The sequence below is a fragment of the Magnolia sinica genome, chromosome 3 (assembly GCF_029962835.1).
Source record: "Magnolia sinica isolate HGM2019 chromosome 3, MsV1, whole genome shotgun sequence".
Taxonomy (NCBI): Eukaryota; Viridiplantae; Streptophyta; class Magnoliopsida; order Magnoliales; family Magnoliaceae; genus Magnolia; species Magnolia sinica.
In genome coordinates, this window is record NC_080575.1 from 27,618,049 (window position 1) to 27,690,137 (window position 72,089).

A 72,089-nucleotide genomic window follows, 5' to 3' on the forward strand; every position below is an offset into this window, starting at 1 on the left:
CAACCGAGGCAAAAGAGCAGACTTTAAGCCTCAGTTGCTCACCAACCGAGGTAAAAGGGCTAACTTTTGGCCTCAGTTGCTCACCAACCGAGGCAAAAGGGCTGACTTTTAGCCTCAATTTCTCACCAACCAAGGCAATAGGGAAGAGTTTTAGCCTCAGTTTCTCATCAACCGAGGCAAAAGGGATGCCATTGAAGGTGCCATCAAATGATCGCACAGAGTTGCGTAAGTGCGGGATTTGTTTTATATTTCGATTGTGATTCTCATAGAGGCTATATATATATATATATATATATATATATATATATATATATATATATATATATATATATATATATATATATATAGCCAGCTTCTTCTCTAGCTGTCAGAACCCTCACATACAAAGTAAATATATAACGGTGCTAAATCTTTTGTTGAAAATCCTAGAGCCCACAAGAGGATCCACCTAAAATTCTTGTGTATTAATTAATGATCAAAATAATCAATTAAGCCCCCACTAGGACTCTACGTCAGGTATAAGATTAAGTGCAATAGGTCATAGAAATATAAGCTAATGTGACATAAGACATTATCTGCAATGTGTACACATGCTCACACTCCTGTGTGAACAATGTCCCATGGTAGAAACTCACCACACACCTTACAGTCACACCATAAAAACTAAAATATGGATAAGTCATCTGAACTTACTCACTAGAAATGATAATATTCTATATTAACGAATAATTGAACAAAATAGGCTTCAAAATGTATTTCACATCCAAATTATCCTACCTTGCTCCTAATATACAGAGACATATAAAACCAAATCCATCCCAATTATATCTAATAAAATGAATATATAATTAATGAAAATATATAATCTATTATTAGGCTAAAAGGGCATACCTTCTACCAATACCACAACTTAATTTAAACTGTTGTTATTAAAAAAATTAAAAAAAAAAGTTTCGAAACGCAAGTCGATCTTTTAAAATGAAAATTACACCGAGAATTTTCTGGTATTGAAGCCAGATATGGTCTTAGATGAATCCTTGCTCGTTTGAATGTCTTGTGTCAAGGCTACCTTGCATACTTCTACATAGCATCTTCATGAAACAACATAGCAAGATGCCGTTTGAGTCTACTTCTTTAAACAGCAAAGCACAGGGTTCCATTTCTTTTACTTTGTTTGTCAAAGCAATCTATTTGGCCTTACCTGAACAAAGAATATAAGACTCCAGGTTTGGTCAAAGAAGCAAGGGCCTTGTTGTCATATTCCATTCCATTATTAAACATGAGTTTGGTCATGGCAGGTTGGGTCGGGTCAGTGGAGCGGAGCCTAACCCATTTACAATTAAATGTGTCGGGTCAGGGTTGATGAATTTTTAAGTTGGTCAGGTTGGATCAGAAGCTAATGGGCCATGGGTCGGTTTTGGGAAAGATTTCTTGGCCCGTTTAATAAATAGGTTGGGCTTGGGCTGATCCAACCCGGCATGAACCTGACCCATTGCCACCCCTGCCTACGACGAGGATCCTTCACAGGTGTGCTCACTGGCACCATATTTCCAAGTATTCATGTTTTCAACCACAACAACGGTCAACGTGGGATATAAAACATCAGTGGCCTTACTCTCAGAAGAAAAAAAGTGTCTGCGAAGCTCAATCAATCGTTAGGCTACATGTGTGAACAAGGACTTGTATTTACTGTTAATGTTCAAATAGGACTTGCGGGCGTGCTAGAGTCGTACTCGACTCAATATCTGATTGAACATTGATGCCCCCACCTTTAGATGGACCGATTAAGACCAGATCTGGAAATACAGTACTGGTTGTAACAATGATCAGGTGATTTGTAGAAAGGTAGGGTGTTGTTCATGATGAATTATTTTTTCCTTACGTTTAGGACTTTTCTTTCACTAATTGTAGCCAATGTATTTATGAAAGGAATAAAAATGTACAGATAAAACACAAAGAGACAAATAATACCAATTTTATTAATTCATGAATGTTGCTCATTACAATCAACAGAATATCAAATAAACTAAATAAAATGAAAGATAAACACCTAATTTGTCCGTAATAACAGATTATCTAGGCGAATGGTCAGCAGGATGTGACCACAGTGTTTGATCTTCCAAGTAAGAAGTCAATCATTCGGGATACAGCAACGGAAGGTTGCGGACATTTAAGTTAACCCTAGGGCATTGTAGCAGTAACATCAGACAGTAGTGATCTATGCTAAGACTAGGCTATGCTAAGCTAAAAGTAAAGGTAATGGTAAAGACTGAAGATAAATTGTATTTAGCGTCGGCCTAGACCTCTTCATCGTGTTCTTCTTTTATAGCTTCTGGGTGCAGCAAAACCTTTGTTAGGTTTCCTTGTTGGTTCAGGATCCTTCGCAGCCACGAGATTTTATGTGGTCTTCCCATAGGATATCTCCTTAAATCTAAAATTATTTTTTGGATCTACACTTTTACCTAAATGCTCCCCTTTGGAAACTTTCAAGACATCATTGCATCTAAATGTTGCTAGATTAGAGCCATCTTCACCCATCCCCTATCGTGACATTGAGTATTCATGGATCTGGTGGGACTGAATCCATCAGATCCTAATTGGGCCTCAATCCATTAGTTCGTATTTTCTCAGCTTTTGGTCTGATCTTCAGATCTTTAGAATCTTCGTAATCATTATGAGAGCTCCAAACATCTCTGAAAAAAATCTCTCGTTTTAGAAGGATTATGAGAGACGACCTTACAAGGCATATCCAAATCTATGATAAGATGCTTACCTCAGTGAATCTTTTATAGCTATACCGCATATGTTACCTCGATCACGCGCCTTGAGGCTATATATCATTCGTTTCTTCATTCCTCGAAAGGCACGTGTATTGTTTTGTGCCACTATATTAATGATGAGAGACGTATCACCAAAGGAAAAGTGGAAAAAGATATCTTTGGGGGGTAAGTATAATTGTCCCACTATATTAATGACGTAAGACGTATCACCATAGGAAAAGTGAAAAAAGATATCGTTGGGGGTAAGTATAATTGTGCCATTATATCAATGACGTAAGACGTATCACCAAAGGAAACATGAAAAAAGATATCTTTGGGGGTAATTATAATTGTGCCACTATATTAATGACAGTAGACGTATCACTAAAGGAAAAATAGAAAAAAGATATCTTTAGGGGGGGGGGGGGTAAGTATAATTGTGCCAATATCGAACTCAAAGAGTGATGACACGTGGCGACATCATATTAGTCTATGTCTGTGTACCAAAAATGGGTGTAAACAATGCCTCCCATGTCCATTTGTATCGAGAGACGCAATGGGACGTTTGATGTTCAGTTTTCGACAATCGCTCCGACGTTCAACACGTGGCGGCACGAGATTTGTACTCCATTGTCGTGTGCATTAATGCCAGCATCAGAATTCACCTAGCATGATCAATACACAACGCAATAAACTTTTAAAAAATAGCACTCTCTATGGGTGGTGGCCAAAGATTAAAGCTTAGTCACTTTTATTAAAAGAATGAAGATGCAAGATTGGCTTCCAATCATCCACAGACATTTTCTTTATTTCTCCTTTATTATATCATATACAAATTCACTTGTAAAAAAGAAAACTACGTTTTATACCGGGTCTCTATAGTGGCTAATAAAATTTTCTTTCGTGAACGAGCCGATCTTTAATCTCTCTTTGCTTTACTCTTCATTCTCGTCAACCTGCTCCGCAGTCAATTCTTCGTCTTTCTTATTGATTCCCACAATGTTAGGTAGTATTTCTTTATGTATCGGCCTTTGATGGGATTCCTTCTCGCCTTGCAATTCATATCCTCTAAAAGATATGTAGAACTCATTTAACTTTTAGTGGCCCCTCCTCTAATAATTTTATCCTGATCTATTTTAAATCTAATCTAATTGATGTGTCAGTGGATTCTTAATGGATATATTCGGGAATAACTATTGACATCCGTACGTTTATGTAGGACTTGCTATAGAGCAGGCCACCAACTGATGCAGAATACTCAGTATAGTAGGCAATGGTGTTAAAGTTGACATGGAGGCAGTCGAAGTCTATAGACTTAGTTAGGACTAGGTCATTCATTGGATCTAATTGATATACTTTGTCTGCCTTTTATAAGGCACAATTTAATTTCTATTTCTCATTTGGACAAATCAGGATATTCTTTCATATTCGAGAATAAAAATTTGAGCATTTAGTTTGATTCAATTTTTGTCGATGTTGCCTCTATAATGAACAACCTATATCAACTAGACTTAAATGCCTCAACGTCTATAATATAAATGCCCTGTGTGGAAATAAGGTAGGATCTAAGCGAAGACTAAACTATGAAAATTCATCAATATTGTGACATAAGTGATTAGGACATATCTCTTGTGAGAGACTAGAAAGGCTAGCATGGGAATGGATTCTTCGTTCTGTAGAATTCTTCGACTATAAAATATGTGTTCATTATATTAAAGATAAATAGACCAGAACTAGAATGAAACATGTAACAAGGAGTATATGACTCTTAAAGGTGACATACACGGATATTTGTCGGACATTCCCTACAGCAGCTTAGAGTGGGCACAAATATTTTATCACCTTTATACATGACTATTCTCATTTTGGGTACCTTTATCTTATAAATAAAAATCGAGTGCCTGAATGCTTTTAAAATCTATAAAGTCAAAGCTGAAAATCAACTTGATAGGAAGATTAAAGTTGTCAAATCTTACCATGGTGGTGAATATTATGGAATATATGCGAATCAGGTAGCCACCAAGACCCTTCTCTAAATGCCTACAAGATTGTGGCATTGTCGTCTAATACACCATGCTTGGGATTCCAGACATGAATGGTATAGCTGAAAGGTGCACTCACGCTATTATGGACATAGTGTGTAGCATGATAAGGAATTTGACATTGCTAGAATCTTTATAAAGTGATACAATCAAAACTGCAATTTATATCGTTAACAGAGTCCCAAGCAAGGTCGTGAATAAAATCCCTTTTGATTTGTGGAATGGTAAAAAACTAGGTCTCTAATGCTTCCATGTTTGGGGATGTCTTGCTGAAGCCAAAGTTTATAACTCGTATGAAAGATTTTAAAAAACTCGATCCCATAACCGTAAGTTATTTCTTTATTGGATACCTGAAAAAGTCTAAAGGTTATCAATTCTACTATCATTCCCACTCCATCAAGATTATTAAGATTGAGAATGACTAATTCATTGAGGATACTGAAAATAGTAGGAACACAAACATTAGGAATTTTGTATTTGAGAAAGAGCGGGTTGTGACTCCCGTCACGGCCACTTTGGGTCACATGGGGACAAGTCCTGCAGTTGAGTCTGTAATCACTGCAGATCACCACGATAAACCTCATATACAATTCACTGAGGAATGAAATCAAAATGATACTCTAAAGAATAAGCCATTAAGAAGATCTGAAAGAGAGAGGAGTCATTCGATTCCAGAAAATTACATTGTATACCTACAGGAGCACGAGTTTGATGTGGGGGTGAAAAAGGATCCTGAATTCATTACACAAGTCAAAGAAGGTATTAAATCCTCTCATTGGATTGATGCCATGAATAATGAGTTGAAATCCATGAAGGACAACAAGGTTTAAGATTTTGTTGAGTTATCCTAATGAATAAAGATGATCGGTTGTAAATGGGTATTTAAAACCAAACGGGACTCTAAGGATAATGTCAAAAGATATAAAGTCAAACTTGTTGCCATGGGTTTTAACCAACGTGAAGGCATTGATTTCAAAGAGACTTTCTCGCCAGTATCTAAGAAAGACTCATTCAGGATCATAATGACTCTTGTGGCTTATATGCATTTGGAGTTGCATTAGATGGATGTAAATACTGCATTTCTCAGTAGAGATCTATATGAGAATATATACATGTTGCAACCTAAAGGTTTTACAACCAATGGCTCAGAACGAATGGTTTGTAAACTTAAGAAATCTATCTATAGGTTAAAATAAGCATCACAACAGTAATAACTGAAGTTTCATTAAGCAATTTCTTCATATGGTTTTGTAGAAATCACTGCAGATGAGTGTTTCTACGTCAAAATTAGTAGAGCAAGTTTATTATATTAGTTTTGTATATTGATGACACTTTGTTAGCTAGCAGTGACATTAGAATATTGAGTTATATTAAAAAATTTCTATCTCAAAGGTTTAAGATGAAGGATCTTGGTGGCACCTCTTATGTCATAGGCATTGAGATACGCCATCACAGATCACGTGGACTATTTAACCTGCCACAAAGGCCGTATATTGATAGGGTACTCGAAATGCATGGCATGTAAATTTGTGCTCCTAGACAATCGCCCATTGTAAAGGGTGATAAATTAGGTCAGTTTCAGTGTCTTAAGAATAATTTGGAAAATAATCGAATGAAGAATTTTCTATAGGCATCAGTAGTAGAGAGAATCATGTATGCTCAAGTCTACTCGTGACTAGATATTGGCTTTGCAGTTACAATGTTGAGCAGGTATCTTTTCAATATAGGGATGTAGCATTGGAGAGGTACAAAGAAGGTATTGCGCTACCTATAAAGGACAAAAGACTTTGGACTTACATACAGAAGGTTTGATTATTTAGATTTTCTTAGATACTTAGACGCAGATTATGCTGGTTGCATTGATACAAAGAAATCCACCTCAAGCTACATTTTCATGATGGTTGGTGGAGTTGTCTTGGAAAAGAGTAAAATAGTCAAATTAGGCATTATGCTTATATTGTTTCTTCTCAAGTTTGTGGGTGTTGTAGCACATCCCGAAACCATTGTAAATCTTTTGTGATAACTCAGTTATGGTTTCCTTCTCTAGCAACAACAAGCATTCATCAAAGTCAAAGCATATCTAGATCAAGTATCTTATTATGAAGGAAAGAGTTTAGAATCGTCTAGTTTATGTGGAGTTCATCGGCACTAAGCAAATGAATGTGAATTCACTTACTAAAGGACTCCCTATCATGCTAGTTTAGGAACATGTGACATCCATGGAGTCATTGATCCCATAGATATACTTAGTTAGTTGGAGTTTAGTGTGATTTATTTTCATATATATTAACGATTTCTTGTAAGACCCGTATCCTAGTCCGTATTGTTCCGTCGACTGCCGCGATCCTTCCCGTCAAATTTCGGTATCATGCGACCTATAATCGATGTTTGCAAGCGATCCTAGGTCATATCCTGTAAATTTGAGTCAGTTTAACCGAGACCCGTACCATTACGATCGCACCGTCGCCGCGTCTCGTGCGCCAACCCGACGCTTAGATCATAAGATGTGGGCCGTGCATTTTAATGGCCGTCGACCGCATATTGCAGGAACCACTCATCCCACGTGGCACCAATCTCTAGGTAATCATGAGGGTGATGGATGACATCACCCTAGCCTTAGCCACCCTACCCTAGCCACCCTACCCTAGCCTTAGCCACCCTACCCCCCTAGCTTTCTTACAAGCATTTATTGCTAGCCACCCTCTCTTACAAGTAATCATGGCCTACCTAAGCTACCTTCTCTCTCTCTTTACAACCCTCTCTCTCTCTTTCCCATTTCTCATCACTTTTCCCAAGCAAAGAAATCCCACGTCCAAGCCTTCCCATGGAGAGAAAAATGTGATTTGGTGGCCCACTTCCCATCCCAAAGATCCTTCATCCAAGCCGTTCACTTCTCATCTCCCTCCATCAAAGTGAAGCACAAGGAGATCGGCTTTCCAACGGACCAAGGAGACCGACGGTGGGTGCTTGTTAGGATAGATTTTTCATGTTTTTATGATGGGCCAAGTGAGGCCTACCGATTGATGGCATGGATATCACTTTGGACCCTAGGTGTGGTCGATGGCCCACCTTGATGCTCATGATCATTCCATGATGGGGCCATTCTCCATGGACCCCATCATGATGTTTATTTTTCTTACATAAAAAAAGAGGTCATCTAGACCTTACATTTGGTGGAGAAAGGATCTCCACCGTTGATTTTTGTTTTAGTGAGCCCACATGTATTGGGACCCACTTGATGTATGATTGAATGCAAGGAGGGCCCATATTGTCGGGGTCCCTCCATCACACGTGTCCTTCTCTCTCTCCCTCTCTTTTTATATATTTATTTTTGCGTGTGATGATGTGGCCTTATGACCCACCCAGATGGACCCCACGATGAGGCATGCATTTTATCAAAGTGATCCATAAGTGGGAGCCCACTTTATATGCGTAGCCATGTGGTGGCCCACCTAAGTAGGGCCCACCTTAACCTTATTTCTATGCCAAGACAAAAAAGGAAAAGAAAAAAAAAAGAGTCCAGCGTCTCTGGACGTGAACTGGGAAGGCACAAACATTAGCTTCTTTTTTAAGCTTATTGGTGGGCCACTTGTGTGGACTCCACATTGATGTATGAGATCAGTCCATGCCGTCCATTCCATTCTCGAGTCCATTTTAGGCGTTGAGCCGAAAAATGAAGCAGATCCAAGTATCTGGTGGGCCATAGCATGAGAAACAATGGTGGTTACCGTTGAAAAACCAACTGTTGTTTTTATTCGCCAAAATATATTGAATATTGGATTCATCCTGCTTGTCTTAAGCTATGGGGATCGATGACGAGGTCGGATTTCCCTGATGCGGGCCCCACGTACGCAAAACCTTAAGAACAAAGGTTTTTCAAAATAAAAATAAAAATAAAAATAAACTAGCAGCAGCATTGCTGCTGCTGTGGCGTCAGAGGCGCTGACAGCGCCAGGCGGGCGGGCGGACAGTAGTGACCCATGACCCCTGCTGTGGGCCCCACCCTGATGTATATTTGCCATCAAACCCGTTCATATGCTAGGCCACCTACATCAGTGGGTCCCCTTCAAATTTCAGCCTTATCCAAGACTCAGGTGGCCCACATCATGGGAAACAGTGGGATTGAACGTCTGCCCTTGAAGCTCCTTTTCTGGGCCACAGAAGTTTTGGATCAAGACGAAAATTGTTGTCCCTTTTCACCCAGGTACGTGTGACCTTATGAACAGATCGGATGGCATATAAGCATTATGGTGGGCCCCACGTGGGACCCACAATGATGTATGGGTTCATTCACACCGTCCGTCCAGGGACGGTGTGTGCGTGTGCGTGTGTGTGCGCGTGTGCACGTGTGTGTGCGCGTGTGTGTGCGTGTGTGTGTATATATATATATATATATAATATTATATACAATATTGTATATATATATTTATATATTATAAACTATATATTATATTGTATATGGTATAAAGAATGGTGGGGCTTCATGTGGACCCCCACCATGATGCTTGTGTTGCATCCAAATTGTCTAACCATTTTGAAAGCTCAATCTATAGTCTAAGTGGACCCCACCTTGGTATATATATAAGGCCATAGGATTAGGCCCATCTTGATGTATTATGGCCCGTTGTTGGGGCCCACTTGAGTATAGACATGGGGCCCAATTGGGGTGGCCCATCTGATGTACATAAGGCCCATGTGATTAAGCCTATTCGATGTATTTGTGGCCGTTGTTGAGGCCCACCTTGATATGAATATAAGGCCCATGTTATAAAGCCCATTGTTTTGTATTCAAGGCCCATGGGTTATGGCCCATTGCAATGTGTACAAGGCCCATTGATGCGGCCCACTTGACTTATATAAGGCCCATATGAGGCGGCCCATTTGATGTATCTAAGGCCTATGGGTCGAGGCCCAATAAGACGTATATAGGCCCATTGCAATGTGTGATTCCCTATGATTTGGGTAATGATATTTTATGGCAGGCCTTGCCTTGGGAGCAATGTTGGTTTGACGTCCACGTAATAAGAATAATGTTAGGTAAATGTCCGCATTATAACTCTCCCTAGGGCCCATTGGTAGGCCCATACTTGTTGATGGTTCATCACTTTGTAACATGCTTAGTATATTTCCATGATTCATGCCCATACGCATCATATGTATGCTTGATATGAGGAATGTTTGATCATTGCATAAGCCGTTGGGCTGAGACATTTACGGGACTCCTTATGAGATGGAGTGCCCCACATGAGCACGTGGTACGCGCGAGATTGCTGCATGACTGACGGTGTGACTCATGCATTTCACATTGTGTGTCGTGATTCACTACACGCCCTAGCGACATCAGGGCCGTGGCCTTCACGGACACCTCGTGGATGGTCGTATCGAATACCGAAAATATTGACTTTAGCATTGTGGGCACTTAGGATGTCCTTGGGTGAAAATCTCAGAACCTTTTTGGTACCAGGAGATGCTCTAACGTTTAGACCGAGTGGATACACGAGCGCCCGAGTGCCGAATACCAGTAAGCCGCGTCTCCCACTGTGTCGTGGTCGGTTGGAAGGGGGTGTGGCCTTATCCGTCCGAGTGAGGGGGCTATAAGCTAGGCTGAGTTTGACCAGCTCGCAAATGAGTCCGTTATCGACGAGCCGGGTAGGTATTGGCAGACTACTGGTCAGGCGGATAGTGTGGTCTCTTCCACTTGCTTGACTGTGCAGCTAGGGAGGAGGCAGTCAGTGTGAGGTGTATTAGACCCTGGTGATATCTAGAGAGGAACTGTGCTGATATGTGCACTTGACGAGTACTGGCACGCTGGCTTTGCATCTCGCATATGACATTTGGCTACATAGGCCTCGCATCACATGGCCTTGGTATGGCCGATAACATTCATGTCTTGCATCATATAGTTTTGGTACAACTGATAGCATTCATGAACTTACCATATACTTCCGCATTGCTCTGATATTGTATACACACTTACACTACCCTCTGAGCTTTTGTAAGCTTATGCACGATCGTTGCGTGCAGGTGTCGTTGGACAGCAGCAGCGCTGAGGCAGGAGCGCGCACCTGATCATTCTGGAGCTTTTTGATCACCTTGTATTTCCCTTTCCCCTTTGTACTTAAAAGTTTTTGATATAGTGGATATGTGGTGATGTTGTTTTGTGACTTGGTTATGCTTGTGGTTATGCTCCATTACAAAGAAAAAAATCATACTGAAAATCCTCCTTGTAGGATCCTAAGATCGGAATCTGGTGTATGGGCGCTGGGAGCCGAGAATGGGGTACTATGGAGGCTGTCGGCACCGGATTCGGCGATCGAAAATTTTGTGAGCCCATTTTCTGAGTTTGGGGCGTGACATTTCTCATTTATAAAGTTTTGATGATTCTTATATAAAGTTAATTTCTACTTCTCTTCACATATGCGTAATTTTTTTGTGCAAGCATAATAAAGTTATGTTTCATTGGAGATATATGAAAGCTCCAGGACCTCTTAAGGATAGGCACATATATCACACTAAGTGTGCAATCCTTATACTATACTTTCTAGTCCATGATCTATGTCATTAAGACTGGTAGTATTTGTGACTGTGCTTAGTGTCATTTCACCAAAATTAAATGTTGTGATGGCTACCACGATCCTATACTAGTAGTCTTGATGGACCGGATTATAGAAGCATTGCCCGTATTATCCAAGAATCGCGTTGGTTAACCATTTGGATGTTCTCTTCAAAATTAAACCTAGACATTGATCAATATAGCCCAAGTAGGAGAATGTAAGAATTTCATAAGGTGGGCCTTATTGATCAATGGTCTGGATTTCCCTAAGGGTTGGATAATGTGAACGGGCATACCAGTGGACCCCACAAATTTGTGATTCATCTAAAATCGTGTAAGGGGTGGTGCGCCACAACTGTACCACACACACAGTATTCTAGTTGAACTAGGATTGACAAATTCATGTGGAGCCTAAGGGGAGGAGTTTCGATGGGTTACAAACTCCTCACCTTCAAAACTATATAAGCAGGGTTGGGTCTCCAAGTCTACATACGTTGAAGCCTCTCATCCCATCCCGACGCTTCTCTAAGGGTGTAAAGTGCAGAAGACTGGGATATCACAATTATAGCAATGACATCCCAACCATGTACGAATTTTATTTAAGATTTCTTCTCGATCCTCATCTTCGATGCATTGTACGGTCCTTCAATTTCATATTACAATTTTATGTTTGGCACATAAGTCACACATGCAATTGTGCTATAAGTGAGAATGGTCATCTTCAACTACCCCACTGTGAATGCTGGAGGGCGGATTCCCCAAGGGAATGAGAGATCTACTCTCTTCTTTTCACTAGTTTCCTTGCTCGAGGGCTTTTGTAATGGGGGTAAAAATGTTATATTAGACTAGAGTCGCCACTGACCAATTATTACAATTCTACTTTCTGTTAAACTCCATAGAAATTCTTAAGATTGAGGACCTGAAGATCCTTATCCCTAAGATGACTCGTGAGTTTACATTCCAAAGATTCCAAGTAATCGCGGTTACAGAGAGGGAAGGTGTCAGGTAGCCATTATGCTCGTACGGACGTACGGTCTTTCATAACAAGATTTGACTAATTTTTAAAAAATAAGGCTAGTTCTCGCATGTAGAAAATGTAATGCGATGCAATGATACTAGTGATTGATCGATCTGAATTTTTGATGGGTAGGATCTGACTATATCGGCAAATTACAGAGCATACGTTCGAAACGATAAAGTGTAAAGTCCAAAGTATGAGATGCTTGATGCTATATTGATGCTTATAATAAAACAACGACCAATCGACTAAGGTTTCTGGTAGAACTATTGTGATTATATCGACAAGTCTCATATACGATGGAAAACAATGGAATACAATGTATATATGCTAAACGACGGCTAACTGGCTAAAGTTTCTGATGGGTAAGATCCGATTATATCGGCAAGCTACAAAGCATATGCCCGCTAGTCAAATGTGTGAAAACGATGAAAATGCACTATGCTACTAATGTATAGGAGGAGCAGAGAAGCTAAGAAGGGAATGAATGTTGCATGATACTAATGCATTGATTTGAAGAAACTGATAGAATCTCGAATGGTAGGATGAACGGTAGTATTGCAAGGCTAGATTGAGTGATTCATATTTAAACTTAGGTGGCTCAAGAGGCCTAGGCTCTGGCTAGGCTAAGCTAGGCTAGGCTAGACCAGGCTTGAGCTCTCTCTCTCACTCTCACTCTCACTCTCCTTGGTGGAGGGATAACTAGGGCTAAGGCTAAGGAGGGATTGTTGAAAATGGGAGTGGATCTAAATGAGAGTGGATTCTGTTGTGTGTGGATCCTTGAAATGAGAAGGGAAGGGGGCATTTATAGTCTTTAACCCTGATTTTCTAGTAATTCATGGTGATCCTAGGGGCAAAAGTTAATTGAATGGTTGGGATTGGAGATTGCCACATGGCATCATCTCATGGGTTGGATGAGGTGGTAAAAGGGTAATTTTGGGTAAGGAGTGAGCATCGGAGTAAATGCACCTTAACTGCATACTTAAGGTTCGAAAAAGGAGAGCTCCACATGCTTGAGGGACTCTGCCCCAAAGAGTAGAATTGCCACGTGGCTAGCGGCAGCCAAGCTACGGCCGTTCCTCACTTGGACTCCCTACTTTGGCAGGCAACATCCTCCAAGTGTGTGAAGGCTCTGCTGTGAGGGTTGCTGCTTTGAGGTTTTGGCCATTTCTCCAATTAGGCTTGGTTTTGGGATTAACCAAGTGAGTTTATTGGGTTATGGAGTTAGGTAGGCTGAACAGGTGAGTTAACTCAGTGAGTTGACTCGCCGAGTTGACTCAAGGCTTTAGGATTTTTGGTTCCTAGGGTTTAGGGTTAGGCTGACCGGGTTGACTGGGTTAAATGGGTTAAGTTTAGAGTTTAGGACTGGGTTTCCTAGGGTTTAGGCTTCTAGGGTTAGGGTTTGGTTGTCCATCCATTTGTTCAAACTCAATCAACTTATCAGCCTGGGGTGGGTGTCTACACCCACATGTGCCCTCGTTCCACCTTCAAGTACCCCACATGATCCACATGTAATGTTCAAGTATATACGTGTGTATGTGTGCATGCACATATGTCATCTGTGTTGTTAGAGCTTAACACTAGTCGAGTTAGGGTCGAGCTAGGCCAAGCTCGACTTACTCGAGCCCACCATGACCCAAGCTCGAGCTTAGATCAACTCGGTCTTCGAGCTCACCCCTCTCGCTCACCTCGACTCACTGGTTTGAGCTAAGTTGAGCTGGGATCGAGTCGGGTCGACTAAGCTGTTTGCGTCAAGTCGAGTCAAGTTATATGAATTTTTTTTAATACTATTTTAAAAGTCATAATAAAATCATTAAAATGATAAAATCAAGATTGTTAGAACCGAGGTAGGTGTAGTGGCAATGTATAACAAGTTATTATAAGTTAACAAGTAACAACATAAGAACATTTATTACTACAAAACCTTAAATCCACTCAACATTCATCAATGACTTGTTAATATGGTCCATTTGAGGAGCACCTTCCCAGCCAGCTGATAAGAAGTTATCACCTTTCATCGACGATAGGAGATATGTTTATAGATCCGAAGATGTTATCTTCTCCTAAATAATTGTTTACTTCTTATGAATCAAAAGGCGGTGAAACTGCCTTCTTTATGAGTGGTTTATAAGGAGTTCCCAACATCTTATAAAATGATGAAAGCCTGGAGAGAAACTTTGATGTTTTATGGCTCTTATTATTTTTCGTGCTTTGCCCTACCTCGGCGTCGTATTGTCCTAGAAGACATCGATGTCTAGATGCCTATGCCTCTTCATACTTATTTTCAAAACAAGTTTTAATTGGTCTTTTTCTAGAACTTATAATCTGGCATTCTCCTCTTTTTCTTCCCTACTAATTCATTTCACTCTCTCTTTTCTGAATATTCATCTATTATAATAGACTTGTTATTATATTTTTGTGGCTAGTTGAATTTAGTGTGGATGGGATGAACTTTCTCTTGTTTGAGTATAAGAGAGTCTGGAATAGAATTTGTACTTCCTGCGAGGCATTAGGACATGGTTTTGTGTCTCCTCCCCAACTAGATAAGTGTATTCTAAGTTGGTTTGTTTTGTTCATGAATTTGTCTCCACACAAACGGTATTTAATCTTCAATCTTCCCGATATTGAGGACTAGACTTGGATACCGTAATCTCAAATGTCAGCAGATGGGTCATCAGATGATATTTCTACACATGGCCTTTTGTTGATAGATTAGAGAATTACTTTTTTAGTCAAAGTCATGAAGCCGACATAATTTAGAAGAAATAAATTATAGTTCGTTCAAAATTCAAATGTCAATGTCAAGTCTGACCCAACCTAACACAACCCAAGCAGCCCCCTGACCATCCCAGCCCAACCTAACGCAACCCAACCAGACACAACCCAAGCAGCCCCATGACCATCCTAACCCAACCTGACGTAACCCGACCTGACGCAACCCAACCTTGACCCAACCCAAGCAACCCCCTGACCCAACTCGACGCAACCCAACCTTGACCCAACCCGACGCAACCCAACCAACCCCCTTACCATCCCAACCCAATCGATAGACATGCCAATGGATTGAAACATACATGTTTGATTCTTAAAGAGAATGACTAAAGGAGAAAGAAATCAGAGAAGGCGAGAGAGAGAGAGAGAGAGAGAGAGAGAGAGAGAGAGAGAGAGAGAGGTAGGGTCGATGTCGCACGTTGGGTGGAGTCACTGTCGGTCTACCGCTCGGGAGGGTAAAAGGAAAAAGGAAGAGGAAAATGGAGGGGTCAGGTTGGGTATGGTAGATTTAGGTTTTTACGTTTACTTATATATATATATATATATATATATATATATATATATATATATATATATATATATATATATATATATAGTTGGTTTCGAGTCGATTCGAGCTCGGATTGACCTAAATCAATCTGCAAGTCAAGTCGGATCAAGATCAACCGAGTCGGTTTGAGCGAATTTTTCGAGCTAGCTCAACTTGTGTTCAGCTCCACGTACCGTCCTGCTTGTTCAAGAAATTGACATACATTGTTATACTTTTTCAAGTGATCTATGTCATTATTGATCTTAAGTGTGTAGCATGTCCATACATTTCAATATGCCTAATTTATACAGGAATGGCATGTGCTTGTACAATTCGAGTGTTTGACAAACTGCATACAATGCCACAAAATGTCCCTTTGAAACAAGCCTGCTTACATCCTTGGTTGGAAAGTGTGTTCAAAATGTTTTATCCGAACACAACTTTGATAATTACCAAACAGGGTCGTCGGCCGACTTTTCAACTGTCCCACCATTTTTTAGCCGTCTCTCGGTCATATGCAACCTATACGGCATGCATGTAATCTCTTGCATGTTGATGGAAAGAAAACAACAAGTACTACATGCAAACATCCTAGTAATCAAACACTCAAATTTTCATTTCTGTTTGGCCCTACCACTGATTTGAGGGTCCCAAAATATGGTGTGTTTGATATTTTTAGGTGAAAAAGGAGTTTCTATAGTTAGGACTGTATTCTGATAGAATGCAGGCTAGCTAGGCATCACAGCTACCATATGGGGTCTCGTTCCCACCGTAGGATGGCTTGCGTGTTAGAGATCTAGACCATTCATCAGGAGGTTCTCTCCTTGTAGCCATTTATCATTTTAAATCATAATTTTGAATGGGGCTGGCTGGCCAGGCCCATTCCGAGCACTTCCGAATCAGGGCCCAAGCCAACCCCAGGCCCGGTCCATTGACAGCCCTACCTTCGAGAGAATTGCCTGCGCCCCCGGCGGCAGGAACTTGCTGTGGATGGAAGCTATGTGGGGCCAACACATATGCTCGTGACAAATCTACTCTGTCCATCAGTTTCTAAATACCTCAATAGGACGAGATCCAAAAAACAGTCACATCCAAAACTCAGATGGGCCACACCACATGAAATGGTGAGGATTGAACGACCATGATTGGAAGCTTTGTGGGAGCTACAGAAGTTTTTTATAGGAATTTATTTGTGAATACAATTTATCTGAGTGGCAGTAACCCTGTGAACGGTTTGGATGGCATGTAAAAATCATGGTCAGCTCCAAGAAGGCTTCAACGGTGGACGTTTCAGTTCTCTAACTGTTTCGCATGATGTGGCCCACATGAATGTTGGATCTTCCTCATTTTTGGACTTATGCTCTTTTGTGGTCTTTAGAAACTGATGAACGGAGTGGATTTATCTCCGCAGACCCCACATAGCTACCGTGCATTCAAAAGAGAAAAAATTATTATAAAAATACGCCCACCGTGGGGCTCGAACCCACGACCACAAGGTTAAGAGCCTTGCGCTCTACCAACTGAGCTAGACGGGCTTGATATTCATTTTACAAATTTATTAATCTATATAATTAAAGAGTTTGATCATTATTTCATTCAGGTTAGGGTTGCCAATTTTTTGTGCTTTGTAAGTTTTGGTATCAAGTTTTTTTACCCAGTGGTTCGAGGGTTAGGATTTTCCAAACAATTTAACGATAAATTTATAGCTCACTTGCTATGAGGCCTCTTGAACCATCCGAAATTTAGGCGAATGGCTAGTGTCATGAATTTGATTTCCTTCCCCATGCTTTACCCTATGCGCATGGTTTGTAGTTGATTGTATGCATCCGCACCGATTAGCCTTGCCTTAAAAAAAGGGGTGGGGACACCTTGTCATCGTAAATAAATAAATAAAATGTTTATGCCTCACTTGTTGTAGGGACTCTTAAACGAAAGGCCTCGATTATGCATTCACATATCATATATGCATCAATGTGGATACGTTGTATCTCTCATGCATCCAAAAGAGTTAGATTATCGCTCATCATAGAATTGTCAGGCCCACAAATATGAGTAAGTGGGTCCATAGTTCAACTTGAAACACAAACTTTAGTTTAAAAACTGTTGGCATGTGAATGGTTCCTTTTCAAAGAATATCAAGCCCAAACACGGCCTTTCCTCTTCTCCTATAAGGGGTCGTTTGGATGCCTGTAACTTTAATTTGTAGTTGTAAACACATTATACATAAAAAGAGTTTCAGATGTAATCGATTTACATGCTATTATGTTTGGCTTTTAAGTGATAATCTGTTTACAAGTAAACAGATTGTGTGTTTGGCTAGCTTGTAAATTGTTTACAATAAATAAAGTAGGTATTCATACCATAGAGCTTGGGTGGTGAACCTTCCAAAATTTGTAAATCACATAAGAATGACTTGCTTTTTTTAGGGCCCTAAGAGAGCATTAAAGCATGCACACACTAAACAGATTGGATATCTACCATCCATCATAGTGGGCCCCAAATGCAATCTCAAAGTTTTAATGGGGGACGTTCCATCCTTCCCTTGTGTGGTCCTTTTAATAATGGACGAGCTGTTTTTTTAGAGTCAGAGGAGAGCATCAAGGGAAGTACATGATAGATAGATTAGATGTATCATACATATTACGGTGGGCCCCGTATATTATAAGTGTAACCATTGTGTTCTAACATGTATAATGCCTTTTTAGCTGTAAAGATTTTACCTATAATTTGAAACATGGCTTTTTACCAGGTCTCATATTACAGGAAAACATGTAATCTGTTTACAGCCTATAAAGCCTTTATAGGCAAATACATGCATCCAAATAGTCCCCGTAATCAGATTAACTTTAATCCCTTTACAACTTAAGGACTTTACAGGCATCCAAATGACCCCCTAAGTTCAAAGAATATCCCTTGAAAATGGATGCCGTTTACGAGGGATTGAATTTATGTTTATGTCCTAAGAAGTAAACTCTTATGATAATCTAATTCTGAAAGAAAAAAAAAAGACCCTTTTATGAATTCCATTTTTAAGATGGATTGCGAGATTTTCGAAAATGGATTCACATCCAACAATCATATTTTTAGAAACGATAGGAAGTCCTTTGCTCTCATAACAACTCTTTTCTGATATTCGGTGTGTGTGTGTGTGTGTGTGTGTGTGTGTGTGTGTAAATTCTTAAAGATAACTTTCCTAATACACAAATACTATAAACAAAATCTCTTAAATTGAGAATCTAGTTCGCAAAATATATTCAACCCTTTGTTATGATTTATGAGAGCCAAACGACCTGTGACTAACTCTCAGAGCCTATTTGAACGTGGCAATTGTTCTATACTGAATAGGCTTATGTTTAATAATGTCTTGGACAATTCATTATGAATTATCTTTTTCAAACACCTTTACAAATATCATAGAATGAAAATGGATGCACATTTGGAGAGCTTAAAGATGGACTTTGAAAATATAGGACAAACGATGCATGTACACATTGGCACATGAGAGGCGCTTGAAGATTGAATGGTGGCACATGTAGGGCCATCAATAGATAGTGGAACATGTTGCACATGTGTACCAACCAGTGATAAAATAGAAAGCATTACTTATACACTTTTTTGGAACTAATATTTTAGAGCTTTATACAAAAGGCCTACTCATTTTAATGGGTAGTCGTGTTTAAATGGGTCCAATTGAGTTTACCAATAATGTTGTATAGATGTTCACTAGAATACAATAGAAAGTATTTCAACATGTTAAGGCTTTAGCCATTGGATCATAGCCCTTTTCAAATGTTTTATATAGTGGGCCTTATTACATATGAGAGATTAGAAAACTTTAAAATTGCAACATTTAACCCTTCCGACTACTCAAATGTAAGGTGATTGTGCATATTCAAAGGATAAGACTCAAATGCAAAATATTAAATGGAGGCCCATCATATAATTATTTTATCGTTGAAAGATGAATCACATCCTTGAATAGATGATTTGGATCATTAAAAGATGACCCACATCCAAAGACTAAACTCCAACATATTTAACAGCAATAAATCGAGATGCATTACACAAATTTCTCAAATGCATATTAGCATTTTTTAAAAATTTTCTATTGTATGAACTATTTCGACAAGAAAACAAATGCGTTTGATTTGGGGGATTTATTCAATGATAAACAAAGAAATAATGAGAGAACAATTATCACAATATATCTATTCATTCTGAGTTCATTTACATCCTCGGATTCCCTTAATTCTGAAAACAGAGTACAATCAATGCAACGTAATGAATAAAATAAAAGGTAGTCTGATGGCAATTTTGGCAACATTTCAACGCTTTTGATATTCATCGCCAAGGTGGAAAGGTTGTGCAGGCTTGAAACCCTTGATCTGGCCGTGCGATAAATTCTGATAATCCTTCCGTTCATCTTTCCAATCGCACAGATAAATTCTTCTTTCTTCTGGAATTCTCTTCTATACTTCACATTTCGTTTATTTTCCTTGAAATGTGCAATGCACATCCCTTAAAATGTGGAGCGCTCAACCTTGAAATGTGGAGCGCACTTTCCTTAGAATGTGGAGTGCGCAACCTTGAAATGTGGAGCGCCCATCCCTTGAAATGTGGAGCGCACTTCCTTGAAATGTGGAGCACACATCTCTTGGAATGTGGAGCGCACTTCCTTGAAATGTGGAGCGCACTTCCCTTGGAATGCGGAGCGCACTTCCTTGAAATGTGGAGCGTGCAACCTTCTTTTACATGAGGTGGCTCATATAAAACATTTGTTAGGACATGAAAAGGCTGGTGTTAAGACAAGTGGAGAGAGAAGTGGCACATGGAGTATCCGTTAAGACAACAAAAGCCCGTCCTTAAGACAAACTCCACACCAAGTGGTGCATGAATTATCTGACAACAAAAGCCTTATCTTAGGACAAACTCCTCACAAAGTGGCGACATGGGATAGGCTTCAAGACAACAAAAGGCTTGTCTTAAGAAAGGTCCCTCACAAAGTTAGGCATGGGATAGACTTTAAAACAACAATAGGCTTGTCTTAAGAAAGGTCTCTCACAAAGTGGCGCATAGACTTTTAATTAGGACAACAAAAGGTTTGTCTTAAGAAAGGTTCCTCATAAAGCGGCTCATGGAAAAGGCCGACAAAGTTCCTTTGGAAGTGGCGTTAAAAGCTTTGCTTTAAGACACACTTCCAAGCAAAGTGGCGTTAAAAGCCTTGCCAAAAGTATGTTGTGCGGTTCGCGCAATGGAAACTCTTCAAGACAAAGCTCCCTAATGTGTGGCGCAATGGGAATTCTCCAAAGCATGTTGCGCGGACGGCGCAATAGGATTTCCTCAAAAAGAGATTGCGGGGATGGTGGAATGGGATTTTCCCAAAAAGAGGTTGCGTGGTAGGTGGAACACCTTCTCCAATTGTGCAGGTCGCGCAACTGACTTCTCTAGTTGCGCTGGTCGCACAACAGCTTCTCTCTCTCCCTCTCTTACCTTCCTCCTTCTTGTCTTCCAACAACCAACTGACCAACCCCCGAATGAGGCATGGGAAGGGGTATTTATAGGCATCCCAGGCCCTTCACTCTTAAATAGTGGTGATCACCACCACTTCTCTCTTAAGGCAATACCCAACCTTCTCCCTTAAACAATTGTGTTCACCAAGCCCTCCCTTAAATAGTGGTGTACAACTACTTCTTCCTCCATATAAGGCAACACCCATCCACTCCTTTTTTCCAAAATACCCCCAGTCACTCATTTTTACCAAAATACCATTCTTCACTCATTTTTACCAAAATACCCCAGTCACTCATTTTTACCAAAATACCCTTCTTCACTCATTTTTACCAAAATACCCCCAGTCACTCATTTTTACCAAAATACCCTCAGTTACTCATTTTTACCAAAATACCCTCAGTTACTCATTTTTACCAAAATACCCTTCTTCACTCATTTTTACCAAAATAAGGAGTGAACAACCTTGGAAAGGATTCGCACCATGGAATTCTCTGACCCACGCAATATCCATGCAATGAATATTTTTTGTGCCTCAACATGAACTACAAATGTTTTATATATTTTTAAAATAAATTGATTTTAGGACTTTTTTTAAAACTTACTTGAACCAACTTTTCAAAATCATAAAGTTTTGTTTTTCCAAAAAGTAAATAAATATATTGGTTAATGAATTTTTATTTTTTTATCATAAGAGACAAATGGGTCGAATGGCTATTGAAATTGTGGTCTAAGTTCAATAGCCGCTACGATAGGAGCTAGAAAGTAAGACTTAGTCCTAAAGAGGGTGAATATGACATTTTAAAATTTTCTAAATTAAATTGTTAAAGTCCACCTCCATTTCCTCAATCAATCACACAAGATATATATATATATATATATATATATATATATATATATATATATATATATATATATATATATATATATATATATATATGAGTATAGTGAATCATCGTGTGTGCAATTCATCAAACATGTTGGCTACATTAAGGATATGCATTCATGAACATATAGCAAAAATGACACCAACGATAAACAAGATTCATTCAACCCATTGCACATTATGTATAGTGGTTCGGTTATGTGCCTACTCCACTCCCGGCCGATGCACTCTCTCTTAGATTGTATTGAATTTTACTATCACAATGGTTTTAAATTGGGTTTACCATAAACCTTTACAACATACACAAGGTCTATATGTTTTTCATCCGTCGATGGCCTACACAAGGTCTTAGTAAGTTTGGATCTCAAACTCAATAAAATCTCATACACAAGGATGACACATGTATGCTCCTGTCGGAGGCCTATACAAGGACTTGGCGAGTTTTGTTTATAAAACTCTGAAACCCAATTCTACACAAGAATCAATTTCCAGATAAAATGGACTCATAAATAACTTTCTTACTCAAAGTGGATGAGCTCCCATGAACGCGCATTGTTGAAGAGCTTCCTCTATCATGAAAGCTTCTTCTTCATCTCCCTTAAACAATAACCTTACAATAGATATGCCTTTGTAAGCGAGAAGGATAGAAAAACCTAACTTAAAGGTGAGGGATCTTTACAATACAAGTTAGGATACCTGAGTACTAGCATTTAATGCCCTTTAACACCAAGGATTTGCCATTAAAGATCAGGGTTAGGGCATTAATGAATATTAAAGTTCATGTTTTAATCTGAGCTTTGAATGCTCAATAAATGTACTTAATCACAAGGATTGAACAATGAACTCCATGAAAGAAAGAGCTTGGGAATAGGGATTTTAGTAAGGGAATGACACTCTCTCAATGCTCTATCTATTTCTCACCACTTTGCAAGAAAAACTCTCTTTAGGTTAAATAGAGGAGCTTGCAATGGTTTTTAAAAATGGGCAGAAATCTTCTAACTCGATGGCATTGAGCCTTCCTTCAATAGCATCAAGAAAGTCAGAATTTCAGATAAGAAGTTGCTAGATAGTTTACACTTATCTACTCGATGTCATCAAGGGGTCTCGCTGTCATCGAGGTGACTCTTCGATGTCATCGAAAGTTCCTCGATTCCATTAAGAAAATTAGATAAAATTATCCAAACTCGCTAGACATATTTGAAAAAAACTACTCAATGTCATCGAAGACCCCTCAAGGATCGCTCAATGGGATCGAATCAGTCTATAAATTTGGAGATCTAATTCAATTTAATTTCTTCCAAAGACCATCTACTAGATAACAAGGGAATAACTATTCCTATTGAGTTTGGACTAGCTAGAGAGCCATGATTTTGGAACTTACATAGGCATAAGTTTTAAAGAGGTTAAGGCACTTTGTCGTTTTCTCATTTCTTCAATGCTTTGAATGTTGATGATCTTCGAGTCTTTAATCTTAAACATTTCATGGGGCTCTCCGAAATCGATGACTCACAACTCACACTAATTGACAAAATGATGCACTTCCAATCTCTCCCTTTGTTAATTACGTGACAAAACCTGTTCTAGACATTGTCACATGGCAACCCAAAATATAATATGACTCCCAAACTTACATGTCTCACATGATTTTATACATGACTTACAAATATAAATCAATACACAATAGACATGTATACACAATCTCTATTGCTCTCCCTAAATCCTTGCACCAAAAAATTCTTGCAAAAAGATATATCGCAATTTTGGTGGGAGTATGTTCTCCTCCTTTTTGTCAGTGACTGACAAAGGATGCAACGTGATAATCTCATACAAATAACAAATAGCATGAAGTCCATAGTGATTTATCATAAAGACATACATATATCATCATATACCAATTAAGCGTAGAAAATATGTCTAAAGTTATAAAAAGAAAAACTTTAGACAATAAAGCATAAAGGGTAGCAACCACAATATCTATATATAGCAATGAAACACTATGTGTCCAAAACACAACACAACTACATATCATCCAAAATACATAGCGGCCCTAACATGTACATGTATACCAATGTGCTCGATCCCATCGTCAAGTCATAAAATAAAATAAAATAAAATTTTTTAAAAAAAAGACCAGGATGGTCAATGACTCATCAATACAAACTCCTCTAGACTTTAAGAGCTCTACTCCCCTAGCTTGATGGACCCATTCCTGATATGTCGTCACAGTGACAAGTCAGATATGCCAATATGTCCTAAGTAGTGTACTACAGAGTTTGAATCATCAGCTCCAGCCTAGTCAGACGCTCGTTGTGTTGGACCTGCTTTGCCTTAATCTAAGTCTGGATAACTCGAATCTTTATCTGTGTCACAAGCAGTTGATCCAGGCAGTCCTGGTGCCAAGCTAATGGCTTTGATGCGGTGGTGTCTAGACCGGCCTGGTGTGGTTGTGAGGGCTCATTGAGCAGTGTGTCACCGGCATCCATTTGCACATGATCGCATGCATCTAGTGTGTCTTCTCCTGATCTCATTCTTCCTCCGGTGGTGAGAGATTCATCTTCTTCAAGTTATCACGTGTGATCTTGGTGGGAGGAATAGGGGTACCATTTATCGACAAAAATCTACAATCCCTTACTAATAGGTAAATAAGATGACCGAAAGACAGAGTCGTCGATCGACTTCCTCTCACAATATATGCAATCTGATGTAGAATGATAGAAGGAAGACAAAGTCTAACATGTAACCCGACACTGCAAAGTATATCAACCATAAAGGGCATCAAGTTGACAGGGTTAGACCCCCTTGGATAGACATTCATAGAGAAGATTGAGTGAAGAAGCCTAAACATACTAGACATCATGGATGACCGAAGGGCATTGCCTTTTATCCATGACTCATCATGCTTGTTACAAAAAACTTAGTCATCATCACACATACATGTGAGGAGGCCATGTCATAATCTAGTTGGGTCTCTCTAGATACTGGAATAGCAATTAGTTTGGCTATATGAGCAAGGGTAACCCGAGTGCGATGGTCACCAATATCAACATCAATGGATAGGGGATGACTGATTGAGTTTTTACATTTAGACAGAAATCTATATGCGTGTTTCTTTTGAACCATACCTTTGAATTTCAGTATATTTTCTAACCTACGGATCTTAACAGTTCATCTATGTCATAGGGTTGAATGCACATAACGTCGATACTACATTCATAAATAATCTTACGACCTTTGTATTTGGCCAATGGGGTATCCTTCACTTGGGGTTCCGACATTAAAGGATCCCTGGATGGTTCAGATGCACTTGATGAGGGCTAAGGAGATGATGACCAACGAGAAGCATGGTTAGCCCTCTTAAGTGCAAGTGTTTTTTGAGTGGATTGATCGAGATGACCAGGCATCCATTAGAGCCTTCCTTGGTGTTGATTGGTATAACACAAGGACAACAAGAGAAAACCCCAATCACACAACTAATGGATAACACAAAACCCTAAAGATGAAGAAAATGCAAATGAGGTATGGATTGTGGTGAGAATTTATTTTTATTTTTTTACTTCAAACCATAATTTCTCGATGATTTAAACCATCAATCAAGAAAAAGAAAGTCAAAACATTAAAGAATACAAGAAACTTAGAATGCAAAAGGAAGGAGACACCCATCGACCAAGAAATGCACCAAATCAGAAGGATGAGGCTTGAAGATGAAGATTTGCTGGAAGAAGCCATGGATTTTGAGCCTAAACTCGAGCAAGTACTCCTTCGACCTGCTATTAACTGAGAGCATAAAACCTCCAAAACTGGAATATGAAAATGAAATGTTGCACAGGGTTTTAAGTTGTTAACCCGATAATTCAATGGCATTGAGGGGATTCATTAATGTCATTGAGATATCCCAACGATGTTATCGAGGACCCATTGAACAGACAGAGTAGGGGGGTACTACCTTCCAACTTTATTAAAAAGAATTTTTCTAAGAAGTTTATACAAATTTTGGGATTCCTAATCCTAAAATACACACTCAAGTGGACAACAAATAAAACACACAAAAAAAAAGGCTTGAATCCTCAAATTCACCTATAAGTGCAATAAATGGTTACGTCAATATATATAGCGCATACTCTGATGGATTTTCGAAGATCGTTAAATCTATTGGCATCCAATGGCTTGGTCAAGATATTGGCCAATTGTTTCTCAATAGGCACATAATCTAGCACAATAATTTTCTCCTCGATGAGCTCTTGGATAAAATACTGTTGGATATCAATATGTTTCATCCTAGAATGCTATACAAGATTCTTCGATATGTTGATGACACTTGTATTATCACATAATAGTGTCATCATATCTTGCTCGATCTCATAATCCATTAACATTTGCTTCATCGCGTAGCAACTACTAACAGCAATGTACTCGGCTTCCGCGATTGATAGAGAGATTAAGTTAAGCTTCTTATTATGCCATGACACTAAGTAGTTCATGATGTAAAAACAACTGTCTCTAGTGGATTTCTGGTCATCCGTGTTTCCATCCCAATCAACATCTGAGTGCCCTACAATTGTTGTCTTAGTATCAAATGGGTACTAGAGGCCAAAATATGTAGTCCCATTTACATACGTAATAATTATTTTCATAATAGTCAGGTGTGATTCTTTAGGGTCAGCTTGAAATCGGGCATAGGCCTCTACACTAAGCGTTATATTTGGCTTGTTGACTGTGAGATAAAGGAGGTTGCCGATTATATTTTGATACAAGTGTTAATCCACACTTTTTCCTAATATATCTTTAGATAAATTTAATGTGGTGCTCATAGGCATATGATGAGTTCGAATAGATTCAAGATAAAATCTTTTTAGTAATTCCTTAGCATACTTTGTTTGGCTCACAAAAATGTCATTTCCAAGCTGTTTGACCTGTAATCTTAGAAAAAATTTAGCTCACCCACCATGCTCATTTCAAATTCAGACTGCATCAAGTGGGCAAACTAGTTAGCCATCTCCTCACATGTGGTACCAAAAACTATATCATCCATATAAATCTGAGCTATGAGAACAGAATCCCTGGTCTGAACAAATAGTGTTTTATCCACACTCCCCCTTGAAAAATTATGGTCGATCAAAATGAGTGGGGCTACCTATCAGTTTTGATTCAAAGTAGTAGATTTACTAATTTTTAAATTTTATTTTATATTATAGAATCCATATTAACAATGATTACATTCTTTTAAAATGAAGCATCTTATAATCCGATGGAATCATTTAAATGTCAATGTATCGCTTTCTATGTTGCATATTAGTATAGATTCTCATGTTCTATTCCTTCCACAAAAAGGAGATAAAAATAGAATTTGAAGATTGTGTTATTCTAAAATTTCTACTTTTAAGCTTTCATTATCATTTCTTAAGGCTTTTAGGGTTGGTTAATTACTAGGTATGCCACTAATGCATAGTTAATCAAACTCTTTCTAAGTGATGACTTAAATGAACATTCAAAGAAATCTACCGCTCTCGATTTTATTACGGTGTTTGCTAAGGGCCTACTTATTTTTTAAAATTACATCATAATTATGTATCAATAAGTAATCATTACTTTAAATGGTGTTTAAAAGAAAGGGAAATATCCCCCTTAATTATACCTTGAAAACCATGCTTGGATGTGTGAAATCGAATGGAAATGTGTACCTATAAAATATGTGGGTCCCACCATAATATATGTGTTTTTTCCATGCCGTCCATCCTTTTTACCATCTCATTTTAGGGCATGACTCCAAAAATAAGGCAGATTGTAAGCTCAAATAGACCACAACATAGGAAACAGGAGAGATAATGACATTCACCATTCAAAGTTGAAACCTTCCTAGGGCCCATGGGGGTGTAGGCCCGTCATCCAACCTGTTCATAAGGTCACACAAACATGGATGAAGGATAAACACAAATATCAACTTGATCCAAAACTTTTGTAGTCCTCAATAAATTTTCAACAATAAGCATTCAATTCTCCCTATTTCCTCTAGTGTGGTCCACTTGAGCTTCATATCTACATCATATTTGGGCTCATGCCCTACAATGAACAGATAAAATGGATGGATGCATGGATCAGACACATATATAATGATGGGACCCAATAGATTTTAGTATATTCCTTTTATCATTTTCTCAATTTTAGTGTCACAGTGTTCCAAACACGAGCAGTTATCAACTTCAAGTGAAAGAATCTAAAGTGACTTATAAGAGTAAATAATAATTACTCACTTACATTTAAAAAAAAATTAAATTTTTTTTTTTTTAAAAAAAGCCAGGCACTAACACAACTCAATTAGATTCAACAACTATGAATTTATAGGCCTACTGTTGAGTTAATATCATTGAACAATACATTTAATGAGACTTAAAACCTTGCTTGGGTCTTCTAGGATAGCCATATAATTTAAGATATAATAGATTCTAAAAATCTCTACTTCCATAGTTATATGATTTTTAAGGATCCTAATTGTGTTATAACAAGTTTGCTAATGCAAGGTTATTTCAAAATTTTGCTACATTGAGTACATTATTTGAAGTGATGACTTTGCCTAGTGTGAACTTAGCAACACATTTCCCTTGCCTACGATTTTCCCTATGGGGCATTTTCCATGTATAATTCTTGATTGTCCATACTAATCCATAGGAAGTGAACATATATTCCTACAAATGGCACTAGCCATTATCCTCACCAATCGTGTTAACTTGAACAATGACTACAATGAGATCATTGTCTTCAATCGTATTGAACTGTCATTGTTTTGCTTGTATTTTTTTTATAATTTTGGCAACACTTAAAGTGGCTGAAATTTGTAAAAGAATATTGTCCCTTTGTTGGATTTATTCTTCTTAAATCCTCCATTATTGTTTTCTTAAATATCCTATCATTGTGTGTATTATACGAAGGTATTTCTTTTTCTAATTGGCATTACTCTCAAACTAAAATTGCCTTAGTGAGGATTTGTTATAGTCACTCCTTTTGATCATATAATCTTGATTTCTCCTCAATATAAAGGAATTTCAATAGATCTTCTAAGGATATCATCTCATTTTTTTTAAGCCCTTCTATATAGCTTTCTAACTAGGAAATAATGAAGAAAATAACATTAAAAATTAAAAAGATTTATTTAGGTTAGTGGCTTATGAAACAATTTATTGAATGATTGCTTGGACTTCATGTACTTTGGTAAGTACATGTTTTTCATCCATCATTTGAGTTCTAAGAACTTACTTATAAGGAACTTTTTATTATTGACACTCTTCAAATACTTTGTTTTGAGTGCTTCCCATTGTTCTTTGGTAGCCTTCATTTAGCGGTAGACAGTATGCAAGGAATCCATAATGTGTTAAAGGTATGCCCCTTGCGGAGATAATCATTTCGCTTTGATTTCCTCTTAACTTTTCATGGAATCAAATTGATGATTATGATTCCATAACTCGGATCATGAAATGCATATATAAACAATGATATCAACTAGAAAACTAGGAACTAGAAAAGTGACTATCACTTATCTTGAGCCATGACGAACTAACGATACACTTCTCTCCTCTAAACATTTAAACAATTTTGATAGTCATTCCTTGTCCCAACATGTACTAATGCCATTGGCTCACTTTCTCCCCAATTCATCGTCAAGTGTGTGCAATAGATGGGTAATCTCACCCATTTTAAGATTAGAATAAGTGATGTAGAGCGGGTTGCAGACACTTTTATGTCCAAGATGATTCAGAGAAGGCCTGATCAGAGGCAGAAGTCATCAAGACCGTCAGAACCTTAAAATAGACATATCTCGCAAACCGAAATGAGTTGGGGTAGGACGAGCTACTTTAGCCAACCAACTCAGCGTAGCCGGGTTGCCCATGCCAAATTTGTGAGATTCCATCATATCAACAGTCGAATTCCATGTTTATTTCCGTTTTTATTATTTTTAACAAGTTTTAATTTGATTATAACTCTTCATCCGTTGGGCTTTAAGAGTTGCACCCACATAGGACACTTACTATAAATAGAAATTTTACTATTTATAGTAATTTACAAATTTTAGGGAGTTTTAGTTATAGTTTAATTCTTAAACTTCTTTCTAGTCTTGGTATCCCTATTTAAAGGATTGTAGACTCGTTTATTTCATCTATAAATCATTCAAGAAGTTTCTTTCATATATCTTAAAATTATTTCTATTTCTTTTCCTCTTGGATTCGAGAAGTCTCTGTGAGGAGTCTAGAGAAGCTCCATGGATTTGGAGTAGTTATCCTTGAGGAAGACGGTAATCGACCTCATCACGTTCATCCATGCGTCAATTGGTATCAGAGTGAGGACTCCCCTCGAGCCGATAGCAAACAACAAAGGTATGAACCAAAATCCTATAGATGGTGATCCAGGGATTCATTATCTTTCAGAAAAAATGAAAGCTTTCCACCAGGAGAGTCAGTTGACCATGCAAGGGCTGCAAGCAACCCTCAACCGTATTGTTGATATACTAATTACGCCCTGAGCTCAAAGCGATGCTCAACCACATGTGGTTGCTGTATGACACAATCCCGATTTCTATAGAGCACTACCATGGGTGAATCGTAGGGCTATACCAGATAATGTGAGTTCTAGCGACGAAAACCTCGATGACGGCTTTGCCCGACGACCAGTTCATAGAGGAGATCGTTTAGATTATGTTGAAAGAGACTATCAAGGTAAGGCCGAACTTCCTAATTTTAATGGATTATTATGTATAAAAGATTTCCTCAACTGACTTGCCGAAGTAGAACGATATTTCGATTACATGGATGTGTCAGAGCATAAAAAGGTGAAGTTGGTAGCCTTTAAATTAAAATTCGGTGCTTCTGCAAGATGGGATCAATTACAACTCTCACGTGCCCGACAGAACAAGGCACCCATCTCATCATGGTCACGGATGACACGCTTTCTTTGATTGATTCCTCCCTAATGATTATAAGCAGGTATTATTCTAGCGATACTAAAATTGCCGAAAGGGGAATCAAACCATCACATATTATACTGAAGAATTCCAATGGTTGGCTGGCAACATGAAACAATCTGTCAGAAACAAAATCACAAAAGGTAGCACGATTTATAGGTGGGTTACGATTGGCGATTCAGGACTAAGTTCAGATGCACCCAGTAAGAACCGTGAATGAAGTAGTTCAGTTGGCAGGTGGTGTAGAAACACAGCTTGTAAGAGTTCCTATTTAGCCTTACCCTTCAACTCGGCCCCCCGATAACGGGTCCCACTTAAGATTCAGAACTGACCCGAGAAAAAGAACTAGTAGCAGGACATTCTCAACCTTTTGCAACCAGTGGGAGTGGCCCATCTAGGCTTCAACGCCCAGCAACCCACTTGACCATTAACAAAGGGGGCACTGAAAGTGAGGCTGCATAAGAAGACCCTGGCTTTGATGAAGATGAACAAGCCACTGAGGAAAGAGCAGATGGCGATGAATGGACAGGTAAGGATCGTGGTGAATCTCTAGTTGTGAGGGGATTATTATACACCCCATTGAAGGAATTACATCCACAACAACACAATATATTCCATACACGGTGCCCCAACAATGGCAAAGTCTGTGATGTAATCATAGATAGTGGAAGTAGCGAGAACATCGTCTCAAGAGTGATAGTAGACAAGTTACAGCTACCAACGACAAAACATCCTTCCCCGTACTCAATTGAATGGATAAAAAAAGTGAACGAGACCAAGGTAACTAAACAATGTACTGTCCCATTTTCAATTGGTAAAAATTATAAAAATCAGATATTTTGTGATGTGGTAGATATGGAAGCATGTCATATGTTACTCGGTCGACCATGGCAATCAGATCGTGATGCGACCCACGAGGATGAGACAATGTTTACATCTTTGTTAAGGACGGTCGAAAGATAATCCTTGCCCATATGGCATCAGAGAAACACCTCAAAGCTTCTAAAGTGGAGGAGAGCTCCCTCTTGACCATTCGAGGTTTCGTGGAGGATTCCAAGGAAGTCAACAAGGTATACGTCGTAGTAATAAAGGGCGAGGAATTGAAACCCTTAGACATTCCTCTAAGTTTAAGGCCTTTCTTCAACGAATTTAAAGAAGTCTTGCTTGAAGATTTACTCGATGGATTGTCCTCCATGAGGGATATCTAACATCACATAGGCTTTGTCCCTGGGGCTAGCTTGCCCAACCGCTCTCATTATTAGGTGAGTCAGAAAAAATATCAAATCTTGAAGGTAGGAGTAAAGGAACCTATCGATACTAGTCAAGTCAAGAAAAGCATTAGTACATGTATTGTGTCAACTTAAGAGCTTAATGCCAAGTACAAGAAAAGAGCTAATAAACATCGGCGTCAAAAGTTATCTCAAAATCATGAGCCAAGTTCCTTGAGTAACTCAATGACAAGTTTTTTGCAAGTTGAGGGGTCTGATGTAGAACGTGTCACATATACATTCCTAGCATGGTTGGACTAAAAGAATGTAGACCATAAATTGATCGTAACTTTAGAACTAGGTATCGTTACGGTGCACCAGATCGAGTATCAAGGACCGAAGCAGCACAATAACTCGAGGACGAGTTCTTTTGAAGTGGAGGGGACTGATATAGAGTGGGTCGTGGACACTTTCATGTCCAAGATGGATCAGAGAAGGCCCGATTAGAGGCAAAAGTCATCAAGACCGTCAGAACCTGAAAACATGCATATCTCACAAACCGGAATGAGTTACTTGATGTACCATATATGATTTTGGGGTAGGACGAGCTACTTTAGCCAACCAACCTAGCATAGCTGGGTTACCCATGTCAAATTTGCGAGATTCCATCATATTAATGGTTGAATTCCATGTTTATTTCTATTTTTACTATTTTTAGGAAGTTTTAGTTTGATTATAACTCTTCATCCGTTGGGCTTTAGGAGTTGCGCCCACATAGACACTTACTATAAATAGAAATTTTATTATTTATAGTAAGTTATGAATTTTAGGGAGTTTTAGTTATAGTTTAATTCTTAAACTTCTTCCTAGTCTTGGTATCCCTATTTAAAGGATTGTAGACTCATTTATTTCATCTATCAATCATTCAAGAAGTTTCTTTCATATATCTTAAAATTATTTCTATTTCTTTTCCTCATGGATTCGAGAAGTCTCTGTGAGGAGTCCAGAGAAGCTCCATGGATTCGAAGTAGTTATCCTTGAGGAAGACGATGATTGACCTCATCACGTTCATCCCTGCATCAATAAGAGAGCTAAGAGTGTCTCTTATTTATAAACTTAGTTTCTTCTTCCATTGTAAAAACTAAATCCTACATGAACTCTCATTCCGTACTCAGTTTAGCTTACACTAATTTGAAGTTTCCTATTATGATTGAGATCTAAAAGTTTGAGCCCAATTTTTTTTTCATCAGAGGACAAAGTGGCCATACATACATGCATCGCAATTTGTGCGCGTGCATGTAGGCGACCGTATGAAAGACATGCTAACATTCTCCCACTTCATCCAAATGCTAAACACATTTTAAGAAAAACTTATTTTGGTTCAAAAATCTATAATTTTAAAAATTAATTGTCATGAGCTCAATAATCATGAAAACTTTATACATACACAATTTAAAAGACATTATAGTCACATTTCATTCTACTAATGCCCCATAAATCATTATGGAATGAAACCACTAATGTGAATCGTTGTGGTTATAAATAGGAATAATCTCTTCCATGTATCACAACACTAGCACTCACATCCAACACAATTAGTATGAATGATCATAAACAAATCATGCCTAATTGCACATAATGCCTGCTATAATGCCTTTATGGAAAGATATTCTTGCTATTTTGTCCATACAAATCTATGTGTGAAAAAAAAAAAAAGATAAAATATAATCATTCATTAATTATTTGTCAGTATCTAAAATGAAATCAAAAGCATCTTATAAGGCTCTTTGTCTCTGTACCATCCCTATAGGACTTCGATACTAATCCTTTTATCAAATAATTTGCAATCATGAGCTTCATTCTTATATATGTAATGAATGCTTAATGATTCCTTACCCTCTCTTTGAGTGCGTAGTATTTGACCTCACTATGCTTGCCTCCCTTGACTATTTTTCATTCTTAAATAAAAAGATGGAGACTACCTGCAAAAAAATTCAAGCGGGCTACCTTATTATTAGAGTACTGGCAATTAAATCAATGGATAGATAACTATTTGGCTCAATGTATAGATGGGCATCAAAAAATTAGTGGACCAGTGTGATTTTGCATGAGATTGATATTCATGTTGGGGTTCGCCCTTTCAATATTGGATGTATCAAAATTTTGATGTGTTAGCTGGAAAGATAGGGTCGAACACTTCGTTAGCATACATAGCCAATGGGGTGCAAGTTCTCTTCTAGTAACTATAGTTATTCATGCAAGTTTAAAAGTAGGAATTGCAGAATGTGTGTCGATTCACACATGAGAAACTTAAGGCCATTGCATTAATCAAGCTAGAGTACTCTTAGCTTCTACCCCACTTAATGATTACCTAGGATCTCCAACACCCGCCGCATTGGTACGTGTTCCACAATTAACATCTTTAATCTCACCTTGCACAAATAATTAAAGGATTCCCATCATTTTATAGAGGGAGAGGCAGATATTGTAGAAAATTCCAATGCAGTTCACAATTAAAAGTTTGTAGCTAGGCATATCAAATGATATGACCTATGTTATCGATCGTCCATTTTCTTTAGCATGTAGGTCTTAAGGTGGACGGATGGTCAATTATGGGACCCATATGCTATTGTATCATTCCATTTACACCTAGCCTGAAATACTCCACATTGCCTAATGAGACGCTGCCTTGTGCCAGCACTCGTGTATGAATGATGGGAGTCAAATTGTACTCACGCCCCAAGAAGTCTTCAATCCATATCTTTCAATGACACGTAGCCTACCAAAAGTAGAATGACTCAAAGTCATACACACTTTTATAATAGAAAATGAGGAACACTACTTAAAGGACGTGATCGTCGCATGAGTGTCGCATATGATATGTAGCATATGTAAGTTCTTTAAATCCCATCGATGTTAGATATCTCACAATATAGTATATGCAGGACAAGGCCATCTCACATAATCATGCCAAATGGTAAAAAAAATTTGAGATGATTGATACTTTCTCAAAGACTACGGAAGTTTAAAGCAATTAAAGAAGAGTTCATCCAAAATTAGAAGCAAATTAGATTATGATGGCACGAAGAATCTGAATCCTACAAGGACATGGCCGATTGTACATTCAAGGACCCGTAAAGAAACCGATGCACGGCCGCCGCCACTCCAAGCCTATATAAGCAGCACTCGAAGAAGAGTTTCAGGCCCTCACCACACACAACCAATATAGACAACGTTAGTTTTAACATTTTAGCTTAGGTACTTCACTTCTTTCCAGCCATACTACAGCAAGTCCCAAAGCTCATATTTAAACTTAGATCTGCTACTGTCTAGCGCCAACGTTTTAGTATGCCTTAGGAGTATGTTTAAATATCCATGACTACCATCGTCAAATCACATCACCGATCACCAAGTTCTTGCTTAGCGAATCACTAAGTTCTTACTTGGTGAATCACACTAGTCACATCCTGCAAATTGTACACATCGGTTGTTTTGTTCACAAAAGAAATCATAGGTAATTATTTGTATTTCTCTACTTAATTTACTTGTCCTTCACTAATTGTACTCTTCATCTTTCTTAATTAATAAAATCGGTGATCTACCCTTAATGTTAGATCTTACTCATCCATCATCCTCTTGTTGATGAGAAACCAAAACCCTATTGCCATTGAAAAAAAATTCATTAGCTCAGGGCAAAAAAATCTCATTCTGAATGACTAACCCTCCTTTTAAATTGTCTGATCGTTGTAACATTGATAGTTGAACAGTCAAATCAACTTTCACGGGTCTAATCCTAATTTGGCTAGTTCAACACCTAAGGTCATAAACGTTCAATCAATACTAATCACATATGTTAGACTGAATTCGAGTTGTTCATAACACGTGGCCATGCGTCCAAATTAAACAGTAACACATTCCATTCCGTAAACTCCAAATGGATGGTTAGGAACAGAGATGGTTAATGGTGCATTTTCAATGGGCCCCACCAAATGGACAGTCTAGATAATCCATGACTGCACTCATGTGGGCCCCATGACAGGGATGGCCAAAGCAACAGAACTAATCGTGATGAAGGCCGGATGTTCTCCCATCAACACAACAGACACCAGTTTCTACATCAGTTGGATTCATCATCCATAGGCAACAGTCTGAAAATAATAAAAGTATATGTGATATATTGGATCATGTTAGATAGAATACTTAGTTTAAGATTGTTGTTACCAAAAATTCTGATAGAACTTTAATTCTCCTACACTAAGTGAAGGTTCCACAAAACATCTTCTATTATATACATGTTTTCCTTAGTTGTCCAGTTAGTTGTTTTGCTTTTTTATTTTAAAAATAGCATAGTATTGTGATACATTTCAAAATAATAATAATAATAATAAATGGACCCACTATTTAAAACTATAAAGATTTTTATATCTTAATAAATGTATCCATTGATAAATTCTTTTACAAGAGATATATTGATGTCAAAATCTGGACCACCCTCCACTCAATGCTGTGAGCCTTGAACGGCCCTGGTCTTGCACAAAAAGGTGAGCAAAGGAGTTAGGCGAGGGAATCTGGGTCTAAGTTGCCTAATGTAGAGAGAGGGTGAGAGATCTTGCGTACCTGTAGCAATGGGGTCCCCTAGTATTTATACATATGGGTCGAACAATCCACGTCCGTCAATCTTGGCATGATTCACTCAGTCAGCGAGATATTTTGATCGTGGAGATATTATCTATAATCCATGGACTTGTGCGGCGTGTCATGTCTTAAAGGCGCGCCACGTTTGGATAGTTTTCTCGTTTGGCACTCGGAGCAACCACATCTGGCTTCAGCCTCGGCCTCATCTATGTTGAGGTCGGGCATTAGTAGCTGGGGTTGGTCGCATGGCCTTTGCTTCGGCTCATGACCTCGGACTGAGATGGCCTCGGCAACATGCCTCGGACTAAGATTGGAATGTAGATTGACCGTTGATCTGAAATAATGGTTACTCACTACTCGGAGTCGGGATGAACCGAGAGAGGACTCGACACCGCTTCTCATTCAAACGCTCCCAAAGTCTTTCCTCCGAATTCTAAGGTTCGTAGCTGGCTTGACCTGTCAAGTTAGATTTCCCCACAACAAGACAAATGGATAGAATGGCGAGAGGGAAGGATGGGAATGGATTCAGTGCAAAAGCGCTTAATGTGCACTTGGCACCTCCAACTCACCGGGAAGATCTTCATGAGCCTTAAATCTTTTTTTCAACGATTGGTTAAGTCTTAAAACTCTCTTAAAAGATGATTTAACTATTAATAATGGCAAATATAAAAAGACAGCAACAGAGTAACATGTCTCATGCCTTTCCCATACTTTTTCTTCTGACAACTCTAGTAGAAGGCATCTAATCAAGAAAAATAGCTTGCAAAGTGGCACATGGACATGAAATACAGGCCAGCAAGCCTCACAAATGCACATTGCTATTTTTATTTTCTTTTTCGTGTGTTATACAACTGTATAAGGGAATTACCCAAACACTTGTGACAATGGCACATGGGTCTAAGATCCAAGCCGTCTATCAGGTGGGCTTCATTATTTTTATGCTTTGCTTCTTAGGGCAAGTTTTCATAGAAGTTGTTGATGCAGCTTTTGGCTCACCCCTCTGCCTGCACTTGAGTATTTGGTGCATGCACAAGAAGAGGACAAAGGAGACCCTGGCTAGTTCAGGGGACCCTTCGATGCCTAAGTCAAGCCTGGAATCTGGGTCTAATCATAAAGATTTGGGGGTGAGAAGTGGATGTATATGTGTGTACCTTTCACCATGGGTAGGTCCTCTATTTATAGAGGCAACATAATCCCGTGGAGTATAGAACTTTCCCTAAAGGGAATTGATTGTTATCCCAAACTATCCCGAGATCTTCGATCTCCTGGATTTCCAGAATTGGATGTTATCTTCCAAGGATCTTGGAAGAAGATCTTGATATCGTGCCAACTCCTTGGCTCGCCTCTAAGCATCCAGATGGGAATGACTGATGGAGCTCAGCTGATCGTCGATCGATCTCGGAGTATCGGTATGTTCGGATGGCTTACGCTCGTCGACTCGTTCTCCGCCAAACTGTGGTTGACTGTGGATGGCTGTCCTTCAATCAGTTATTAGCTGAGATATGGTCAATCTGTAATCAACCTATTGCTTACTGATGGCTGACCCATGGCCAACCTAAGGAATAGGTCGGACTAAGGTTAAGTCAAGGTCTGGTCGCCTGTGCTTGATTAATAGTCGACCCATGAATTGGGTCAATATGAAGCAACCTTTGAAGCAGTGTGTGGCGACCTCGGTTAGGCTCGGTGCCTGGTGAGTTCAAGCCATATCAGTAGAATTGGTCCATTCCATAAGCCAACCTATTGACTTGTCATATTTTTCCTCCAACAGAGCCCCCCTACTCCTTGTGCTGACTTATAGAGGCCAAGGAGTAGATCGATCTTGGGTTGGATTACGTGTGGTCCGAACTCATGATGGAGCATTTATTGCTGGTATGACGGCTAGCTCGAATATCGAAGCGGACTACCTCATCCTGAACACGCATCGATTTAGTTCTCAAGGCCGCTTGAGCAAGAGGTCATCATCTCAACGGCGGGGCAAATGAGCGGTGGACGAGTGGCAGGGCATTTGATGACAGATACATACGGCGTGTGGTGTGACGCCACTTGTCGGACTGGGGAGTTCGGGGGGCGTCGAGTCGGCTTCTCCTTTAATGCGTGTGCTACGTGACACGGCCGAATCGTCCCCATTTTCGTGCCTCTCCTTTTCTGCTCTCTGTCTTTCGCTTCTCTGTCCTTTTTGCGTTATCCAGTCGTCATTGCAAACTCCGGTGAGCATTTTTTTCCCTCCCTTTCATTTAATTTTGAAAAATGTCAGGCTTCGTAAGCCCTCGGGAGGGAGTTTACAGTGACGAGGGTGGAACGAGCAGCATTTGGGCTGCTTCAGAACCACCCATGTTGCTGGTGGAGACGGTGGCCGGTGCTGATGCCATATTCCGGCATTTGCAAAGGGTGATGAAGTCTCCGGCACAGAGGCTGGTGGCATCCGTTGGGGCATCTGACTCGTCTTTTAGGCGGGGGGCAGTGATAGAAATTACTCCAAGTAAGCCCAATCCTCCTGTCGTAGGCGACGGTGATGAAACCGAGGAGGCCGATGATACCTTGGCTGAAGAAGTCGCGGCCGAGGAAGGGTCGAGGGGGGCTAGTACCCTCAGTTTTGGCTGAGGATGACCTGCTTCGGATCCGTGTCGAATATCATATCCCTGACTCTACCGGCCTTAGCCTTCCTCGGCTGAATGAACCACCTGACTGACCCCCTCCTGGGGCGGTTGTGATTTTTCCGGTCGTAATGCAGTGCGGCCTCCATTTACCGCTATAAGAGATTGCTCGGAGTCTTCTGGGCTCTCTTGGTTTGGCTCCGGGGTAAATATTTCCAAACGGGTGGAGGGACTTGTTAATTATGCAATCCTGTGGGCTGAGATGGATCAGCCAGCATTGACCATTAGCAAGTTCCTCCATCTGTACTAAGTGAGGCCAAATTCTCAATAGCCCAGTTGGTATTACTTCTGCTCTTAGCGAAAGGAAGGAGGATCTCTGATAACCGACCCTCCTTCCTCCAACAAACACTGGAGGGATCGGTGGTTCTGGGCATGCGGTCACTGGGAGATGGCCGAGTCGGAGCCATTCGTACCTTTTGTTCCCTGGGCTTTTTCCAAGCTAAGTGACTTGGCATTTATTACATATTTTTTTTATCTATTAAACCTCTGTAATGTGTCCTCTGACCATTTCTGCTCCTTCAATCCTCCCCAAGCATCATCTAGGAGTTGAACCGAGCTCAGAGGCTTGAATCAAGGATCTGAGAGCGCTGGATCTAGAGACGAGATCTTGTAAAAGACTTCTCTAACCAGAGCGCCTTTTTAAGTCGGGCTTGGACTTGGCTCTGACTGGTACGACCCATAGTTGAGCAATAGTAATTGTCATAAAATCTTTTTTGTTTTATTCACTGACATTTGTTGTATCTTGCTTCTGATGTAGAGATGTCTGAGGCTCGACCGACCCTTCGTCCCCCTTCCAAGATGAAGGCCCCTCCTTGGGTCGACACTCGGCCCTTAAAGAGACAGAGGGCGACCTCCAAGAGCCAAGGGAAGGTCGCCCCTCCCCCAAGCGTCATAGAAGTCGTGAACAAGGGTATAGAGGTGGTGGAGGCGGTCCCACCCGAGCCTCGGGAGGTTCCTATGCCAGGACATGTTACGGAACAGGTCCTTAAGAGGAGAGAGGAAGTGAAGGGGATGAGCCCCCCTATGGGGAGACATCTAAGGGAAAAAGAATGGGCTTCCTTCGGAGCGTCGAAGGTATTCTCCCTTGGGCAAGTCGTCAAAGGATCGAGGAGGATTTTGCCGATCTCTTCGGGTCTTCCATGGAGCGGACGCTCGCTAAGATGACGAGGATGCTCCTTGAGGTAAGAGTAAAATCTTCTGTTTTTCATTCGGCTTCTTTATCCAATGGTAACCCTTTTTTTAATGCAGTTCGCGTCATGTGAGCTGAAGGCTCGCACCGAGCTGTCCAAGGCCACCAAGCACGGAAATGATGCAGAGGCTCGACTAGCGACCGTCGAGGCTGAGTTACCACTGTAAAGGCCGATATGTCCTCGGCAATGGCGTCCCTTGATGAGGCCGCGACAGAGAATACTCGCCTGACCTCACGATTGGAAGAGGCCAGGGCGGCATACAATAAATGCCACACCGAGTATGTCCGAGTCTGTGAAGTGGCGAATCGGCTCAAAATGGAGACTAAGGCCGCTCTTGTCATTGCACAAGATAAGGCGCTGGAGGAGGGACGGGCGGAGGTTGTGGAAGCCTTTCTCTCGTCCCAATCGTTCGTGAAGGAGTGGGATCGTCTCTACCGAGATGGTTACACTGAGTGCGTGAAGCTGATGAGGGAGAGCTTTCCTCAGCTTGACCTTTCTGGCTTTGACGAGAGTGGGTCGGGATTGGTGATCCGGGCGCCGAGGGGGATGCCGATCCGAGGCTGAGTCGGCTACGGGTGGTCCTTCGGTGGTCGTAGTTGATCCCGAGGCAACTTCCGAGGCTGCTCCTAAGTTGGGTCCTGATGAGGTGACCGAGCCCTGAAGTTGAACCTGCGGAGAAAAATTCCTTTCTAATCCCCACATCTGCTTTAGGCACTTCAAGCACACCTGGTGACGAGCTCGAGAGAATCCGACCCTTCGACACATGCATTTTATGTCTTTTCTCCTCTATTAATGTAATACCAATGTTCATGATGATGCGTTCCCGATGTAAATCTTATTCTGATCAATGAATATACTCTCTTTTTTTCGCATTCAATTGTCTGACTTACTTAGTTGCATGTTCATCAATAGAACTTAAGCGATGCTTTGCCTATTGACCGATTTAGGGATAGTAGATCTTGAGATGCTCGGCATTCCAGGGATAAGGCAGTAGTTGGCCGGTTAAGTCTTCCAGTCGATATGTGCAAGGTCTGACGGTGCTTACAATCACATATGGTCTTGCCCAATTGGGCCCCAATGTGCCTGCGCCGACCTCTTTAGTGTTACGGAATGTCTTTCGAAGGACCAAATCTCCAACTCAAAATCTCCTCACTTTAACTCGGGCATTGTAGAATCACGACACTTATTGTTAACGGACGATCGTTTGGAGCCGAGCTTATTCCCTACATTCTTCCAAGAGATTGAGGTCGAGTGCCAAGAGTTCTTTGTTGTCTTGTTCATCGAACCAGCTTACTCGAGCGGTCGGTAGTCCAATCTCAATCGGGGTGACTGCTTCTGACCCATATGCTAAGGAAAATGGGGTCTCCCTTGTCGTGGTCCGGGCTATAGTTCGGTATGCCCATAGAACTTTAGGAAGTTCCTCAGCCCAAGCTCCTTTTCGACCTGCCCATTCACCTGAGGATGGTGCGAAGACGAATATACATTTCTGATTTCGAGGTTCTCTCACATCTCTTGGTACTTCTTATTGTCGAACTGTTTTCCGTAGTCAAAGATAATGGTCCAAGGCACGCCAAATCGACAAATGATGTTTTTCCAAACTAAGTCAGTGATTTTTTGCTCGGTTATCTTGACCAATGATTCAGCTTCTGCCCACCTGGTGAAGTAGTCTACGACAACAATGACGAACTTTGTTTGACCCTTTCCCGTAGGAAAAGGTCCGATGATATCGATCCCCCATGGAGCAAAAGGCCACAGGTCGGCCATCGAGGTGAGCTCTTCGGGCAGTTGTCGAGGGACGGTCGAGAACCTTTGGCATTTGTCACAAGTTTGGATGAGTTTCCGCGTATCATGTTGGATGGTCGGCCAGTAATATCCTTTTCGTATTACCTTATAAGCCAAGGACTGTCCTTTAGAGTGATTTTCATATATGCCTTCGTGTATCTCCCTTAGGACATAGCTGGCCTCGTCTGGTCGCAAGCACCTTAGCAAATGCACGTAGTATCCTTTCCTGTATAGTATCCTGTTGAGTAAGATATAACGAGCGGCTCGGATCTTGAGTCGTCAGGCTTCGGCCTGGTCTTTCAGTAGCTCGTCTACTTCGAGGTAACGAATGATAGGATCAACCCAAGAGGGTTCTGAGTCAATTGGGAGTACGGTCGCAGTCTTGGTCTCATCGATGTTTGGCTTGGTGACATATTCGATCGAGACAGACCTAGAGATCTCATCTTCATCGGCTGTGGCGAGCTTAGCCAATAAGTTGGCTTTGGCATTCTCTGCTCGTGGGATCTGGATAACGATACAGTGTTGAAAACTGCCAATAAGTTCATTTACTTTCTGGAGGTAAGCTTTCAACTACTCTTTCCTGGTCTGGTAGACATTGGCTATTTGATTGACGACCAACTGTGACTCACTGTATACGTCGATGTGAGTGACCCCCAAGCTGGTTGCTAAACGGAGTTCGAGTAGTAGCACTTCATATTCTGTCATGTTGTTGCAAGCCTGAAATATGAATCTTAAGGCATACTATATGTATGTATGATCGGGAGTTTCCAGGATGACCCCGACCTCACTTGCCTTGGAGTTGGATGAACCGTCGACATATAGTCGCCAATGGGGTCAGGCGGGAGTTGAAGCGGGAATGGACTGTTCCAAATTCTGAGCGTGAGCTGAGGGTTTCGGTGGGATATTGTGATTAGGGTCGGCCACGAGTGGCTCGGTCTACTGCGTGACTTTAACAATAAAGTCGGCCACCGCCTGGCCTTTGATTGCGACTCAGGGCTTGTACTGAATGTCAAATTCACTTAGCTCGATCGCCCATTTGGTGAGACGTCCGGATGCTTATGGTTTCTGGAATATCTGCCGTAATGGTTGGTCAGTCATAACGATAATCAAATGAGCTTGGAAATATGACCGCAAGTGTCGGGAAGAGATAACCAGTGCGAGGGCCACTTTTTCCAAGGTTGGATATCTTGTTTCTACCGGGACAAGTGCTTTACTGACATAGTAAACTGGAAACTGGAAGAGATAACCATTGCTTCTGTCGGACCGGCTTGTAGGTCAGATTGATGTTGAGGCGATGAGTGATGATCAAAGGATTGATCCCGGTCATGTCTTCGTGTGACCATGCGAACACGTCGGCATATCGGTGCAGCAAGGCCACCAACTTCTCTTCAGCGGCAGAGTCAGAGACGAGCCAACTTGAACGGTTTTGGAGTGGTCAGACTCATCCAGAGGGACCTAGACAAGGTCTTCCACCAGTTGGCCTCGTTCGGGAGTTTCGTCACACGGGTCTAGGGACTCGATTGTTGCTACTTCGGATGGACCTTTTAGGGTGGTGGCGTAGCAACACCGGTCGTCGTGCTGATCTCCCTTGACGATTCTAACTCCTAACTCAGTCAGGAACTTCATGGAAAGGTGGTACGTCGAAATTACAGCTCGGAGGAGACAAAGCTAAGGATGACCGAGAATACCATTGTAGACTGAAGATTGGTCGACTATTATGAAGTCGACCATAACTATTGCTTAGTTCGACGCATCTCCAGCAGTGAGTAAGAGCTAAATGATTCCCTCAGGCAGGACTTGTTCTTGGGGCTTATTGAGAGGGGTGTAGTTGGTGAATTTGTTGTCGAGTCATTTATTCGACCTTCGCTTGTCTCAAGGCCGATCCTCCTTACGTTTTTTGCCGGCGTCGACTGATTCAGCATCCTTCTTTGTCGATCCTTTGGCCGAGGAATTTCTATTATGAGCCGCTTCTCATACGATTCTAGTTTCCTCGGCATTGGAATACGTCTACGATTGGGCCATGAACTCAGCCAAAGTGGACGGAGGATTTTTATCTAGGGAAGAGAGAAACATCTTGTCTCTTACTCCTTGCATAATGGAATATAGGGCCATTTCGTCTGAATGTTTTCGGACCTATAATGATTCGCGGTTGAAACAGTAAATGTAATCTTTGAGGAGCTCTCTGTCCTTCTGGATCACATTGTTGAGATGGGCCAAGGCTTTGAGCCTTTTCTTGCCCCCTATGAAGTTCACGATGAAGGCCTTGCTAAGCATGTCGAATGAGCTAATGGACCTCGGTTTCAATTGCTTGAACTAGAGTCGGGCAGCATCGGTTAAGGTAAGCAAGAAGGCGCGGCACATTTCCTCGTTCAAGGCGTCATGTAACTCCATATGAGTCTGGAAAGATTTTATATGTTCAGTACGGTCAGCTTTCCCGTTGTATGATACAATTTGGGGCAAGAGAAACCGATCAGGGAGTTGAGCGCGCATTATGTCAGCCACGAATGGCGATCCCTTCTCTTCCAATCCAGATGCATTGCTCGTCCGATTTTGCTTCATGTCCGTAATTTCTTTCTTTATTGGTAGGAACGCGGCCTTCCAGGGTGCTTCGCTATCCGATGTTCCCTCAGCCAAGGATCGGTTGCGTCTCCTCCGGTCTATCTCATGCCGAAGGTCAAAAGCGAGTAGCGGAGCCGTTTCCGAAAAGTGAGTCAGAACGGGCTTGGGAGGCCTTTGATGCTGGTTCGGCTAGGGGGCGGCCCGGGGGATAGACGATTGAGGATTGGTGAACTGTCGGACGTTGCTCGACTGCTCTTCCCCCAGATTGGGCTGCTACATTTACGGAAGCTACATCCGTTTCAGCATCTGCTTCATGTAGTTCATGTCGGCCCGCATTTCTCCGACCTCTCTTTCTAATGAATTACGTCATCTGCACCCTCCGATGTCCCATTGCCCATGCCTGGACGGGCCAGAGGTGGCTTGACGAGCCGGGGAGCCTTGATAGCTCTCTTGTCGTTCTGGCCGATCCACGGTTTGAGGGCCTCGTCCTGCCGGCGGCAATGTTGCAATTGGAACTGCCTCTGGAGGGGTTTGGACTTTCTTTTTTACTCTTGCTATGACAACTCGTAGAGCTTTGATAGTGTGGAACATGACTTGTAATGTCGTTTCCCACAGACGGCGTCAATCTATTGATGCAGCTTTTGGCTCACCCCTCCGCCTGCACTTGAGTATCTAGTGCCTGCACAAGAAGAGGACAAAGGAGACCCTAGCTAGTTTAGGGGACCCTCCAATGCCTAAGTCAAGCCTGGAATCTGGGTCTAATCATAAAGATTTGGGGGTGAGAAGTGGATGTATATGCGTGTACCTTTCACCGTGAGTAGGTCATCTATTTATAGAGGCAACGTAATCCCGTGGAGTATAGAACTTTCCCTAAAGGGAATTGATCATTATCCCAAACGATCCCGAGATCTTCGATCTCCTGGATTTCCGGAATCGGATGTTAGCTTCCAAGGATCTCGGAAGAAGATCTTAATATCGTGCCAACTCCTTGGCTCGGCTCTAAGCGTCTAGATGGGAATGACTGACGGAGCTCAGCTGATCGTCGACCGATTTCGGAGTATCGGTATGTTTGGATGGCTTACGCTCGTCGACTCGTTTTTCACCAAACTTTGGTTGACTGTGGATGGTTGTCCTTCAATCAGCTATTAGCTGAGATATGCTCGATCCGTAATCAACCTATCGCTTACTAACGGCCGACCCATGGCCGACCTAACGAATAGGTCGGACTGAGGTTAAGCCAAGGTCTGGTAGGCCTGTGCTTGATTAATAGTCTACCCATGAATTGGGCCAGTATGAAGCGGCCTTGGAAGGAGTGTGTGGCGGCCTCGGACAGGCTCGGCGCCTGGTGAGTTCGGGCTATGTCAGCAGAATTGGTCCATACATAAGCCAACCTATTGACTTGTCATATTTTGCCTCCAACGGAAGTGTAGCCCACATCACAAGAGAAATGGCCTGCCAGGGCACTTACATCTGGGACCCACATTATGTAGGGGTATTTACATGTGGGACCCACGTTATGTATGCCTCAGAACGTATGCCCGTATCATGACTTACACGTGTGTGGGCATAGCAAGAATAACCATACAATTTTGCCCTCCGAATAGACATCATTGGATGGCTAGGATTTTTATTTTTTTTAATCATTGTGATTTTAGATTTATGCGCCATCCACAATGCGCTCAGTAGCTGAAACAGTCTCAATCGCTATGCGTGAGTTGCACATGTGAGGGACGCGAATTACCGTCAACAGCAGTTATAGGTACGTTTGTAACCAAAGGATCTGTGGGACCGACATTGATAACCGTGTGACATTCACTCCGTCAATCAGTATAGCCGACCCACGTGAGTTGATGAGCTCAAAAATGTGGGTGAGCCGCACCACTGGAAAACGGTGGGGATGGAAATGCCCCCCAATTGAAACCTGTCTGGGCCCACCATTATGATTATATGCCATACAAACAACGCTTCAATGAAAGCGTCCAATCCCGACCGTTTCTTGTTGTGTGGCCTGTTTGAATTCTTCCAAGTCTGATATTTGAATTCACATCATAGCGTAAGCTGACGCAACGGATGGATGGAGTGGATATAACAAAGAAGTCACGGTAGCCCCACAGAGCTTTTGGTTACACGGACTCCCTGTGAATGGGCTTACAGAAATTAGGCATCGACATGTGAGAAAGATGAAGAACGGTCGTTTTCAAAAATGGCGTTGGAGAATCACATCGTGAGTGCCACCTGTAATGATGATTAGTCAACATTATTTTTGTCAAAATGGCAATGAATTCTCAATGGAGTGTGGCCCACCAAACAACTTGTGCTCTAGAAATTTGTTGAGCACGAGAACCCCGCACGCATATTCATGTAAAATCTGACGTTTCAATCAAAGTAGGCCACTTTCTTTCTCTCTTTGTTTTTTGGACATCTATACTTCAGCTGCAGCGTTACCCAACTCAGGTGGGCCATAGGATGCAAAACAAATGGACGACTAAAAATGAACTGTTTTTAACAGTAGGCACACCTAGGCAAAATGGTCTGATTTTTTTTAGGCCTAAGGTCAAAGAAGAAAACTTTGATACTCTGGCAGAGTGACTGATCATGTGTCACATGCTCCATGCTGGAAAACATGCCTACGCATGTATAGGCATGGATGTGCGGTGACCATAGGCTATTTTCATGTCCTAGCCGTCTCCCAAGCGGCCTACTTTAATTCGCTATTGTCATGACCCAGCCATGTCTCTCACGTCTACGTCGAGCATTTCAGCTTTTTAGCATGGGAAAACCAATTCAATCGGACCAGTACAGTTAAATTCCAAAAATGGAGGACATCAAATTCTCTAGCCTGAGAGATTCATCAGTGATGTAGAGAGCGGATAGGAAGAGGAAGACCTGACAGCTTGGGTTGTTTGAAACCATCTGGGTCAAATGGTTAGGCTGATGAATGCAAATCAATTAGACGCCGACCAGGAATAGTTGGTGGTTCTGGTGAGCCGGAACAACAACCCAGGTTTTAAAACATTGATCTCACGTTGAAACCATATCCGTGAAGAGTTGAAACGGACCGTGACCATCGATTAAGATCGTGAGGCCCAGCTGACTTTTCAACTACAATAAAAGTAAACCATTCAATGATGCATTGGTTAAGTTCCTGGATTCAATTCCCTCCAGACACCGTCGACTCGCAAGTCAGACCCAGAACCAACATTCACAACAAGTCAACTCAGTACGTTTGAGAACTATCGTTTAAATGGGTATCTAAGACTCTTGAGAGGTGAAATTCTATGAAATGAACTCCTCAGATCATGTGCTTGTGAGTGCCCATATGCATTCTATGAAATGAACTCCTCAGATCATGTGCTTGTGAGTGCCCACATGCAAATTGACTGTTACAAACTGAATCGCAAGAGAAACCACAGCAATCGAACCTCAGAAGCATGCAAACCCCTTTATTTTCATTCCAAGATAGCTGCCATATACAAAAATACAATGAGGCGAGCCCTGTTTACTCGACAAAACTATAGCCTGAGAGCAGAAGCACAAACATGCATTGAACTTCCACTGATGAGCTGCGTGCGGAACCTATGACTGCCGTAGTACACACACGGTTAGAACTCTATTTATCTATACTCAGTTACTCATGAACAACAGTACCTGTATAAGATTTCCGATCCGCCTGTTTGCTTTGAAGCCAGGGGAAAGAGTGCCACAGCACTCATGTGCACATGCAACACTGATTTCCTCAGGCATTGAGGTGAGTGTTGCTGATTTGAGGAAAAAGCTGCTTCGGTATGTCTCTGATCCGGTAACCATTGCCCCAAAATGAAGCAAGAAATAGGCCCATGATGGCCATGGCAACGACAGAGCATGCTGGGGGAACTGCTTGGCTTCTGCCTAGGAACTGCGAAGCAAGAAGACCAGCAAGAGTGGAGCTCTGCATTCCTGTACATAATGATATTGTTCTGCATACGCTCTCCTCTTGTCTGGGAGGCCACAAAAATTCATCAGCTTGGGTTTTTAACTAAGTGCTTGAAAAGAACCTGAAAAGAACCCAAAAAAAAAAAAAAAAAAAAAAAAAAAAACAGAGAGAGAGAGAGAGAGGTACTGTGCAAGTCACCAAACAAAATCTTGCAAATGATTTCTAGTTAAGGAGAAAATGGATGCAAAAGGTGACAAATTCAAGTCCTATATGGAAATGATTTCCTATGCATTTTTTATTTATGCAAAATCTAAATATATGTATAGATGAGATCTTTTTCTTTCTTTCTTCTCTATGGCTACATGGAGAGGAAATTCATGAAGGTTGGCATGTTGTTCATTTTCTGCACGGTCCATGGGAAGTTGCAGTTTTGTATTTTAGTATTTCCAAAACAGCTAAAAGAGATGGGTAAATTAATCATCAGCCTTAATTTCCAACTTGTATCATGAATAGAGTAATAGAACAATCACAAACCTGAATGGGGTGTTAGAATGCAAAGATCCACTTGCCTCTAGAGACATAGTTGTCCTGCTTCCATATCACTGCATACACACAGCATACGCCGACAAGAATGGAACAGTTTATTCAGTACATCCAGTAATCCTTGGACCAGAGTCCTCTACACAGTGGACACAATACCCAAGCTCCATGGGCCAGCTATGTTGTGTGTGTGACATTGCTTCATACATTAGGTGCGCCCCTGGATGTTAAGCCTGTGGCCAAAAATTGGCCAATCCGCAACCCAGGTGGGGCCCCACCACAGACAAGGAACAGTTGGGGTCGCCAACCAAAGGTTACCTAGATCACTTGCACTCTAGTTCCCAGCCAAAGGTTATCTAGATCACTTCCAATCTAGTATGCAGGAATGAATACATGGTACGCTACTTCCTTCACTACATGTTATACTATGGATAGGGTCATGTGTCCCTCTAGTAAATACAATCAAGTCTATGCAATACTGTTTATATGCGAATTCACGTTGTGATTTATATCTGAAATGATGAGTGTTATTATTAAAGACCACGGTAATCATTTCCTCCAATACAAAATACACTAGGGGATAGGATCATGTGAGCTAGATAGCACATACACTTCAAATCATGCAATATAGTTTTATATATAAACTTATATTATGATTTTGAATGAAATTGTGAGCATTATTATTGAAGATGTGCATGCATAGTATCATATTATATGCATGCTACTAGCCTACTACATAAGCTAAAAGGGTAAATCCCTAAATTCTAAATATCTATACATGTAACATTGAGCAGCCAGAGGCAATTATTTCCCACAAGTAGTTTTTGCAGAGCTTTGAACTTCAGATATCCAAAGAACATGGGAAGAGATTCGAGAGAAAAGGTAAGGGCATTTATGTAACTTCGAGATCTATGCATGCTTGGCAACCAAGCAATGTAGATTTTACTTGCTCAACCCCATCAACAGGGTAAATTTTACCCACTCCACTATGTATAAGAGCATTTCTGCATTTTTAAAATTTTGAAGCTAATCACCTGCATGCAGTTTTCCAGAACATTTCCAAATAAATCCTCTACAATAGGCCGGGACTTCACTTTTTGCATCTAGGTCATCTACCAATGATCCAAAAGTTTATCCAACAGGTCTCACCTTAGATGGGGTATGTAAAAACAAAAAACAAAAAAAGGGAAAACAAAACAAAAACAAAAACAAAAACAAAACAAAACAAAACACAAGAAAGCCTCTCTTATATTGGGATATTGTATCCCCTTGATATTTGACTCTATTCCTTTGAATTTAGCTGGTCTACATAACCTTCATGAAATTGTGGGTTTGAAATACCTTAACTTTGAACATTGAAAAGGACCAAGATCCAACAGCCAATGCCAAGACATATCCCATCTGGTGTCACTCTCCTAGATTAAAAAATAACTCCCCTTTTACAACAACACATCCACCCCTCTATCCACGTCTTGTACATTGCTTCCTCACTACATGGAGAGAGAGAGAGAGAGAGAGAGAGAGAGAGAGAGCATCGAAATTTTATAATGGAAGAAATGCTCACCACTCATGAGGCTAAACATGTAAAATCTGAACCATCGGTTGCTAAACAGGAGTGACCTATAAATTACCTAAACAACCTTACCTCTATTTGAAATCCTTTTTCGATGTGATCTTAAAAATCCAAGGTTGTGACCGAAAACTAATCGGGCTAGGAAATTCCCCCCTAGCTACGTATATATAGTAGAGACGTCAACTATAGAACTCATATCGTGGACATACATCTATAAATGTTCTTACCAAATACGTGTCCTTGCTAGGGTTGATTTTGAAGGCTTCCTTGTCGCATGGCAAAGGGGCATGAGTGGCAGGAGCGCTAGGGGTTTAGAGATTGGCCTTCTTGGCCAGGATTTGGGCTTTGTAGGGAAGTGGAACGATAGGTGCTTTCGTAATAGAAATATGAGGACTATTGATGTTTTCGGGAGGGCTATATCTGATGTAATGGATTGGGCTTCAAGTATCAAGGGCCTTAAGGATTGTGCTTTGCACCCTCTTATTGGATGATTTTGTAAATAGCAAGGCCTTTGCCTCTTCTTAATAAAATATTATCACCATTCAAAAAAAATGTCCTTGCCAATTTTTGTCCTATAGCATCCATACGTACGCGAATCAAAGGGGACTAAAACACCAAGTGTACGCAGTGGGTAAAGCGCGTGAGATCTATGAGGGCCACGACGTTATGCATGTGACATCCACTCCGTCCATGAAGTCTCATTCTCATTTTTCACCATGTAGCACAAAAATAGCCCAATACAAAACTCAAGTTGGCCAAACCATGGGGAACAATGTAAAATCACACATAAAACCTCTAAGTTCATGTAATGTAGCCCTTGACTTTAGGATCATGCTCATTTTTGGGGTGTTAGTTCGTCTAACCGTGGCCCTTGATTTTTGGATGATGCTGATTTTTGGGGAGTCAGTTCATCCTGGTCAGACGCAACTTATGAGGGGGTTGGATGGGACATACACACTATGGTCTATGGTGGGTTCCACAAACCAACTTATGGTTCATGCATTGTTACCTAAATCACTAACCTAAGTAAGTTTTCCATTATGAAAACTGCATTCCAAATAATGGTTCATTCGTGGATCATGGTTCTATACCCTTAGTGTTGGTTTAGTTATAATGTAAATATACAGAGACAAGAAAAGTTTGACACTCCAACATGCTACAAAGGAAGGGTAGCCTGCCGGCTCACATTGGACACCCATGTATTTGCAAGGGTATTGATCAAGCCTAAATATTGCATATTTATCCTCTCAATTGCACTGGTCTCGGATGCATTTATGTTTTCTACATCGCATACATGCTTAAATGGATTATTTCAAGCTCAAAAGGAGATCAAGCTCAAAGGCGATGAAGAATTGGAGATTTAGAAGACACTATTAAAGATTTCAAGTGATAAATATTCAAGAAAACCAAGCACTAAAGGATGGAGAAAAGACTGAAAAATCACACAGTTCAATAACATAAATAATAGACTGTTCAGTCCCACCTAGGGTTATTTCAGTCCCACCAAAAGTGCCCAAGACAGTCCAGCAAGAAATAGTGATTTTCAAACTTAATTCGGCTCGAAGCTTAGGCGCAACCGAATTGATGTTTGGTGCCACCAAAGGAGGATTCGGTGTGACCTAAAGGAGATAGAGACTTCAGACATTTTGATAAAATTCGGCTGTAACCGAAAGAATATTCATCTAGACTCGGTGCGACTTCGGTGCGATCGAAGGTTGTCGTCAGTGCGACCAAAGCGTAACAAAAGTGCGAAAATTTGAAGTCGATCTAAAGTCGATGTTGATTTTTCCTATTTAAAGGAGTGTTTTAGGTTGTTCTAGATACGAATTAGGGCTTGGGAGAAAGACTAAGAGGTGGCAGAGCTTCCACATAGCCATTCTTCTTCTTCAATCCTTCGTTTCCAGTTTGTTTTTTAGGTTTTTCTTTTGTTTTTGTTCTAGGATGTTAGCCATGGTTGGCTAATCTCTTAGCTAAGGCTAAGGGATTGACCTTTTGATGATATTTGATAGTTAATTCGTTTTCAATGAAAGTTTTAGGTTATTTACGTTGAATTGTGATTGAATTCCTAAATTGGGGAAGGAATCAATCTGTAAAATTGATTGATCTATTGTCGCCTCCCGTTACATTCGATGCTTTCGATTCCCTGTGATGTGATTACCTAAATCTTCATGAGATATCAACTCTATCGTGATTCTAATCTATGTTCGATGTTTATAATTGATATTATTGCATTATCTACTGATTATAACGGATTGGAATCCAATTCTAGTTGAGTTATCAACTCGAGAAGATGAATTAAGTTCAAAATCTATTGATTGGGGATTCTTGGATCCTTAGTTATTTTTATTGATTGTTTTAAACATTTCTACTTCACTGAATTAAAAACTAGACAACCGTTTACTTTTAGATTAGTTCTGGTTGTATTTCCCATTCCATGAGGATTCAACATCGGTCTCATCGAGTTATTACTGCATCGCAGCGCTACACTTGGCGCTGCCAACCCTTGGGTTCGATCAGGTATGCCCTAAATAAAAGAAACGCAGTCCTATACTTGAACTAATAGGACTATGGGGGTTTCGTCAACCACCTTCAGTAATCCGTGAACTACAAAAACTGGACGTCTAAATGAAATAACTAATTAGAACGCGCTGAAGATATCAAAAGGAGCTACATGTTTTGACTAAAACAAAATCTGAGAAGAAAATGAATGAGAAGCAATAATCAGACCTAAAAAGTACATTAGCCAACAGGTACAGCATCTGAGGAAAAAGCTAGATGTGGAATTCACTGAGGAAAAAAAATATATCAGGACTCACATTCTCTTGGGCCAAAAAGACATTAAACTAGACATGGGTGTGTTTTTTAATGCCAAATAGACACAAGTAGAGAACCCTTTTTTCACTCCTATCATAATCGCTCACTAATGCAACAAAACAGATATGGAATTGGCAAGTTCTTTCCACAAATACTACAGGCAACTGTATCTAACCAAAACCAAGTGACATGGAGAAAATCTCAAGAAAAAGCCACAAACATGACATCGATAAATAGAATTGCAAAGAGAAAAACACCTACTGTTTACGTAATCACCACACCTACTGTTTACCTAATCACCGTAATTGCTGGTGAACTGATTTAGAAATACAATTATCTAGTTTAGGGTATTTCTCTCTTACTTATGATTGGAATGCAGAAAACTGCGTATTATGTTGAATGATCCGACCCAAACTAGGTAATAGTGGTCCTAATTCTTCTTCTTCATCATCATCTAAGCCTTATCCCAAGTTCCCAACTAATTGGGCCCAGGTACATGAATCCTTTTACATCATTCCACTCTTTCAAGGGCCATAACTTCAGAACGCCCTAGCATGAGTTTGGAATGTCATATTGTTCAGATTCATGATGGAACTATGGCATAATTTTATTTTATTTTTATTTTATTTTTTTAAAGTTATAGTATAAGTTTGACACCAGCTGCCAGCTTGATGCAACCCTCTCCTTTATCTGGGCTTGGGACCGGCAATAGAGCACAAAACTCCCACAGGCACAATATAATAGACTATTACATAGGTTGGTTACAATCAAGCGCTACCTAATTGCCTACTACATAGGTTGATTACAATCAAATGCTTAACAGTGGTCCTAATTACGGTCATAAATTAGAGCACGAAAGAGTTAAACAACACAGAACAAGATCCAACATGGAGAAAAATTACCTCAAAAATGGGATTTTCGATAACCAGTATCCCATAGTAAATGCCACAAAATGGAATGCGAGTACTGGTACAAGCAATCGGACACCATCAGCAGACAAGATCTGATTCCGATTTATCGCAAGAGGGCTTCCTATGGATAAGGAAGTACAGACCATGGCAACAAATGGCATGATCGGTTGAATAACATTCACAATCGGTTTGGCATAAGTATTGAGTGTGAGGCCTAGAGTAATCGGAACAAGCACCACCTGCAAGATCAATGAACAATGGTTCATTAAACCATCCAAGAAACCATTCTTGATTACTCATGATAGATGATCCTCCATAGACACGTCATGTTTACCTGCAAGATTGACTTGGACATGGCAACCGCATCGACTGGCACTACAGATCCGATCAGAAGACCAGTAAGAAGAGGGGTAATCAGCGCAGACAATACGGTCGTCGTACTGGTCAGTAGAATACTCAAAGCCACGTCTCCTTTGCTCAAGAAACTGGCATAACTTGACAGCTGGGCACCCGCAACACAACAAGTGAGGATGAAACCAGCATAGAACATGGGAGGTGCCCCGAATGCTCTTGCAATCAAGAGGCCCAGCAGCGGTTTAAGCACATACTGCGCCATAAACCCAATAGATAGTGATAAAGGTCTGCAGCAGATAAGCTGTAAAAATCTTGGAATAGATTCGAAATAAAAAATGAAATGAAATAAACAGCAGTTCGACTAATATGAAAAAGCAAATTCGAAATAATCAAAATTTGAATACCATATGTGATCAATTGGGGCGGTGCCCAGAGATGCATCCATATGCTAAGATACGCACTTGCCTTTTTTTCCTGTTTTATCTTACATGGATACAGGCAGAGGTATGCCATATGATGCATGTATCCATATCTCATTCGCAGTGAAAAGATGGACTGCTGAATCAGAAGGACCAACATCGAACATATTGTATGCGATACAATGGCTAAGTGCCCATGCATGCAAAGACACCAAAGTATAGCTTTGGCATTCTCATAAAATATACAAGTGGGACCCATGGTTCACTGATCTAGATTATTGGTCTTTGGAACCCACCTTGTATGGATCATGCCCAAAAACTATATGCACTGATACAGCATGAGTATCCTAAGTCCATAGCAGTGTTGCATCCGTGCTGATGATGAATTTAAGTTCCTGGGCATCCTGTATCTTTTCTGTTTTGGGATTTGTAATAGTGCACGAAACAAGGAATGGAGAAGCACCTTTGAAATGCAAGAGCAAAATCATCGACGGACAGCCGAATTCCAATGGATAACATAATCCCACCAAGAGCAGGAGCATAATAGTCTTTTGATACCCTAGAGCAGAAGGCAAGGGCTCAATTTGAAAAGATTATTCCAATCTTTCATGACAAGAAAATTAATAATAAAATAACATATTTTGTTTCAAAGGGCCATCCAAGATTCATGGAATATTTAAAATGAGAGGGCATTTCATTGCATTACAACGTACAGTCTGCTCCAAATCTGATGAAGGTGGACCACTAGATCAGAGGGGCACCCCCATGCATTGCATCTTGGCTGATTGAAAGGTGGGTCATAACTGGATCAGGCGATCTCCATTTCCAATGGTATTGCAGCATTTATCGAAGGAACAAAGACCATTTTGATCCAAAAATGACCCATCTTCCCATCAGGGAGACTTTCAGGCAAGGTGCACGCCGAGGCCCCTCTGATCCTCAGTCGATCTTGATTGAAGGCTGGCCACCATGCAGTGCGCATGACAATGCAATAAGAGGGAATGTGGGGCCCACCTCTGGTTAAGTCGTTAAGATCGACCCTTGAATAAAATGGTGTACACATGATTTGCATCTAGCACAGAGATCTCCTTGGTCAAAAGGTGGGCCACCACTAGATCAGGATGATCTACACTTCTGATGGTGTCGTCACATTTATTTGGGAAAATGAAGTTCAACTGATCCAAGAGTGACCCACATCCCAATAAGGGTGATCTTCAATCAAGGTGCAATGTAATGCACATGGCAGTAGCCCCTCTGTTCCAACGGTTGATCATGATCAGAGATTGGCCCCACAACTGCGTGCATAGTTATGTAATGAGAGATTCTTTCTTGGATCATTCCACTTCATGTCAATGATTTTTCCCTTCTTTTTGGTTTTTCTTTCCTCTTTGTGACAGAGTGAGTACAGAGATAGAAAGCCACTGAAAATTCCCAAAAAAAAAAAAAAATCCATTTTGAAAAAACAGAAATATTGAATAATTCTGCAATTTCCAGAGAACAAATACAAACGTGCATTTGGATGCACTAACGAATTGAACTGCGAAAATTAGTCCAAGTACATGGAAATAACTAAAAATCTCAATTTCCTTCCTTATGTATGGCTCGAAATCGCAATTTCATTACTTTCAAGCTCAATTCAAAAAGAATGCATCCTTCTACTACTCATCTCCTCTTAGGGCCTGTTTGGATGCCTGTAACTTTTCTAAAATGTAACAAAGTTACAGTTGGTGTTTGGGGAGGAAAGTCACAGGTAACTTTCTCTCAACCTGTGACTTTCTTACAGGAGAAAGAGGCGAAAATGATACAAGCACTTGAGTCGTTTTTCAAGTTACCTATATCTTTGATACAGGTAACGGTTGGAAATTTTGAAATGAAATTTTTTGGAAAGAATCGCAGCTTCCCTCTCCAATGTCTCCATCTCCCTCTCTCAGCCTCCGTTTCCCTCTCTCAATCTCCTTCTTCCTCTCCCAGTCTCCTTCTCCCTCTCCGATCCAGCTTCAGCAGGGTTAGAAAACCCCTTTCTTTCTTTCCTTTTTTTTTTTTCGGTTTTCCTTTCCATTCTTTCTTTCTTTTATTTTTTCCGTCACGCAGTTTGGCTAGAGGCATGGGTAATGTCCAATGGTCTGTGGGGTCCACCATCTTGTATTTTTTTTATCCATGCCGTTCATTCATTATTTTGGATCGTTTTAGGACTTGATTCCAAAATTGATGCATATCTAAATCTCAGGTGGACTACACCACACAAAATAGTAATGATTGAAAATCCACCATTAAAAAACTCCTTGGGCCACTGTAATGTTTGTTTCACTCCTTGGGGCTGATGACTAAAAATGATTTAGAATAATGGATAGATGGTGTGGATAAAACAAATACATCATAGTGGGGCCCAAATCTGTTTTACATCATAGTGGGACCACACCACATGAAACAGTGGTGACATAATGTATAGAATTTATATCAATGCCATTCCATTGTTCATTTTGTATAAGTGGGGCTTGTTGGTCAGTGCAGCTTGTCCCCAAGTAGGTCCCAAATCTGTTTTAACATATGGTTTTTTAAACACTCCCAATTTCTATTTGCATTGAGATTCCTGCACGTCCTCAAGTGTTTTGAAATTAAGTGCCCACTGCATTGTTAACATATCCAGTATCAAACAGTCCCAAGTTCCATTTGCATCTGGATTCTTGCCTATTGTCAAATGGTGAGAAATTAAGGGTACATCGAAGTGTTAAGATATCTGGTTTTAAACTGTCCCTTGATATTGGTCCATTTTAATAATGTCCCACTTTGAGATTTTAACTGCTAATGCAGAATTTGGTAGAAGCAGCTTCCTATGCTTGTGATTTCTCTTTAACCTATCCTTGCCAACAAGAGTCACTCCTGTGGGAAATTTTTGCCTGGATATCTTACTTCAAGTTTTTTTTCCTACATTACAAGCATTTCGAAAACGTGAGCCCACTTTTATGGCCCACCTGTTGATTTGTTTAGCCTAAGAATCAATCAAACTATTCATTTACATGGGCTTAGTAAAATGGAATAATTTTATCCAATCTTTTTTACGTGTTAATCTGATTTTTCAACGATTCCATATTTCAAGATCTACTTAGCGTGAATATGCAACTTATTGCCTAAAATAAAGTTACAAGTTATCCAAACACAAAAGTATAAGTTACCTCTGAGTAAGTTACAACTTACATCCAAGCAGGATTACCTTTTAACTTTCTTTCACCTGTAAGAAAGTTACATGTAACCTTCTTCCAGCTTAAAAAATAACAGGCATCCAAACAGGCCCATAAAAAAACCAAACTTTCACAATTCCAATTCCCTCGCGCATCCAAACGCACCCATAAAAAAAAATCGAAACCCTCTTCAAGAAGTGGAGCAAAGTAAAGAGAAAGAGAATTACCAAGCGAAACTGACGGGATTGACTAGAGCGACAACTGCAGTGGCAGCAACAACATACGGCAGCATTGCAGACAGGAGCTGAGAATTAGATTCGCTCTTCGCTTCATCGGAGAAGTAGCTAGGATTGGCCCCGAAAGAGAGGAACGAGACATTGCTTCGTCGCCTCTGAAACCCGACTCTGTCAATTATTGAGAAAGAAGAAAACGAAGAAGAGCAGAAGATTGCTTGGGTTGGAGAGGTTTTAACGACGGAAGATGGTGTTTTTTGAGTAGACTTGGGAGGAGGGAAGACGGACGATGAAAGCCGTGAGGAATTGCTGAAGGAGATTGCGCGTGGAAAACAGCCACAAGGAAGAGTGGCCATTGCAGGAAAGAAAAACGAAAGAAAGAGAGACGTTTGGATTTTGAATTTGTAGCGAGATTTTCTTGAAATTTTTTTTTTTTTTTTTTTTGGATTTTATTTTCAGCGTTTGTTGGGAGGGAAAGAAGGAGAAGTTTATGCGAAGTGAAGATGAAAGATGCTTCGCCATGGCTATTGCTTCAATGGAGATTTATAGATTTTTCTTTCAGTTCGTTTTTTTTCCTCCGTCGCGACTAAGGATCAATTGTCTGTCAGAGACCTTACTCCTTCCAGAGTCCCCTCGACGCGTACTGCGTTTTCTTCTTTTACCTCCGCCCGCGCAGAGATATCCGTGGCATTGAATGCAGCGCTGGGAGTTAATTGATACTCCGGCTGCGTAGAACGCTTGATACGCGGGCACTTAGAATGGTGCACGTGGCATAAATTAATTCAAATTAATCGGAATAAGTTGTAGAACATCCTAACCTTTGATTCCTGGGCTGCATTTTTTTAAAAATAAAACTATTGGATACTTTTCATTTCTAACTGTCCAATAATTATATATCAATCTGGTGGTCAAATAAACAAATTAAAAAAGTAATTTTTTAATTCAAACAAATATAAACCGGTAACCATATTTTGAACGGCTTAGATTGAATTGATTGTATTTGATGCATGCAAATTCTTAGTAATTTATAACTGCCAGTGTATCATGAATGACAATCTACCAAAGCACCGAAGTATTTCTCAAGCCCGTATTGTTTCAGGAGAAATTTGCGACTGTACGACCCATTTATGGCCCATTTACGAGACCAAGCCCACCTTATTTTGCCATGCAAAAATAAGCCCCAGCTGTACGGATGACTTGCCAAAGGTCGAAAATGGCCCTGCTTTTTCCTTCAAGCGGATCGAAGACGAGCGCTGACACTCCTCGAACTTCGAGTTGTACGAACGGTTCAAAAGATATCGAAGTTACATGGGCCCAACGGTTACGTATTTTTTATATCCACAGCGTTCATCCCTATTTCGAGATCATTTGGGAGCATTATCGAAAAAAAAAAAAATCATATCCAAAGATCAACTGGACCACACCACTGAGAGCAACGGGAAAATTGACTTTCACCCTTAAAAATTTTGTAGGGCCCACCATAACATTTATTTTCCATCCAATCTATTCATGAGGCCACAAAGACCTGGATGAAGAGGAAAAACAAATTTCATAATAATCCAAAACTTCTGTAACCCCTAAAAGGGTTTCAATGGTAGACGTTCAATCCTCCACAGCCTTTTACAGTGTGGTCCACTTGATAGCTAGATCTGTCTTATTTTTCGTCTCAAGCCTTAATACGAGTTCTTCGAATATATGGACGGTTTGGATATAACACATATCTCATAATAGGACCCACAAAAAGTGGTGGGGATTACAACAGTAAAAAATAAAATAATAATAAATAAATAGGCTAGGAACTAATGGCTACGGTGTTTTCTATAGCTACGGATAATAACCGTAGCCACAGCCATAGCCCCCACCGTTTTGATATGTCCTTTTATATGTATTGAAGGTTTTTCGATATGTCTTTTTGATCTGTAACAGAGGTATTTCGATTAATCGAAAAAGGCCCAGAACTGTCCAGCAAGTTTGCCTCAAAAATTCTGCAATTTTCGATACATATCGAAGAGTATTCGATATGTATCGAAGGTAATATGACCAATAACTACGGATTATAACAGTAGCCATAACTGTAGTCTGTGCCAGTTTATGAAATTTTTTTAATTTTTATTTTTTATATATATTTTTTTACATGGATAAATTTATTCTACCTACAATTTTCTCTAATACATATTTATATAAATATGTATATATAAGCATATAAAAAAAACTTTCCTCTTTTTTTCATTTATTTCTTTATTCATTTAATAAGAATATCTTCTAAACCAAAATTAGTTACTTGACGTACCCTATATGATTTTGGGGTAAGAGAAGCTACTTAGCCAACCAACCTGGTTATTTTTCAAGATTCCATCAGATCTATAGTCGAAAATCCATTTCATTCACTTCGCGATCAATTTCAATCAGTTTGCGGTCAATTTCATTCATTTCATTTACTTCACGGTCATTTCCATTCATATCACGGTCATTCCCGCCTACCCCATGATGATTCGCGGTCATTTCGGCGCATTTCACGGTCATGCCCCTTCACTTCACAGTCATTTCCGCGCATTTCACAGTCCAATTGCTTCACTTCACGGTCATTTCCATGCATATCACGGTCATTCCCGCCTATTTCGTGTTGATTCACGGTCCTTTCGACGCATTTTACAGTCATGCCCCTTCACTTAACGGTCATTTCCACACATTTCGAGGTACAATCACCTCACTTCACGGTCATTTCCATGCATATCACGATCATTCCCGCCTATTCCGTGTTGATTCACGGTCATTTCGGCACATTTCACGATCATACCCCTTCACTTCACGGTCATTTTCATGCATTTCGTGGTACAATCGCCTCACTTCATGGTCATTTCCATGCATATCACGGTCATTCCCGACTATTCCGTGTTGATTCACGGTCATTTCGGCGCATTTCACGGTCATGCCCCTTCACTTCACGGTCATTTCCGCACATTTCACGGTCTAATCGCTTCACTTCACGGTCATTTCCATGCATATCCGATCATTCCCGCCTATTCCATGTTGATTCATGGTCATTTCGGCGCATTTCACGGTCATGCCCCTTCACTTCACGGTCATTTCCGTGCATTTCGCGGTACAATCACCTCACTTCACTGTCATTTCCATGCATATATGGTCATTCCTGCCTATTCCATGTTGATTCACGGTCATTTCGGTGCATTTCACGGTCATGCCCCTTCACTTCACGGTCATTTCCGTGCATTTCACGATCCAATCGCTTCACTTCACGGTCATTTCCATGCATATCACGGTCATTCCCGCCTATTCCGTGTTGATTCACGGTCATTTCGGCGAATTTTACGGTCCATTCGCTTCACTTCACGGTCATTTCCGCGCATTTTACGGTCCATTCGCTTCACTTCACAATCATTTCCATGCATACCACAGTCATTCCCGCCTATTCCGTGTTGATTCACAGTCCTTTCGGCGCATTTCACGGTCATGCCCCTTCACTTCACAGTCATTCCACGCATTTCATTGTAAAATCGCCTCATTTCATGGTCATTTCCATGCATATCACGGTCATTCCCGCCTATTCCGTGTTGATTCACGGTCCTTTCGGTGCATTTCACGGTCATGCCCCTTCACTTCACGATCATTTTCGCGCATTTCGCGATATAATCGCCTCACTTCATGGTCATTTCCATACATATCACGGTCATTCCCTGTAACACCCCGTACTTTCCAGTACTCGGGTGTTACCGTATAACCAGTTCTTTAAGGGGGGTAGATTGTAACGACCTCAGTTTTGGGCGCCTAGTGGCATACGTTTGTACGTGTAGGAAAATAATGGATATTACATCGTACCTAATAATAATAGAAGCACTGAATTTCGAGGACGAAATTCTCTTTAAGGGGGGTAGATTGTAACACCCGTACTTTCCAGTACTCGGGTGTTACCGTATAACCAAGCTTAGCATAAATACAAGCCAGACCTAAGTAAGCACTTACGTTCATCCTAGTTTAAATCCGACCATTGAAAAATAGTCCGCACCTATATATTTAATGTACATAAAGTATTATGAAAATAATATTATATTAACTAAGCATGATGGATAATAATTTTACGATGTATAATTGAATTATAAATATCAACGTAGTATTAAATATTCTATACAAAAATTATGAGATATTTTAATAAGATGGTATATTATTTAACAATGAAATTTTAAAAGAGATATTGTACAATTTTCAATCCATACACATGTGTAATAGGATATTGTATGTTGGGGAATTATATATTAATAAAGAAAATTTTAAAAATTAAATGAAATTGTGAAAAAATTGACAAATTGTATTTATATATATATATATATATATATATATATATATATATATATATGTGTATGAGTTTTTAATTATTTTAATTACAAGAAAATTCATATTAACATTGGTATTAGTTAACAATGCCTGATGAAAGCCTTAAATGGACCCTTGAACCCTTTTAATCGTCAACATTCAATCTCGGGATGATCCGACCACTAGATCAATGGAAAGAAACCGTTAGAGCTAGGAATCAACCCATATGGCCCACCTAAACCTCAGAGTTGTCTGAACCTTGGCTAAAGGTCCTAATTGGACCTGTGAAACCAAATGAATGGAGTGGATTTCATCCAAACACCATTGTGGACCCCAACCGAATTGTGCATGTGCACATTTCACGTGCACCCACTGTGCACTGGTCGGCCGAGCACGGTCAAAGCGGGCTGACCCGCTATTTCTTAAAGCAGAGAGATTTCACTCTCTCTCCTCTGTTGCAACAGCCGATGGACGCTCGTCCATTTCTTCAATCACGGCCCACCTTCTGGGCCCCACATTGATGATCCAAACCGTCCATCCGACAGAGGACGCACGTACAACCAATACCATGTCCGTTCCACCTGATATTACGCACGAATGTGCACGCGAGAATCGACGCAAAAAAATCCCACTAACACACATTTCCAAAAATGGAAACTGCTCTCACGCCAGCAGGGCGATCCGCGTGAACTCCTCTCCCTCAACCTCAGCCGTTCATTAAGGGCAATCTCAGCCGTCCGTTCTAGCGAGCGGTTTAGGGCTCCCTTAGCAAAGAAAACCACAAATAGTTTCGGATTCGCCCACCGTTTTTTGTGACGGTTTCAGCCAGGGCGATCTGGACCGTTTGTTGTCAATGCTACGGTTCTAGCACGTTAGGTTAAAAGAATAAAAGGGCGTGGATTGAGCAACAGGAGCTCACCCTCCGTTGTTACAATCGCCTGAGAGAAAACCATCCGCCTCCTTTGTTTTAGCGAACCCACCCACCTAACCTTCACCAAGCTTCAAAAACGAGTTTCTATAAGCTCCCAGGTATCCTTAGAAACTATCCCTAGCCGTCAGAATGAAGAAAGATGTAGCGAGTGGGGAGATGCCATTGACGCTGGTGTCTTCTTCTCCACCAAGAAGCAGTCGGTACTGGTGGTGTTTAGTCTTGTACGGCATCGTCCAGGCATAGCTGGAAGCAGACAGAAGGAAGGAAAGTAATAGAAAGTGAGAAAAGAAAAGAAGAGAAGGAAGAATGAGAGAGGAGAGGGAGTCAACTCGGTTTCAAACCGAGTCAACTCACCGAGTTGACAAGGTGAGTCTATATTTTCTCTCCAGATTTAGAATTCTTTAATTATCATTGTTAACATCATTTAGGATTTTTAAGTTAGAATGTGATTAACCATTAGTAATTGTCCATACTTATATTAATTGATATACGTACATTTATATATTATTATTATCATTAAAATATTAGTATTTTATTTGTCATCCTTAAGACTTTATTATTAACATTAGAGCACAATATTTCTATCCGTCACAATGATTATCAGGGCTATGTTAACTAATATTAAGTGCATTGTTAATGCTAATAACTGTTTGGAAATTATAAGTATTATTATTCATAGTGGGCGTCATTATATAAATTGATATAATATTAGCCATTGTAATATTCTTAAAATTAATAACTAATTCATTTTATAAATTTTATTTATCAATGATTCTCATTAACAATATCGTTAATGGCCATGCAATTTAGAGTTCGAACCCTAAATCTAGCCTAGACCTTAGTAATCTAAAACGTAAGCTATGATCCTAACCATTAGTAGGTTGTCCATACTAGTAGTTGTTAGTACAAATAAAAATCACTATTACTACATACTAGTACCTTATTTATCAATCTTACATACAATCATTGATAGAATATCATACTACTTACTACATCGCGAAGACTATTAATGTCGCATAACTAATCTTAATCACATCATTAAGGATAAGGATGATGTTGTGATTATACTTCAATTAACATTCAAATCTTAGAATCTAAGCATTTAAACTAAACTCTAGGATGAAAATCCTAATTCTACATTACAACCCTAAGATAGATAACTCAAACCCTAGGTCAAAATCCTAACCCTAAATAGTGTGTAAGCTTGGACCTAACTGTATGACTTTACAATTCATGATAGGGTTTGATCCTAAGGAAACATGCACTCTCTAGCAACACTGGTAGGCGATTCAAAGTATAAAGTGATGATTCTTCCCCTTGAGCTTTTCATCTTCTCATTAGCTTAAGTTATAGTTTTTATTAAAAATTATAATTGATATCTCTCTCTTATAATCACATGTGTTAGCTGGTGGAAATTGAATTGCTATATTACCTGCTTAATGTTCATCCTGTATATTTGTTCATGCTTGTGGATTATTTGTGTATTGCATATGGACTTTAAACTGGTACATTAGTGGGAAACCCCCACCTATAAATGTACACCTATACTTAGGATGTAACCCGACTGGTTGTGATTAAAATGGACCTTCGACTTAGTGGTTATTGAGTGGTGGTCTAAATGGATCATTGATGTGGTCCTACCATCCAGGGTTGTTGTGTCCAATGGTTTTTAAGGATGGTCTTTTATCGCATGGTTTTGATACTTGCCCTATGAGGCCTATTTTGAAAATTGCCCTATGTGGCTTGTTTGATATCGCCCTATGTAGCTTTGTTCTGGTATTTTTCATATATGGGTTCGATTTTTTATACCGTGCAACCATGCGATAGTAAGCCCTATATACCGTAATATGATTGGCCACTAGTCGACGGGTTTCCATTAAACATCCTAAGATGGTAGCCTCATGAGCCGGGGATGGTGGTAATGGGATACTATGCCGGAGCTGTCGGCCTACGCTGGGCCCTGCGCTCCCCGTAGTGACTGTGAGCTTATTCAAAAATGGTTGATTGCAATTGGACTAATAACGGGTTAGCAAATCATGTACGCATAACATACTACGACGGCTTGGATTATTATGCCCATACGATTACGCCGCATGTTGCGCTAATGGCCAGCCGATCGATTTATGATGATGACTTAATTCTTCATGCCCATACGATTACGCTGCGTGTTACGCTGATGACCAATCACATCCTTGGGTGACGACCCCATTTCCTGTCTGGATGTTTTTCCTGGGGCACCGACCGTCCAAATGGTTTACCCGGGTCGATGATTGCATTAATGCATCCATGCACCTAATAAGACTGCATTTACTCTGTTTTAGTTGTCTGGATGTTTTATATTATTTCTTACCTAATGCGGCGGTGTGTAATCTTGAGGGGAATTCACACTGAGTTGGCCACTCATCCATCAAATATAAAACCGTACAGGTAGTACAGGTAGCTTAAGTGATATGCATGTTCAGACTTGATAAGGAGCAGGGTACGATCACCAGGAATGCTTGACTATATACTTGGAAGAGCTGTGTGATCTTGCGGCGTATATTTATATGCTTTCTATTATTTCTCATATATTAAATCATGTAATTCTTGTATTTTTTAATTTTTGAGACATTGGTTTGTATAAGTCATTATGGGCATATTTGAATGATAATGAAATTTTCTTTATGTCGATTTGTCCACACTACGCTCATTTGCTTACTCTGATAAAAGAAAAATATTATATCTGACCATCCTTTAAAGTTAACACTCGGGTTTCTGGGACATGGGTCATATACTCGGGTCCTGAAAACCGAGACATTACATTCCCGCCTATTCTGTGTTGATTCACGGTCATTTCGGCGCATTTCACGGTCATGCCCCTTCACTTCACGGACATTTCCAAGCATTTCACGGCCCAATCGCCTCACTTCACGGTCATTTCCATGCATAGCATAGTCATTTCCGCCTATTTCGTGTTGATTCACAGTCATTTCGGCGCATTTCACGGTTATGCCCCTTCACTTCACGGTCATTTCGGCACATTTCACGGTCCAATCGCCTCACCTCACGGTCATTTCCATGCATACCATGGTCATTCCCGCCTATTCCGTGTTGATCCACGGTCATTTCGGCGCATTTCACGGTCATGCCCCCTTCACTTCACGGTCATTTCCGCGCATTTCGTGGTCTAATCGCCTCACCCCACGGTCATTTCCATGCATACCGCGGTCATTCCCGCCTATTCTGTGTTGATTCACGGTCATTTCGGCGCATTTCACGGTCATTTCGGTGCATTTCATGGTCCAATCGCCTCACTTCACGGTCATTTCCATTCATATCACGGTCATTCCCGCCTATTCCGTGTTGATTCACGGTCATTTTGGTGCATTTCACGGTCATGCCCCTTCACTTCACGGTCATTTCCGCGCATTTCACGGTCTAATCGCTTCACTTCACGGTCATTTCTACGCATTTCGCGGTCCAATCGCTTCACTTCACTGTTAGTTCCATGCATATCACGGTCATTCCCGCCTATTTCGTGTTGATACTGTAAGTGTTATAGTTTATATCCCCTTTTTGTTGTCAAATTTGTGATGCCAAAGACACTGTTATGAAGCATGCATATGTGAAGAACAATGCTTTAATCAAGATCAGCTTTGATTGACAAGCACTGTTCACAAGTCAAGATCTCAAGAAGCTTTCAAGTTCAACCTCAAGATCTCAAGAAGCTTTCAAGTTTGAACTACATCAAGACTTCAAGCTTCACTACTTTCAAAGGTCTCTTGTCTCCTATTTTCAATGTCCTTACTTCACTATTGAGGTATGACTGACCTTAGGTTGACCTTTAGAGTAAGTCATTCTGGATGCATAATTCATATGTTTTATATAAGTGAGTTTAGGTTATTCTGAGACTAGTCCTGGACCTTGTTCGACTAGTCCTAGCACTGCTTCGACCTGTCTAAAAATTTCCTAGATCAGTCGTAAGTTTGTTGCAAAATTCGAATATTTTCTGTTAGGCTTCGACTAGTCTTAGGGACTGTTCGACTAGTCGTACGAATAGTGTCGACTACTTCTTCGACCAGTCGTAGACCTACAACTCAAAGTACAATATTGAAATTCGGCTAGCTTCGACTAGTCGTGAGCAACCTACGACTAGTCGTAAACCACCTACGACCAGTCGTGAAACCGCCAGATCTTATCGCGCCCGAATTTTCAAATATCTGTTGGTTCTACGACCAGTCATGGAGTTCTTTAGACCAGTCGAAGACGTGATTTGCTCACCTATAAATAGAGCACGAATCTCAGAATAAAACATGAAATTCAAGCTAATCTAATTCGGCCTTCTGAGAGATAAGTCTGTGTTCCATTTTAAGTTAAGTGTGCATATTTAATATTCTCTTTCTTTAGCTTTTCTTATTTGATTTTATTCCTATATTCCAATCTTATTTGAAAAGAGGAATTCTTGTATTCCGTCTTCTTGGAATCAAAATCAAATAGAGCTACGCCCCATTTGGTTTAATTTAAAATCTATTAGAACCTAGAACCATTATAAAGTGAGTATTGGACATTGAACTTTGACATTCAAATCTCTACTCCGACTTGGTTCTTTTGGGCTGCTACAACGAAGGAGAAATTCAGGTATTTTACGTTTGTGTAATTTACTTTCATTTGGTTTTCTTTTGGGATTTGCCAGAAAAATCTCATTGTATTGGTTATCTGAGGAGAGCCAGGAACATTCAGAAGAGGGGCTTTTTTAATTGTGTAAGCCCACAGAGAAAAACACAATTGTGAAGGTTTTGGGTGAACCTGGAAAACCTATCTTTGATAGCGAACGCTGATATCCCCTGTGTGAGGATATTAGGAGTGGAGTAGCGCTGTGTGGCTGTTGTTGAACAGTTGGTGTACACACAGGCGAACCACTATAATTCTTTGTCTTGTGGTTTGAATGCTTGCTTAAGTTTTATATCTCTTTTCATTCAGATTTGTGGAATGTATGTGTGGATGTGAATGTTGTAAAATTTATATTTCAAGCACAGTGGGAATGTTGTAATAATTTAGTTTTAAATTCCTGCAATTTATTTCAATTTCTTGCTATTTATATATTCCTCTCCGATTTGAGTTTTTAATACAAAGGACATTCTAGAAATAAGGTTGTCCTGCCATAAACCCTTGGTTTTTATGGTGTAAGGTTGTCCTTAGAACTGAATTCGTATCAACCTCTCAATTCTTGTTTAGAGAGGTTGCTTTTATTTCAGCATTGTGATTTGATTTAGTTTATTTGGCTATCTTTCTTTATTCTGCTGTTAAAGTTTTATTTTGGCATCGTCCTATTCACCCACCCCCAACCCCCCTCTAGATTGTATAGCTAGGCCATTTCAAGTAGTATCAGAGTTTAATAGCTTGCTCTTATTGCTTTTTATTTGGATTTATTTCCTGAGCTAACGATCTAAGCTATTTAAAAAGATGTCAAATTTTGATAGCCTATCAGTCACTAGGCTTCCACCCTTTCATGGCTCCAATTATGCCTATTGGAAAGCCAGGATGAGGATCTTCCTCAAATCAATGGATGAGAGTGTGTGGCAAGCCACAGTGACTGAATGGAACTCAGCATTGTGATTTGATTTAGTTTATTTGGCTATCTTTCTTTATTCTGCTGTTAAAGTTTTATTTTGGCATCGTCCTATTCACCCACCCCCAACCCCCCTCTAGATTGTATAGCTAGGCCATTTCAAGTAGTATCAGAGTTTAATAGCTCGCTCTTATTGCTTTTTATTTGGATTTATTTCCTGAGCTAACGATCTAAGCTATTTAAAAAGATGTCAAATTTTAATAGCCTATCAGTCACTAGGCTTCCACCCTTTCATGGCTCCAATTATGCCTATTGGAAAGCCAGGATGAGGATCTTTCTCAAATCAATGGATGAGAGTGTGTGGCAAGCCACAGTGACTGAATGGAACCCACCTACCACTGAAGTGACTGGTATCGACGGTTCAAAATCAATGAGAGTAACACCATATTTCTCATGGACCACCCTTCAGAAAAATGAGAGTAGTGCCAATACAAAAGCACTAAATGCAATCACTTGTGCACAATCACCGGATGAGTTCAAAAGAACCATATCCTGTGATACTGCAAAGCAAGCCTAGGATATATTAAAAATGACACACGAAGATACTACAATTGTCAAAAAAATCTAAAGTCCAACTCCTCACAACCAAATTTGAAGAAATTCATATGGAGGAAAATGAAATGTTTATGGACTTTTACACTAGATTAAATGACATTGTAAACTCAATGTGGGGTCTTGGCGATAAAATTCCAGAGAGTAAAGTGTGTGCAAAGATACTACGCTCACTTCCTGAACGGTTCAACTCTAAGGTAACCGCGATCCAGGAACTTCGTGATACAGATAATATGAGGGTAGAAGAACTAGTTGGTTCTTTACAAACCTATGAGTTAAATTTTAAAGCTCCTAAAAGTAAATCTATCGCTCTTAAATCTTCTAAAGACAACTCTGATTCTGAAGATGATATGGCTCTTTTAGCGAAAAAGTTTTACAAGATTTTCAAGAGTAAGAAGAGGGTTGATTTTCAAAAATCAAATGACAAGATTAGATCAAAACCTAAATCTAAAACTTGGAAGTCTTTAAAAGATAGTCAATGTTATAACTGCCAAGAATATGGGCATTTAGCAAACAAGTATCCTAAAAAGGACAAACCCAAAAAGAAGGGTATTTTAGCTACTTGGGATGAATCATCTGATTCTGAAGCTTCTTCTGAATCAGAAGATTCTGAAACCAAGTCGGGCGGTGAAGTTAAAGCCCTTATGACTCTAGCCAAATTCACTTTTTCAGATCATGATAATTCAACTAGTGAAGAAAATCTGAATAGTGATTATGAAAATGAAGATGATCTTCAAGACGCTTACAATGCCTTATACAAGGAAAGTTGTAAAATTGCTGTGAAATTGAAACTTCAAAAAGAGAAGTTTTCTAAACTCAAAGAATGTTTTGAATCTCTTGTTATAGAAAAATCTCAAATTTCAGATTGTTTTGAAAAATCAAAATACGATTTAAAATTCAAAACCTCCCTGATTGAAAATCTGAAATCTGAAAATGAGAAACTTAGAAATGAAGTATCTTCTCTTCTGAGTTTAGAGGATACATGGAGGTATGCCCAAGGAGATCCAAAGTTAGAAAAACTTTTATCCGGATTTAGAAAATGTGGTGACAGATCAGGGTTGGGCTACGATAAAAATGTTCCTCCTAAACAAAAGAATACTCCTCCTAAGTTTGTGAAAGGAGAGTCCTTTAACTCAAAGGAGAAAAATACTAGTCAAGGTTTTTCTAAAAATACAAAAGCTTTTCAAAAACCAAAAAGTAGCTATGTCAACTTCAAAAATCAGAACAGAAACCCACTAGCTGAAAAGATAGTTGATTTACTCAAGGAGCTCTTAAAATCTAACTCAGTAGGTCATTCTTATAACAACAGATAGAAGAAGACCAACTATACTCCTAAATCCAAAACAGTTCTAAAATGGGTTCCTAAGGTTGCCTGCTTGGTTGCCCACACCGCTTTCAAAGCTACAAGCCATTCAAGGTGGTACCTAGATAGTGGATGCTCCAGGCATATGACAGGCGACAAGGCTTTATTCACCAATCTTAAAGATATGACTGATGGGTCAGTTACTTTTGGTGATAGAAGCAATTGCAAGATTATGGGCCAAGGTACGGTTCAACCCTATAACCTTCCTTTGTTTAAAAATGTTTTGTATGTTGAAGGACCGAAACATAATCTTCTAAGCATATCTCAAATTTGTGATAATAACCATGATGTATGGTTTTCTAATCAAAGCTGTGAGATTCTAAACAAC

The 72,089-nt window shown here is 40.2% G+C and overlaps 1 protein-coding gene and 1 non-coding gene across 2 annotated transcripts; both read right to left on the reverse strand.

The window, feature by feature from the left end:
- Positions 1 to 17,135: 17,135 nt before the first annotated feature.
- On the reverse strand, positions 17,136 to 17,208 carry TRNAK-CUU (transfer RNA lysine (anticodon CUU)). The gene has a single exon. It is a non-coding gene; the product is annotated as a tRNA-Lys (tRNA).
- Positions 17,209 to 48,460: 31,252 nt separating this feature from the next.
- LOC131239737 (probable sodium/metabolite cotransporter BASS3, chloroplastic) lies at positions 48,461 to 59,645 on the reverse strand. Its single transcript, XM_058237584.1, has 5 exons — positions 58,973 to 59,645; positions 56,030 to 56,125; positions 55,128 to 55,434; positions 54,785 to 55,032; positions 48,461 to 49,019 (listed from the first exon to the last, which is right to left on the reverse strand). Exons 1-5 carry the CDS (start codon positions 59,332 to 59,334, stop codon positions 48,779 to 48,781), a joined length of 1,254 nt encoding a protein of 417 aa, XP_058093567.1. The 5' UTR covers positions 59,335 to 59,645; the 3' UTR covers positions 48,461 to 48,778.
- Positions 59,646 to 72,089: the final 12,444 nt, after the last annotated feature.

Coding starts and splice junctions, on each gene's coding strand:
- LOC131239737 (XM_058237584.1), bottom strand. CDS start 59,334: ATGGCCACTCTTCCTTGTGGCTGTTTTCCACGCGCAATCTCCTTCAGC. Junction 56,126..58,972: donor AATCCCGTCAGTTTCGCTTG/GTAATTCTCTTT, acceptor CTTCTGCTCTAG/GGTATCAAAAGACTATTATG. Junction 55,435..56,029: donor TTTGCTCTTGCATTTCAAAG/GTGCTTCTCCAT, acceptor TATCTGCTGCAG/ACCTTTATCACTATCTATTG.